The following is a 72,089-nucleotide window of genomic DNA, read 5'->3' as shown; positions in this document are numbered from 1 at the left end:
AATGAGGTGGGTAAGCTTTTGCTCCACAAATTTTTTCAAGGACGCCCAAATAGCTCTGGCTTCAGCTTCTTCAGCAGACTCTACTTCAAAGACAATAGAAGCACAAAAGGAGGTTGTGTTGGAGAAGTCCCTCATCAAAAATCCTGCACCATTTTTCCCAGAAAATTCATCATAAGCTCCATCAGTATTGTATTTTATCCAACCAGTCGGTGGGGGCATCCATTTGCCACAAACACCAATAGAGACCATAGGGGAAGCAATGTGACTAAGTTTTCTAGTTAATAACATGGCTCTAGCTCTCATAAGAACAACAATATAGTTTTCTTTGATGTTTTGAAAAACCAGGTTATTTTTGCTTTGCCAAAGGTACCCGAGAATAGCAACAAAAAAGCATTGATCTCCATCATGGAGCTTAGAAATAGGATCCACTAACCAGAAAGGCATCCAATCAATAAAAGATTTATTGTTAAAGATCTGAGTATTAACACCAACGGAGGAGAGGAACCAAACACAACTAGCAAAGGGACATAGGACCAAAGCATGCATAATCGATTCATGAGGGTTAGTACATGTAGCACAATCAACAGAATTCATAGACATTCTAGTATGTAACACAGTTCTAACAGGTAAAGCATTTCTGGTAGCTTTCTAGGAAAAATTTTGAATTTTGTAAGGCATATTAATTTTTCAAATGCGTTTCCAAAGAGTACTACATGGGGAAGGCCTGAGACCACGACGTCCCAAGTAAGAAGATTTAGAAGTAAATCTACGATTCTTTGAAAGATCCCAAGCCCTCCTGTCAGGAGTGAAAATCTGGCTTAAGGGAATGGTGACAATCTTCTCAACATAAGCATCATCAACGTGGGTGTTTAGCCTATTTATATCCCAAGATCTAGTAATAGGATTGATAAAGTAAGAAACTTTAATAGTTGGATCAGGAGGCACCAGAGGGTTAGGAACAGCAGAACCCAGTGAAGGAATCATTTTATCACAACAAGGGTCAATAAATTGACCATCTCCAACAATCTAGGTGATAAAGGGTTTAATGAGTTCCTTTATAGCATGAAGGCGTTTCCAGGTCCAAGAACAGTTAGCAGGACACTTAGCATTTAAGAAACCTGTTCTGGGAAAATATCTAGCTTTAAAGGTAATGGATAACAGGCAATCAGGGTTCTCAATAATCCTCCAAGCATTTATAGCTAACATAGCAAGATTAATGAGTTCAGATTTCCTGAAACCAAGACCTCCTTCAGGCTTAGGAGAACAAAGAATATCCCAACCCAAAAGATGAAGTTTTCTATCTTTTGGGTCAAGGGTTTTCCCCCACCAAAATTTACATGAATGGGAATCCATTTTTCTACAAAGGCGTATGGGTATGAGAAAGGAACCCATTTGATTCAGGGGTATAGCCTGGCCAATGTGTTTAACCAAAGTGGTTCTAGCAGATTGGGAAAGAAGCTTATGGAGCCAAATGAAAATTCTAGCATCAACTGCTTGGAGAATACCCATATGGGTTCGGATTTTAGAGGCCTTAAAGGCAGTAGGAGTTCCAAATATTTTTCTCCTAAATCCCTGTTACTAATGTCAAGGATACTAGAAAGCTGTTGTTTTAGTTGTTTGATGTGGTTTTTATGTTGTTGTAAAAGTGGTAGAAAAGTTGTCGTTCACTCAGACTTGTGAAGATTCGATTTTAGATTCAAACTCAATAGAAAACTCAAGAAGTTGTTATCAAGATTATAAAAAGCACTGAGACTCAGGATTCAACCATTAACCAATTAAGCGATTTAATCTAATCAATATTCATGCAATTCTGTACGCTTAAGTGATTCTAATTTATTGCCTCTTGTAGATTTTTGAAGTAACAATTGTAAACACCAAGCATGAAACATCAAAAGTCTTAAACTAAGCATGTTCCATCAAAACGAATCACAATCATTCAATAAAAATCAATTTTCCAATACTAGTTCTATGCAAATAATCATAAAAGAAATTGCAAAAATTAATTAAAATAGAAATATACCACTTTTCATGGAACAATGGCTTCCTCCGTCGCCTCAGCTAAGGGGTTTAGCTCCTCATGGTAGAAACACGCTCAAAAGAATTTTGCATTGCTCAAAAAGGTGTTTTTATTGAATAAATATGAGAAAAATAATAAAAGCATCTCAACTACAACGTTTATAGTTGTTGCAGATTGAGTGTTACAGAGATATTAAGACTGCTGGATTACGACTGTATTTTTTTGCTGTTGATATGCGACAGTTCTATGCGACTGACTTTGACAGGCCTTTGTTCTTCGTCTTCTCCTTCAGCAACAGCAGAACCCAGTTTCCTGCAACTTCGATTTCTCGGTTTTGTGGTGTTCTAAACTTCCCCTAAAGTCCCGATACCTTTTCTGGAACTCTCCTCAATTATTTATACACCACAAATGAGAAAATAACTCGATTAAATCCCTTTTCCTTCCCCTCAAGTCTCGGCCTTTTTTATTTCCTTGTTGGCGCGTCTCTTAGTTGTTTTTTTTTCTTTACGCGGCTTCAGAATTTCCAAAACTCTCCCTGACTCGATAGATATGACTCCAGCAAAATATCTTCTCCTATTCCCCACGTAGTTTCCATATTTGAATATCCAGGGAACCCGTAAACCTACCAACTTCCTGTTTTATCGAGTCCTCATTATCCAGCCCAAATAAGTCGAATTAAAACACCATACTAGGCCTGTTTAGTCAATTAAAGTCCATCTGTACTAGATCCGGTGATTGAATCTCATTCAGTCACGTCCAATTTCGAATCCAGACTCTGCTAGTCGCATGAAAACATTTTCCCGCCAATTTCTTTATTTTGAAACGTAGAATATGATTGCCCCTTATCCTGCTGATGGGTGCGAATAGCAAGTGGCCACCCCTTAGTAATTTAGGTGCCCCTTATCCAAACTGAGAGTCTGAATAGTAATTTTCTCCCACGGGCGCAAACACCACTTTTCGAGGCAATTTCGCCGCAAAAGCTTATTTCTCCAAAAACACCTACAAAGACACAAAAAGCCATAATAAATACAAAATCGAGCACTAACAATATATACAATTGAGATTATATCAGACATAAAAATGTGTCTATCAAATACCCCCAAACTTATTATTTGCTAGTCCTCGAGCAAAAATAAAATAACATAAAATCCTAACTCACTGACGCAGGCATCGTCGATTGCATTTAGCGTATGCTATAAGCCTTTAAACCCCTAGGTGTCCCTAGTGGCCGAGTTATAGTCTCGGGAGGGCTTACCAGAGATATACCCACAAAACCTTTACACCAGACCCTAACTATCTATGCAGAACCTTGGAAGGCACTAAAGAATCTCCTTGGTTGGCATACTTATTGACTACAAGAGGAAGTACCCTGATGCGAAATTCCAATTGCTGTACACGAGTTTGCACTCAAGCATACTAAAATTCATATATAAGTGATAAAGCTCTACTCAGATAGTCGCATTATGGACATCAACATCCGGAGTCAAAACTAATCACATGGATAGATCAAGAAGATGGATATAGAAAAACATAGATGGTTTTGATGTTTACTAAGTGAACGGCGTTTCCCATATCTGTCTGAAGGCCTCCGCCAAAATGAACCTATCCTAATGGATAGAGATACTGGTCTGACTAATATCAACACAACTGGCATATACAAGGGAACCAGTGGTCGACTTTATTCACTGAATATTTTTTTTTTCCAGCTTTTTCGTTTCATTCATTTTTTTTGATCCGTTTGTCTAATTGGTCTGGTCTTTTTTTTCTTTTTCTTTGTAACTCAATCACTCTAATTCACCCTAGCATTGGTAACAACTTGAATCGTGGGACCCACCTATCACTTAGAGAAACATGGTTTAAAAAAAAAATAGAAGTGAAAAGGACTCAACGAGATATGGTGAAACTATCATGTTATTTCTAACACCTGAGCTCTGTGCTTTTATGAATAGACTCTTCTAGATGTTTCCATCTAATCAGATTGGTTCCTCAACTCCTACGATCGAAATGCTTCCATCCACTTAGATTGGTTAGTGCCATCCTTAATAGGCATAAATTTCTAGGCTCTGGAGTTTATTTATTGCAACTAAAAAGTTTCTCCCATACCCCCAAACTTAAATCTAACATTGTCCTCAATGTTCTAAAGATAAAATTAAAAGCATGAAAAGGGAGAAATTGTTACCATTTGAAGCAAAAGAGATAAGGAAAGATATTACCGTGTTGCATGAGATTGGATTACCTCCCAAGAAATGCTAAGTTTAACGTCTTCAGCCAGACATAAGAAAGGATTAATCACCTCGTATCATAAAGTAATAGCCGAAATATCCGTGGGTCATCAAAACCAAATAGAGCTATCACAAGTAAAAGGAATCTGCAACATGCCAAGAAAATTAACAAATAAAGCGCACCCTTGTCTAGTTTCCTGTTTAAGACAACTACATCTAGCTGTGGTTCAGGTTCAGGCTCTATGAAAGGGTCTAAATAAAATATTTTCATGCGCTGGAATTCCTCAAAGCTAAGGTCCGGTTCAGGTATTAGAGTCTGGAAAAACTCAAGTAAAAACTTAGAAGCACGTAATAATAACCTGAATAATTGTGGATCCTTAAAGTCAATCAGTTTTGACTCACACAGCTGACCACAATGTGAGTGGTGGTCTTTCTTAAACAAATGTGTCGACCCTAATCTCCTAAAGTAATTAGGTTTAGTCTCAAAACTTAATAATTGACACATATGAAACTTATACGTTCCCACAATTGGTCGAAAAATATTTGGTGGGAAAACAAATTCAATCTGGATATCATAGCCTGGGTAAACCACATCAACCAGAGGATGGGTTTCTAACAACTGAACTTTCTTATGGACATCACTAAGTTCAGGAAAAAAGGTATGCAAATAATCTTGTAAAATGGTTGAGGCACATATGTCAAGTCCCAAGTGAGGTAACTTTCTAATAGTTAAAGCACATGGAGAATGATAATCACCCCCAAACTTAGAGTTTTCAGTGTCTCTAGAAAAACTAGTCACAACTTCCCTAATTTCAAGGTCATTAGATTCCTGAAAATGGTCAATTGATTCTTCTAAGTATGTTTCATCCTCACTCATCTCTACGAGTTCACTTTCTTTATCTAAGACTAATGTTTCTAAATCGCTAGACTCTAAAACAATATTCTCAGAAAAACCTCGTTCCTCTAAACCATTGTTAGCTTCGTAATCAATAGGAAATACTACATCGTCTAAAACAGGGGTATCTCTAGTCAAATCCTCGTCCTTTTGAATAGGTGAATAATTATTAAAATTATTTGGATTTGAACTAGAAACATTATCATTATTAAGCTCAATTGGAGTAACAAATTCCTGATCATTATGCCTACTTATTTCAAATTCTTCATCAACACTATCCTCATCATAATCATCATTATAATAACATGGAAATGGTTGAACCTCATCTAAACAAGTAGTGTTACCAATTTTATACTCGTCATCTTGATTATGTGATTAACTATCTTCATTTTCAAAGGTACTATTGGAAACACTATATTGGAAATTAGAAGCAGTTATGTTCTGGGCCTCCAACAAAATATTTTGAGTCGACTCACATGACTTCCTGATTGAATCTAGGAAAGAAAGTTCACTCGTTGCATTGCTTTCGTCCATAACTAAGTTATTCATTTCTGCTAACTTACGTGTCGACTCAGCTAACTTACGTGTTCACTCTAGTATAGAGGAATTCTGATCGTATGACCGGTTGGCGTGTGGATAGTAATTGGGCTCACCATGGTATGTACCATAACCTTCAAAAGGCTGATGTTCCCAACCATTATTCACACTATGGTCAAAGTAGTAACGTCCATTTTGAAACTCAGTCTGATATTCGTTATATTAGCTATTGTAATACCAGTTCGACATTCTATTGCAGGAGTGTGAGTTGTCACAAAAAATAAAACCCACTGACAGGGGATTCATGGGTGGATAGAGTCTTACCTCCCGTACCAGATGGGCGATGAACCGTTGAAGTCGACTCAGGCCACCGACTTCGATGTCAGTGTACGAACCCGAGGGGCCGAGATAGTATCGTAATTGTCGTCCTTCCCTGCAAACAGTTGATATTTAATTTTGACCCTTCCTTAGGGTTTAAAAATAATGTCCAAGAATGTCCAAAATAAAAATGTCCAAAAAGGAAAATAAAAATTACAAAAATAACACCCTATTTACAGTTTCTAAAAATAAAACAAAATAACTATATACAAAATCTTCTTCTTCACTCCTTTCACATTCCTCTTTTCTTTCCTTCTTTGGCGATGCTTTCCTTTTATAACACTTTTTCTTCCCTTGTAGCTTCGCTCCAAATCTGAAAAGAATCGAAAAATACCAATACGCGTAAAAAAGAACAAAAAATAATAAAAATAAAAAGAAACCTAAAACAAATCTAAATAAAACTCCGCGTCGGCGGCGCCAAAAATTGATGTGGTTTTTATGTTGTTGTAAAAGTGATAGTAAAGTTGTCGTTCACTCATACTTGTGAAGATTCGATTTTAGATTCAAACTCAATAGAAAACTCAAGAAGTTGTTATCAAGATTATAAAAAGTACTGAGACTCAGGATTCCACCATTAACCAATTAAGCGATTTAATCTAATCAATATTCATGCAGTTCTTTACGTTAAAGTGATTCTAATTTATTGCCTCTTGTATATTTTTGAAGTAACAATTGTAAACACCAAGCATGAAACATCAAAAGTCTTAAACTAAGCATGTTTCATCAAAACGAATCACAATCATTCAATAAAAATCAATTTTCCAATACTAGTTCTATGCAAATAATCATAAAAGAAATTGCAAAAATTAATTAAAATATAAATATACCACTTTTCATGGAACAATGGCTTCCTCCGTCGCCTCAGCTAAGGGGTTTAGCTCCTCATGAGAAAATAACTCGATTAAATCCCTTTTCCTTCACCTCAAGTCTCGGCCTTTTTTATTTCCTTGTTGACGCGTCTCTTAGTTGTGTTTTTTTCTTTACGCGGCTTCAGAATTTCCAAAACTCTCCCTGACTCGATAGATATGAATCCAGCAAAATATCTTCTCTTATTCCCCACGTAGTTGCCATATTTTAATATCCAGGGAACCCGTAAACCTACCTACTTCCTGTTTTATCGAGTCCTCATTATCCAACCAAAATAAGTCGAATTAAAACACCATACCAGGCCTGTTTAGTCAATTAGAGTCCATCTGTACTAGATCCGGTGATTGAATCTCATTCAGTCACGTCCAATTTCGAATCCAAACTCTGCCAGTCACATGAAAACATTTTCCCGCCAATTTTTTTATTTTGAAACGTACAAGATGATTGCCCCTTATCCTGCTGATGGGTGCGAATAAAAAGTGGCCACCCCTTAGTAATTTAGGTGCCCCTTATCCAAACTGAGAGTCCGAATAGTAATTTTCTCCCACGGGCGCAAACACCACTTTTCGAGGCAATTTCGCCGCAAAAGCTTATTTCTCCAAAAACACCTAGAAAGACACAAAAAGACATAATAAATGCAAAATCGAGCACTAACAATATATATGATTGAGATTATATCAGACACAAAAATGTGTCTATCATTGTTCTGGGATTTTTTTACTAAACAAAATACCAGACTTGTCAAAATTAATTTCTTGACCTGAGGCCAAGCAGTATTTTTGAAGATACTCTTTGATAGTCTGGAAGTCTTCAATAGTAGCCTTGGAAAAAGGGAAGGAATCATCAACAAAAAGAAGGTGTGTCAATCTATTTTTGCACACCTTTATGCCTTCAACCAAAGCTTTTCTGGCAAGAACATCAATGTAAGAGGATAAGGCCTCAGAGAAAATAATGTAAATGTAAGGAGACATAGTGTCAATCTATTTGATTGTATCTAAAGGTCCAATGAATTGGTATTTCTCTATTGAGCCAGGTCATTTTGGGGCAAGCGCTTGTCTTAAACCTCTTTCAGGTTTGGTAAAACCAGTAGGTTAAGGAGAATAAAATAAGAAACAGTGGAGATGCACTGATATATGAGTTTAACCCAATGGTCAGAGAGACCCATTTTTTTCAAAACTTTTTCAAGAAAAGACCATAGGCCTTAGACATGTCAAGTTTGATGGCAGCAACACCAACTGATTTATCATGATGTTTGACAACATAAATTGCCTCATTAGCAAGAAGAATATTATCAGATATACTCCTTTTAGGAACAAAAGCACTTTAGTTTTGGGAAATGATGTTATTCATAAATATTTCAATCTGTTAGCTAGAGTTTTAGATAGGATTTTGTAAATGAAGTTATAAAGTCCTACGGGTCTATATTGAGAGACCAACTCAGCTAGAGGGACTTTAGGGATGAGAGCTATGTTGGTATGATTGAAAACTTTAGCTATGTTACCTGTTCTAAAGCAATTTTGAGTCATATTAACAACAGCTTCCCCCACAATATCCCAATGTTTTTCATAGAAAAGACCAGTAAAACCATCAGGCCCAGGGGCATTTTTCCTCCCATTTGGAACACAACATTCTTTATCTCTTCAGCAGTAAGAGGAGAATTTAGGGAGCAGTTATCAAGTTCAGAGAATTTAACAGGAATGTCAAAAAGTATCTCATCCTAGAATTGTTGAGGGTGTGAAGAATACAGATTCTTAAAGTAATCAACAAAGGATGTGTCAATACTATGTCTATCAGTTAGAATAGCACCAACAACATTCTTAATCCAACTAATGGCATTTATCATTCTCCTTAAGAGGGTGCTCTATGAAAATATGGTGAGTTTCTATCACCTTCCATAAGCCAAACCTCTCTGGATTTATCTTTCGAGTATAGTTCTTCCAGATTGTAAAGATATTCCAATATAGCTCTGAGTCTAGAAATGACACTAGAATCTGTAGGAATAGATGTCTGGGTTTCCACCAATCCCTCTCTAGTAGTAGAGATATTAGTTTGTATGTTGTTAAAAGAGGATTTGTTCCAATCACGTAAGCTTTTATTTGTATTTAAAAGTTTACCTTTAACCTTATAGGCAGGAGATCCCACAATGATGTGTTTTTCAATTGAGTTGTAGTAAAAAGTTCGTTGAGGCTTGTGAAAGCAAAATATTCTAGATTTAATAAAACTTAAAAGTAAACAAAACTTTGATCAAAGGTTGATTTCAAGATATTAGAAAATAACCAAGACACTGATTCCACTATTACACATGAATTAATGATGGTAATAATCCAAAACTCTAATTATCTTTTAAGTCCTTTATATTTTAATTCACTAATAATCAAGCAAATTCAGAAACATCAATTGTATCCCTTAAGCATAGATTATCTAAACAAAGCATAACCTATCTAATTGAATCACAACTGATTAGGAAAATTACGCAAACAAGTTAAAACTCTGCAAAAGCAGTGATTGAGTGAATTATAAGTAAATATTAGAGAAAATAAAATAGTTCCCAATTATTCATGCGTAAATAGCTTCCTCATTGCCTTGGTTGTGGGAGAATTAGCCGCTCATCATGTTGGAAACACACTCAAAAATTGATTTCATTTATGCTCAAAGATGGTTTACAAATGATGAAAATGGGAGAATTATAATAAAAATCGGGATTGTAACAGTTATATTTGTTACAAACCAAAAAAAAACGATACAGAGGATGTATCACTGTTACTGTTGCTCTAAGACCCACGGCTCTGTGTCGCAAATGCTGTAGCAAATAAGTCTGCCTCTGATGTACGACCCTCGGCTGTGAGTCGTTGTCACTGTGGAAAACGACTGTCCTGGTAGGTCTGTTCTTCGTGTTCTTCAGCTATGCAGCAGCAGAAAAGAATTTTCCTGCAACTTGATTTTTCAACACTGTGATGCTCTGTAATCTCCCAAACTCTTCGTGTGCCCACTCTACTGACCCTCAACGACTTATATAGCTTCACTGCCCCTAAATCTCCCATCATAACTGCATATAATCTTCCATTACTCGGCATTGAAGAAAAATATTCTCGGGAATATTTTTCTTCCCAGATTTAACTCCACACGCTGTTTTCTCGTGACATAAGACTCCCAACACGTCGAGTCATCATCCAGAAGTTGTATAACGCGGATCAGGCACATGAAAACCTCTCGATCACATACTTATAACTCGGAATGGACTAACTATAACCAGTGGCACTATGTTTCCTTCCACGCAAGAATCCAGCCAAACTCAGTCGAACCAATGACCCGTACGATGCCTGTTAGGCTCTGTCAAGTCTTCCCAATGAATATCAGCCATTGAATCTCCTTATAGCACGCTAACAAATCCAACCCTAATTCTTCCTGTGTCTGAATTATTCTCCCGCCAAATTTGAAATTCAAAATGTAGATGATGACCTCCCCCTAACAGAGACGGGGGTGCGTATAGCAGTTGGCCAACTGAGGTGCCCCTTAGTAATTGAGGTACCCCTTAACCAAAATGAGAGTCCGCATAGCACATGTCCTCCGGGGGGTGCTCCGCATAATTTTTCGAGCAGAATTTTCCAACAATATTTAGTTCCAAAAAAATACCAATAAACACACAAAACACCAAAATAAGGACGAAAACGAGTACTAACAATACGAAACATTAAGGACAAATTAGACACATAAATGCGACTATCACACAACATTAACAAACCAAGAATTGGCTATAATGTCTCTACAAGTGGGATCCTCAATCCACATTTCCATGAAGTAGAAAGGACTAGGGATGCAAATATCATCATAATTAAAGCCAATATGCATAGGACAATGATAAGAGGAATCTCTAGGCAAATTATTCATACAATATTTAGGAAATAAAGGCATCTGTCAAATCGTTCATGAATAAGGTCAGGACCTTGTTGCATATTGGACCAAGTAAAACTAGGGCCAGAGAAACCAGGATCATGCAAATCAAAGGTGACACAAAAATTTCTAAGGTTAAGAAAATCAGAATCATCAACTTCTAGACCACCATTCTTATCCTCAGTACCTAATAAAGCACTGAAATCACCTATAAATAAAACTGGTTCATCTACAGGTAGAGGAGGTAACTGGCATTCATTCTCCCAAAAATCTTGTCTAAGACTACTATTGGGTTCTCCATATATGAAATGTAAGTGACAAAGTTTGGAATGGATAATGTCAGTGGAAGTAACATAGATGCCCCTCAAACTAGAAGATAAAACATTGAGTTGAGTTCCCTTTTTCCAGGAAAGAACAAGACCACCACTTCTTCCAATACTTGGAACATTAAAGGTACAGGAGAATCCCATATTTCTTAGTCTTCTAGCAGCCAGATCTTTATTCATTTTAGTCTCCGATAAAAAGATAATATTAAGTTTAATATTTCTACATAACAGGCTGAGCTCCTTATTAGCCGTCTTTTTACCCAAACCTCGAATATTCCATGCAAGCACATTAACATTATTGACAAGAAATAGATTGACATTGACAGCAGCATTAAAAGGATCAATGATAGAGGGGAAGGATTTGAGTTTACCTGAGTGGTGAAAGCAGAACCACCATCAAGAGTAGTGTCACCAGAAACACCATTTTGAGTAGTCTCCTAGGTAGAACCAAGATTCAGAGAAGCATCCGCATGAAGAGAATTATTACGGACACTATCATTGCTTGGGGTATCATCTGCAGTAAAAGTATAAGTACCATAAGGATCAACTTGGGAATGGGTATCGAGACTGCATTTGGAGAGGTTAATAGCAAGAAGATATCCTAATGTGGTGATAGGAGGACAGAGTTTCGAGTAATCAGTTTCAGAGTTAACAGATTGATTTGGGATAACCACGATGCTAGCTAGAGTAGAATTGCTTGTTGTGGTGCATTTCCTCAAGTCAGCTCTTGGATTGATCTTCCTTTTCAGATTGGACAGGGCATCATGCTCAGTAGCTAGGGATATAACTTCATCTCTAGTTATGGGAGGTTGATTTGTCAGAACAACACCCGTTTTGAATCTTCTAGAAGAGTTGGTGGTCCGAATCGGACCCCGATTCGACGACCTAGGAGGAACGCTTGAGGTTTCAACTGTGAGTTAATATCGGGAGGGTTTACCAGAGGTGTACCCACAAAACCATGACTTCTAATTGGTCACAAGTATCCAAAGAGCTATGAGGACATACAAATTCTCAACCTATCTCCAAGTAACTAGAATGCCAGATAAATTAAAGGTGCCAGCTCCAAAGCTGACTAAAGAAAAGGGGAGGCACATCCGCAACACTGCTAGATAAAGAGATATCCGCTACACAACTAGATAAATATTGTAAGATGCGTCCGCTGATTTACAGCTGGATAAGATTAGGAGAGAGATAAAGATGAGAGGGACATCTGCTACACAGCTGGACTAATTACGTGTGATGAGTTAAACCAGTGCTAGAAAGATCTTGTGCCAGATTGAAAGCGGACTAACAAAGCAACCAAATGTATCTTTCTTCCACTCTCTCATAGTGCTCAGTAGAAACAACGTCTTCTTCGGGCTTCAACTGTTGATGATAAACTATCGAACCTCATAGAACCTTGACAATTAACTCTTCTCTTCGATTTCTTGCTTCCCTATGGCCTTATTGAAAAAACTAATTATAGAACCAAAAAAACGTAATGATTTTTTTTTTCATTTTTTTTTTTTGAAAATTACAAGACAAAAATTTACATGGCCATTAGAGAAGAACTTTAAAACTTGGATCTTCGCAACTTGTGATGTCTTGGTATCATGAATTCCAACAACTTATATCATTTGCTCTTATAACTTCTTGTAACTAAGTCTTCAACTTTGATTTTTGAATTATTCTTTTCGATTGTTGCTTTTAAACCTTAAACGTCTTCAACTTTCTTAATAGATTTTGATGTCGCTCCGCTTGTTGATGATGATAAGTTTCTACTGAGAGAGAGTCGCAATCCATTAACTAAGACTACATTTTGAGGTTGCTTTGTCTTTCTGGCATTTCCTGACCTACTTGCCTTTCCATCATGTATGGTTAGGTCCATCACGGTTACCCTCTAAAAGGAACAAGTTCTCTCCTGAATTTCAAGGATCTCAATGTATTTTTCTCTAATGTCTCAAAAGGTTGTTATCCCTAGCATTCCAATTTCTATCTTTTCGGTGAGAAACAATATCTAAACATAGCCAACCGGATACCATGTGATGCTAGAAGTTTCAAAAGTGCAACTAAAAAGTTCTTCCCCACCCCCAAACTCAAATCTAACATTGTCCTCAATGTTTCTAATGAAAGAGCAATACCAAAAGTAAAATAACACGAGGAGAAGTTGGAAAGATAGTACCTGGGTGAAGAAAATCAAAAACTAATATACAACATACAACTTCCTCGATGGTCAATCAAGGGTAAACAGGGTCCTCCAGAGGGACCTCCTCAACATCACCTGTAGGAAAGGTCTCTAAAAAGGGTTTCAATCTCTGACCGTTAACCTTCGAAGAACTACTACCATCTGGTGTCTCAATTTCAACAGCTCCATAAGGAAAGACAGTGCGAACAATAAAAGGACCCTTCCACCGAGAACGTAACTTCCCAGGGAAAAGATGTAAACGGGTATCATACAAAAGAACTTTTTGACCTGGAGAAAATGACTTCTGTAAAATATTTCTATGATGCACAAGTTTCATTTTGTTCTTATACTCCTTCGCACTATCGTAAGCATCTATACGAATCTCGTCCAACTCATTGAGCTGGAGTTTCCTATGGGCTCCTGCCTTGTCAAGTGAAAAATTTAGTTGCTTAACATCCCAATAAACTCTATGTTCTAACTCAACAGGTAAATGACATACCTTGCCATACACAAGACGATAAGGAGACATTCTAATGGGGGTCTTAAACGCAGTACGGTAATCCCATAAGGCATCAATAAGCCTAGACGACCAGTCTTTCCGATTAGGATTAACTATTTTCTCTAATATACGTTTTATCTCCCTATTGGAAACCTCTACCTGACCACTAGTCTGCGGATGATACGGGGTAGCTACCTTTTGTGTAATGCCATATTTCTTCATCAGAAGCCTAAAAGGTCCATTACAAAAGTGCGACCCTCCATCACTAATTATAGCTCGCGGTGTACCAAAACGTGTAAGTATATTATTTTTCAAGAACTCAATCACAACCTTATGGTCATTGGTTTTACACGCAACCGCCTCAATCCACTTAGAGACATAATCTACGGAGACAAGGATGTATAGGTTACCAAAAGAATTAGGAAACAGACCCATAAAGTCAATACCCCACACATCAAAGACCTCAACAACTAGGATCGGGTTAAAGGGAATCATGTTCCTACGGGAAATGGTTCCTAATTTCTGCAACGTTCTCAAGTAACACAGTAACTATGAGAGTCTTTAAACAATGACGGCCAATAGAATCCACACTGCAATATCTTAGCAGCATTCTTCTTAGCACTAAAGTGATCCCTACAAGCATGATCATGACAAAAGGAAATAATATTGGACTGGTCACTCTCAGGTATACATCTCCTAATAATCTGGTCTGGACAATACTTAAACAAATAAGTATCATCCCAAAAGAAGTGCTTAACCTCGGCTAAAAACCTAGAACGATCTTGTTTACCCCAATGTTGGGGCATTCGACCAGTAACAAGGTAATTTACTATATTCGCATACCAAGGTAGTTGGGTAACAAAGAACAATTGTTTATCAGGAAAGCTATCCCTTATAGGAAGGGAATCATCAGGGGAACTAACAACTAGCCTAGACAAGTGGTCTGCTACAACATTTTCGGCACCCTTTTTGTCTCTAATGTCTGGAGAAAACTCTTGCAAAAAAAAGGATCCACCTAATCAATCTAGGTTTCGTATCCTTCTTAGACAGAAGATATTTCAAAGCGGCAGGATCAGTATATATGACGATTTTAGAACCTAAGAGATAGGGTCTGAACTTGTCTAAGGCAAGCACAATGGCTAACAGTTCCTTCTCGGTAGTGGTATAGTATAACTGGGCATCATTCAGAGTTTTGCTAGCATAATAAATCACATGAAGTAATTTGTTTTCTCGCTGACCTAGCACAACACCAATAGCATAATCTGAAGCATCTCACATGATCTCAAAGGGTAGGTTCCAGTTGGGTGCCTGGACTATGGGGGCGGTAGTGAGTAAATTCTTAATATTCTCAAAAGCCTCTAAACAAGCATCATCAAAGACACACTTAACATCTTTTGCAAGCAAATTGCAAAGAGGTCTAGAAATCAAGCTAAAATCCATAATGAATCGATGATAAAAACCTGCATGCCCTAAGAATGACCTAATATCTCTTACGGTTTTGGGGACCTGTAAAGTCTTGATAAGGCCAACTTTGGATTTATCTACCTCTATACCCTTAGAAGATACGATATTCCCTAAAACAATTCCCGATCGAACCATAAAATGACATTTCTCCCAATTAAGCACTAAGTTCTTTTCCTTACACCTAGTCAACACTAATGACAAATGATGCAAGCACTCATCGAAAGACGAACCAAACACTGAAAAATCATCCATAAAGACCTCTAAAAACTTTTCTACCATATCAGAAAATATGTTCATCATGCAACGCTGAAAAGTCGCAGGGGCGTTACATAGCCCGAAAGGCATGCGTCTATACGCAAAGGTACCAAAGGGACAGGTAAAAGTAGTTTTTTCTTGGTCTTCTGGGGCAATAACGATCTGATTATAGCTTGAGTAGCCATCTAGAAAACAATAATGACTATGTCCAGATAATCTCTCTAGCATTTGGTCGATAAAGGGAAGGGGAAAGTGGTCCTTCCTAGTGACCTTGTTCAATTTCCTATAGTCAATACAAACACGCCAGCCCTTGGTCACTCCGGTCGGGATTAACTCATTGTTATCGTTCTGGACTACAGTAATACCGGATTTCTTGGGAACAACCTGAACGGGGTTGACCCACTTACTGTCTGAAATGGAGTAGATATTGCCTGCATCTAACAGCTTAAGAACCTCGGTTCGAACTACTTCTTTCATATTAGGGTTTAGTCTTCGTTGCATCTCCCTATATGGTTTGGTATCTTCCTCTAAATAGATCTGATGCATACAAATAGTAGGACTTATACCCTTAATGTCAGCTATGGTCCACCCTAAAGCTTCCTTGTTGTTTTGAAGGACGGTCACTAGCCTACTTTCCTGATCACTATCCAAGTCGAAAGCAATAATCACAGGTAAAGTCTCAGACGGGCCTAAAAACACATACTTCAGGGTATTTAGCAATGGTTTTAGGTCCAACTTAGGAGGCTCTTCTAACGAAGGAACTATGGTAGACTTAGAAATTGGTAGTGGTTCGAACTAAGGTTTCCATCCGTTACTAGTGTATAACAAAGAGGTTGAATCTAACAAAGCATTCACCTCATTAATCACATTATCATCATCGAAATCAATCCCAAAGTGAGCTAGGCATTTCTCTAACGGATCTTCTAACAAAGTGTTTGGTAATGACTCCTCGACTAATGTTCCTATCATGTTTACCTCTTCTATGCTCGAGTCCTCTAGTTCAGAGGGTAGCTTACTAATATGAAAGACGTTCAGCTCAATAATCATATTACCAAAAGACAAATTCATAATACCAGTTCGACAATTAATGATCGCATTGGATGTTGCTAAAAATGGGCGACCTAAAATCACTGGTATCTGGTTCTCTGGGTCAGGGATAGGTTGGGTATCTAAGATAACAAAATCCACTGGATAAATAAACTTGTCGACCTCAATAAAAACATCCTCGATCACACCACGAGAAATTTTAACGGACCTATCAGCTAACTGAAGTGTCATCTGGGTAGGTTTCATATCACCAGGTCCTAGATTAAGGTACACATGGTATGGAAGTAAATTCACACTGGCTCCTAAGTCAAGCAAAGCTTTCTCAACACGGTATTTACCTATTGTGCAATAAATAGTAGGGGACCCTGGTTATTTATACTTAGGAGTAGTGGTATTCTGAATAATGGAACTCACGTGACTATCTAGGAAGGCTTTCTTCTGAACACTAAGTTTTCTCTTTCGCGTACAAAAATCCTTCAGAAACTTAGCATAAGCGGGAATCTGCTTAATCGCATCCAACAATGGTAGGTTGATAGTAACCTGCTTAACAACCTCATATATATCATTAAAGTTCGACTCGCTCTTAGTTGGAACTAGCAGCTGGGGAAACGGGGCTCTGAGAACAAAGTCGGGCTCAACAAGACCCTCATTGGTCTCTTTAGAGAATCTATCAGTCTCCTCATTTTCTGGCTCAGAAGGGTGAACTACAACATGTTCACTATCAGGCATGGCAACCTTATTGTCAACTTTCTTTCCACTCCTAAGGGTTGTTATAATAGAATCTATCAGTCTCCTCATTTCTGGCTCACAAGGGTGAACTACAACATGTTCACTATCAGGCATGGCAACCTTATTGTACGATTTCTCTGCTTTAGGATTGGGTTGAGTTTGACTAGGAAACTTACCTTTTTCCCTCAAAGATTCATTTATCTGACTTACCTAAGGGTTAGCATAACCTATATTTTTACTTTATTCTATCCCTTGAGCAACCATTAGGTTGATGTTATTAGAGTTTTTAATAAACGAGGCCAGAGTGTCTTATAAACTTGTGATATTTTTATCCGAAGGGTTCTGAAACTGGGGTTGACCTGAAGAGTTCTTAGCATAACCAAAACCTGGGGAAGGCTGTGAATTACTAGACTGACCTTGATTCTGGCCCTTAGACCAAGAAAAATTAGGATGGTTTCTCCAACCAAGGTTGTAGGTTTCTGAGTATGTGTCAAACTTCTGACGGTTCTCAAACCTAGCGTTGTTATAGACAGCATGGGCTTGTTCTTCACTAACATGACCTTCCCAAAACGAGTTATTGGGCTCTACTCCACAACTAGACACTTGAGCGGCTCTAATCCTATCATCAGGTTCAACAAGAGACCTATATTTAGGTTGATTCAATTCCAATGCTTCTAACCTTCTAGATAAAGCAGCAAACTTAGCATCTGACTCGAAGCTTGTATCTACTTGGTGCTATTTCTATTGACCAAGAGTCTTTTAGGGGGTTCAACACAAGACTCCCACTGTTGGGATTTTTCAGCGATAGCTCCTAATAAGGTAAAAGCATCATCAGCATTTTTATTAGTTAATTCACCAGCGCACATAGACTCAACCATGGATTTGGTCGAATAATCTAGACCATTAAAAATAATCTCTAAAATTTTCATCTTATCAAATCCATGGTGAGGACACTGGGATAGGATATCATTGAATCTCTCTAAAAACCTATAAAGAGACTCTCCCTCTTGTTGCACACTAGCACTAATTTTCTGCCTAACAGCTGCAATTTTATGCTTAGGGTAGAATTTCATATAGAAAGCAGCAATAAGTTCCTTCCATGTTTCAATGGATTCATATGGTAGGTTGTTCATCCAGGTCTTGGCTTTATCTCTCAGGGAAAAAGGAAACATCTTAAGTTTCAAAGCTTCATCAGTGAGGTCTTTTATTCTAACTGTACCACAGATTTCCTCAAAGTCCCGAATATGAAAATAAGGGTTCTCATCATCTTTTCCTAAGAACATAGGGATCATCTGAAGAATACTAGGTTTTATCTCGAAATTATCCGTACTGGCTAGCAATTTAATGCACGAAGCTCGGTTGGTCCTAGTTGGGAACATGTAATCTTTCAAAGTTGTCATCGCTGGAACAACTGAAGTACTAGGGGTACTTTCCTCACAAAGAGACATATTCTCAAAACTGAAATTTCCAAAAACGGGGCTCTGAAAAGAAGAGTCTTCGAGCTCCCCGCCTTCACAAGAATAACTACTAGGTTTATCACTAATCAAACGACCTAGAGTGTTTCTTTTCCAAGCCCAATCTCGAATAACCTCGGGCATACACTAGAAAAAGAAAAGAAAAAGAAAAATCCTAAAAGGAAAGGGAAGTTCTATGAAAACACAAACTAGGCTGACTCCACCAAAGCAAACCTACTGATTTCTAGCAAACAAAGCATGATGGCTCCACTTAGATTGTTTCTAGACCAGCTTCTAATCCTTCGAATGGGAATTCGTTACAATTTGAGCAAACCCCTCTGGAATCAATCCGAGTCAAAGTAAGTTGAATAGAGGCGAGGGAAGCTGCGTAGAGCTTTGATACCCAAGGCCTCACCGCATTCCAAGGCGGCGCAGTCACGCATTCAACTCACAGAAACCATCATGAACTTAGAAGTATGCTCAAAAGAGTAACCAATATTTTTCGAACGACTTTACTATTAAGCTCGTTACCCTATAGCTCTCGTTCTATTCCAAATTTTAGGTTTAAGTTCGCGTTTGGTTTTGTTTTCCTAAGGCGGGCAAGAAGAGAACGGTGATGAAATCCGAACCCTTATCTTGTATGGCCAGTCCTTGCCCTTTACTAGGAAATTAAAGCATCCGTTTTCAATTCCTCAGGATATATGCAAACGAAGGAATACAATAACTCGCTGACAGGGGATTCGCGAGTGTTTCGACAAACTTACCTCCCGTTCCAGACGGGGGATGAACCGCTGAAGTCGACTCGGGCCACAACTCCAATGTCGTGTACGAACCCGAGGCGCCGAGGTGATATCGTAATCACCGTCCTTCTCTGCAAACAGTTTAATATTTAATACTACCCTTCCGTAGGGTTTAAAAACAAAAGAATGTCCAAATGTCCAATTCCAAAGTCTAAAAGAAAAGGAAAGTCTAAAAAAAAAAAAAATGTCTCTCTTTTATTTTCTCTGTTTTTTAATAAAAAAAAAATTCTTCTTTTGCTCCTTTCGTTTTTCCTTTTACTCCAAGTCTTTAAGTATTCACCAAAGCTTTGGCAAAATTTTCTTTCGCTCCAAATTCCAAAATCTGTAAGGAAAAGACAAAAACCCAAAAACGTAAAGAACAACAAATAAAATAAAAACAAATAAAAACCTAAAAAAAATATAAAAACTCTAGCCTAAAGGCAAGCCCGCGTCGGCGCCGCCAAAAATTGATGTGTTTTTCAATTGAGTTGTAGTAAAAAGTTCGTTTAGGCTTGTGAAAGCAAAAGATTCTAGACTTAATAAAATTTAAAAGTAAAGAAAACTTAGATAAAAATTTGATTTCAAAATATTAGAAAATAACCAAGACACTGATTCCACTATTACACATGAATTAATGATGGTAAATAATCCAAAACTCTAATTATCTTTTAAGTCCTTTATATCTTAACTCACTAATAATCAAGCAAATTATCAAACATCAATTGTATCCCTTAAGCATAGATTATCTAAACAAAGCATAACCTATCTAATTGAATCACAACTGATTAGGAAAATTACGCAAATAATTTAAAACTCTGCAAAAGCAGTGATTGAGTGAATTATAATTAAATATTAAAGAAAATAAAATAGTTACCAATTATTCATGCGTAAATAGCTTCCTCATTGGCTTAGTTGTGGGAGAATTAGCCGCTCATCATGTTGGAAACACGCTCAAAAATTAATTTCATTTATGCTCAAAGATGGTTTACAAATGATGAAAATGGGAGAATTATAATAAAAATCGGGTTTGTAACAGTTATATTTGTTACAAACCAAAAAAAAAACGATACAGAGGATGTGTCACTGTTACTGTTGCTCTAAGACCCACGGCTCAGTGTCGCAAACGCTGTAGCAAATAAGTCTGCCTCTATTGTACGACCCTCGGCTGTGAGTCGTTGTCACTGGTGGAAAACGACTGTCCTGGTAGGTCTGTTCTTCGTGTTCTTCAGCTATGCAGCAGCAGAAAAGAATTTTTCTGCAACTTGATTTTTCGACTCTGTGATGCTCTGTAATCTCCTAAACTCTTCGTGTGCCCACTCTACTGACCCTCAACGACTTATATAGCTTCACTGACTCCAAATCTCCCATCATAAATGCATATAATCTTCTATTACTCGGCATTGAAGAAAAATATTCTCGGGAATATTTTCTTCCCAGATTTAACTCCACACGTTGTTTTCTCGTGACATAAGACTCCCAACACGTCGAGTCATCATCCAGAAGTTGTATAACGCGGATCAGGCACATGAAAACCTCTCGGTCACATACTTATAACTCGGAATGGACTAAGTATAACCCATGGCACTCTGTTTCCTTCCACGCGAGAATCCAGCCAAACTCAGTCGAACCAAAGACCCGTACGATGCCTGTTAGGCTCAGTCAAGTCTTCCCAATGAATATGAGCCATTGAATCTCCTTCTAGCACGCTAAAAAATCCAACCCTAATTCTGCCTGCGTCTGAATTATTTTCCCGCCAAATTTGAAATTTAAAATGTAGATGATGAGCTCCCCCTAACAGAGACGGGGGTGCGAATAGCAGTTGGCCAACTGAGGTGCCCCTTAGTAATTGAGGTACCCCTTAACAAAAATGAGAGTCCGCATAGCACATGTCCTCCGGGGGGTGATCCGCATAATTTTTCGAGCCGAATTTTCCAACAATATTTATTTCCAAAGAAATACCTATAAACACACAAAACACCATAATAAGGACGAAAACGAATACGAACAATACGAAACATTGAGGACAAATTAGACACATAAATGCGTCTATCACACAACATTAACAAACCAAGAATTGGCTATAATGTCTCTACAAGTGGGATCCTCAATACACATTTCCATGAAGTAGAAAGGCCTAGGGATGCAAATATCATCATAATTAAAGCGAATATGCATAGGACAATGATAAGAGGAATCTCTAGGCAAATTATTCACACAAAGTTTAGGAAATAAAGGCATCTGTCAAGTCGTTCATGAATAAGGTCAGGACCTTGTTGCATATTGGACCAAGTAAAACTAGGGCCAAAGAAACCAGGATCATGCAAATCAAAGGTGTCACAAAAATTTCTAAGGTTAAGAAAATCAGAATCATCAACTTCTAGACCACCATTTTTATCCTCAGTACCTAATAAAGCACTGAAATCACCTATAAATAAAACTGGTTCATCTACAGGTAGAGGAGGTAACTGGCATTCATTCTCCCAAAGATCTTGTCTAAGACTACTATTGGGTTCTCCATATATGAAATGTAAGTGACGAAGTTTGGAATGGATAATGTCAGTGGAAGTAACATAGATGCCCCTCAAAGTAGAAGATAAAACATTGAGTTGAGTTCCCTTTTTCTAGGCAAGAACAAGACCACCACTTCTTTCAATACTTGGAACATTAAAGGTACATGAGAAACCCATATTTCTTAGTCTTCTAGCAGCCAGATCTTTATTCATTTTAGTCTCCCATAAAAAGATAATATTAGGTTTAATATTTTTACATAACAGGCTGAGCTTCTTATTAGCCGTCTTTTTACCCAAACCTCTAATATTCCATGCAAGCATATTAACATTATTGTCAAGAAATAGATTGACATTGACAGCAGCATTAAAAGGATCAATGATAGAGGGGAAGGATTTGAGTTTACCTGAGTGGTGGAAGCAGAACCACCATCAAGAGTAGTGTCACCAGAAACACCATTTTAAGTAGTCTCCTAGGTAGAACCAAGATTCAGAGAAGCAGCCGCATGAAGAGAATTATTGCGGACACTATCATTCCTTGGGGTATCATCAACAGGAACAATATAAGTACCATAAGGATCAACTTGGGAATGGGTATTGAGACTGCATTTGGAGAGGTTAATAGCTGGAAGATCTCCTAATTTGGTGATAAGAGGACAAAGTTTCAAGTAATCAGTTTCAAAGTTATCAGATTGATTTGGGATAACCACGATGCTAGCTAGAGTAGAATTGCTTGCTCTGGTGTGTTTCCTCAAGTCATCTCTTGGATTGATCTTCATTTTCAGATTGGACAGGGTATCATGCTCAGTAGCTGGGAGATAACTTCATCTCTATTTATGGCAGGTTGATTTGTCGGAACAACATCCGTTTTGAATCTTCTAGAAGAGTTGGTGGTCCGAATCGGACCCCGATTCGACGACTCAGAAGGAACACTTGAGGTTTCAACTGTGGCATTCTGAGTAGTTACTTGCTTGAAGATAACTGGAAGGCCATTATTCAAATGTGTTTTGCTTTGATGGATAAGCCCAACATAAAATATTTTTAAGGCAGTAGATCGATTAACAAAGGGACCCATCTGGAGAGTGTTAGCTAAACCTTTTTGAACCACATTATCAGTATTCTGAGCTAAAGCTTTGGATTTTCCTTTGGTGTTGATATGAGCATCAATGTATCCATTTGAGTTTCTTGAACTACTTCAGTGGGAGACATGATAGCATCTTGGATCACCATGTTGGTAGTAGGTGGAGATTGTTGAGCCTCTGATTGTTTAGGCATCATTAGCTTTGAGACAACTGGGAGAACATATTTGGAGCTTGAAGCAGCCGATTCTTGTAGAAGCTTCTGTTTAGATTTCCAGGATGGACAGTTAGCATCTTTGTGATCTAACACACGAAAAGAAGTATAGAAATCATTGGGACTTTATAGTATCTGCATTCAATTAGAAAAGGTTGAGCTCTCCCTTAAGTGAAGAGAGGGATTCCAGTAGGTAGAGCTTTCTGAACACACACTCTCACACAGACTTTAACATTCTTCTTTAAGGGATGATTTCCATAAGGTGATTGAGCTTCTACTAATTCTCCAAGCTTGAAAGTGAGCTATTGGAGATCCTCAAATTTGGTGCATTCCTTTGGGATGTTGCATAAGATAAGACAAAATAGTTCATCAGTAAAAGATACTTGATGATTTGCTGGCCAGACATTAGGAGGAACAAGTTTGATGTTGCATAAGATAACCACAAGCATACCAAGGTCTCTGCTCATTAAACCTGTTGAAGTCATTCTCTACCAAAAATCTGATAAAAACTTTGTTTCTCAATCCATTGAAAGTAGTAACATAAGGTGTTTGAGCTAACGCCCATTGGTTGCAGATATAGTAACAAATAGAAGAGGTAGGGATAAGAGTTTCACAACAAATGTAGCCAACCATACACCATTTCCAACTATTATCATTTTTAGCTAAGATGACTGTTTTATCTATGAAAACTGGTTCAATTAAAGATGAGGGTAAGGTAAGTTTTTCTGCCATTTAGGTTGTGAGGTTTTGAATTTCAAGGTTTTCTGGTGAAGCTGTTACTGAGATGGAGTGGATTGCACATAGATTATAATAGTGATGGTGATGATAGAATTTTTATCAGAGAAGATAGATTGTCTAGAGATTAAAATAAGAATTTGAAAATAGAAGATTCTTATAACAGTGCTAGGATAGTGATATGGTCCTATCATACAAATGTGACGATGCAGCCAAGAGATGTCATCTAAGGTGTACTGATCCTTAATTGGAACCCTGAGAGAGTCGAAAATTGTATGGAAAGTAGATGGATGAGGAATGGTATAAACTTATTTAAGATTCCCGGTTTTTGTATTTAAACAAAAAGATCTTATCAGAGATACTAGATAACTTGGTACCCTTTTTTAGAGCAGCAGAAAGGGACATAGGCTTCGATATCACGTGGGACTTGTAACCAAGAGCCAAACTAAAGGTATACCAAATCAAATAACTTAACATTTTTCTTCTTACGTAGTGCCTATACGTGAGCATGATGGATAGGAAGGTTGGTGAGTATTTAAGAGCTTTGTCTTGGCATAGTTGGTAGACGAGAATATCATTGCACAACATTCCAAATGTCATATACGTTGTTGGGGATGGTAAAAATAAAAGTTGGTAATTGTAAAATTAGGGTTTATTGGGGTAATTATCAGATTTACTGGTACTGAAGGATGAGACTTTTTTTGTAAGGTGAGAAACCAAGTTGACCTGAGCGGTATGGGTAATAATCCGACTGCTGGACATACCCCAATTAGTAATGGTGCCTCTCAACAGGTGATGTTTACTCTGAATCTGCATAAAACCAACAGTTTTAATTAATACCCAAATAAACTCTTCAAAATTAGGTGGCATAACAATACGCCTCTTAATGGCAGCCCCAACAGGATTGAAGCAAATGAATCGTCTCAGATTAGACTTTGAAAATAGGGTTTAGTAGAGTAATGATGGTTTCTAAGGGGTTGTGCATGACATTGAAGTGGCGTGAATAGACAAGCGACAAGACGCTTGACCAAATCCCTTAAAGGGCCATTTATGGTTAATCTACCACCATTATTTAAAGGAGACGGGGTGATAAACAGATTATTATTCCAAATTAAACCAAAAATAGAAATCATAGAGAAAGAGTTTAAGAGATAAGGAGATGGACGACACTGCAAACAGTTCTGCCGTGGAAGTAACCCAATATCACCACCCGATTTCGATGCAATGCTACATGCAAAGAATGCAATTGAGGCTTTAACAAGTTTAGAGATGGAGAGTTTGATCGCTTTTCTGAATCTGGAGAAGACCAAGAAGAAACTACAAGAGGAGAGAAAGGAATTTCAAAGGTTAAGGATTGAAAATGATGAGGAGTTTCAGTTGTGGATGAGGAAGTTAAATGTTGTAGATGCTCGTTGACACAAGGAGAGACTTCAGGAACGAGGGGAGTGGAATTGTTCATGGGGGAAGACTCACAGTGAAACTGAAAGTGATAGTGAATATGAAGAAAAATAATTTTGAATAAGAAGAGGAATAGGAGAGCAGTGATGGTTTGATGAAGAGAGATGAGAGAGCAAGAGAAGCAGAGAACAAGAAGAAGAAAAGGCAAGAATTTGAAGATGTGATGTACAAATGTTATCTTGCTGAAAGGAAGAACAACCCTTGCAAATTTTCTCGAACCATGTCGAAACCCCTAAACGTGGATTCTGACGGAGAGGAGATTCCTGGGTTAGACATTGATGGAGAGCCTGTGTTTGTCGGTGAGATGGTGGTCTGCAGTGAAGATGAAAATGAGGAAGAGAAAACTGAAGATGAGGATCTCCAGGGTCCTAATACATCTTCAGATAATTATGACGGTACTAGTGCCTACTATTAGTTTGATGAGTTGAATTACAACAGCGGAAGTGATGGCGATTCTTGGTGATTGCCTTGTAAGTACTGTCAGATCCCTTAGAACTGGAGTATTGTGGTGTCTTAATTATTGTATCTCTTGTGCATCTTCGTCAAAAGTTGTGGGGATATTCATGGTACTTTGTGTTGCTGAAGAAGCGCTTGGATAGTGGGGTTTCAATAGCATCCATCTGGTGGTAGTTTGTTTTGTTATTTCTTGTTGTGTGAATGTTGTTGGTGGAGATCTTATAAGAAGTACGGTGATTTTGGGTTGCAATTTGCATTGAGTGCAAATAATGGATTTCAGCAGGGGTAGTTGAATTTGTGATGATGATTGAACTCTTTGTGTCAGGTATATTGGTGAAGATGCAGCTTTGATTTTGGGTTGGGGAAAAGAAGTTGTAGTGGAAATGATACCCTGTCGATGATTAGATTTAGTAATTGGCTTGCTCTTTCTTTCTTTTGATGTAATTAAACTAGTGATGTTCTTCTGGTTATCTTTATTGTTTTGAATATTAATGTTTAGTATTTCCTTTTTGTGCATAGACTTATGACTGAAAGTGGTGATGAAATTGCACAAAGTAATGAAGAAACTGATGAAGAAATTGATGAAAACTCTAGGCTATCAGAGATTACATGACTAGACTTGCTAGGAAAACAAGGAAGAACAACAAACCGCATCTGTTAAATTTGTTTTAGACTTCCTACGTCACTATGACGTTACAAACACTCTCTCTCTCTTTCTGTTGGTTTTGCTTTTGTGACCTTTTTTTGATGATTTTATTGTTGGGTGCAAATAAAAAGTCAAAAGATGGTATTTAGGATACATGAGAACTTATCTGGGTGGTACATAGGATTATAGGTGATGAGAAATTTTTTTTGCTGAGAAACAAACTTTTCATTTAACCAAGAAGAAAGTTACAAGCATTCACAATCTGATCCCTCTCAATATAGTTCAAAAAAGGAGGACAAGAAAACCAAAATTATTTAACACATAACTTCCTAGCCCGATGTGCAAGCCGGTCTGCAAACTTATTCATAGAACGCCTAAGATACACAAGCTTAAAGAAATAACTACTAGTAAGGAGGCTGCAACAGTCATTGAGAATATCACTGCATCTCCATCCGGAAGAGTGACTGACTCTTTTCACAAAATCCACTACTTGCAGGCAGTCACTAACTATAAAAACTTTGGACAAGTTCAGCTCCTTTGCCCAGGAAACAGCCAAAGACAGCGTCATTGCTTCAGCACAAACTGCATCGGGAGCAATCCCAAAGTCCGATTTACAAAATGTTATTCTTCCTGCAATATCACATAAGTCCAAACCATCTCCCATGTTAAAGTCTTTATAAGAACCATATATGAAAAGAATATGTTCAACATCAGAAGTAGGAGTTTCCGCATCCACATGAGCATCATACACAGGGGGGGATGGATATAAGTATTCAACATTATTTTAGTGTTAAGGATAACTTTATCCAGATTTATTGCAGCTTTCTGAAAGACTACTTCACATCTCATCTTCCAAATACACCAAATAATAATTGCACCTATATTAGGCCAGCCAACATGGAATGGCGACTGACCTAGCCTAATATCAAACCATTTCAGAAAATAATCATCAGGCCAAAGAAGATCAAAGGATATCAGATGTTGAAGCGATAAAGCAAACCAAATGTGAGACGCTACAGGACATTGAAAGAATAGATGAAGAACAGTCTCGGAAGAATTGTTGCAGAGAGCACAAGAAGGATCAATAGAGTTATTATAGGCATTCATTGTAAAATTAACTGACAACATATGAGCAAATACCTTCCATATAAAAAAATTAACTTTAGGAAGACATTTTAACGACCAAACCTTAGTCCAAAAAGCAGACTCTTCAGTAGGAGAAAAATCATTCGTATACACTTTATAAGCAGACTTAATGGTAAAATTACCATATTTAGTATGTGCCCACATAATCTTATCATCACAAAAGAACGAATTTTGATCACATCTTCAGGACAAAATAGGGAATTCAGAATATCTAAGTTCCATGTATTAAGATGCGGGTCTATAAGCTCACTAACAAAGGTATAATTATTATAATTAGGATCAATAGATAAAGGAGGAGCATAAAAGCAGGGTAACCAGGTTGAATACCAAATTATAGTAGAGTTACCATTGTTAATCTTGCAAACAATATTAGATCTTAGAAAACTTAGACTGTTAACAATGCCCTTCCAAATCCAAGATGAGGCATCAGCTGCCTCATCGATTTCCAGCAAGTTCTGATTAGAAAAATATTTGTCTTTTATAAATTTCGAAATTAAGTGATCAGGGAACTGTGTAATTCTCCATGCTATTTTCGATATGAATACCCTATTCAGAGCATAAGAATTCCTAATACCAAGACCACTACTTTTTTGGATTTCCCACTAGAAGGTTCTTTGAATAGAATCAAACTTTGAGGTAAGCTTCTTAGGGAGAGGAAAACAGGACATACGATACACAACAAGACTTGACAAAACATGTTTAGTGACAACCGTTCTGCCAGCACCATTCAGAGTAGTTTTCTTCATATTGCTAAGCCTAGCATAAAACTTATCAATAAGAAATTGAAAAGATTTAGTTCTATCTCTATTAACAAACAGAGGTGTTCCTAAATATTTTTCGAGATTGACAGAAATTTGATGCCTAAGGATCTAGAAAGAATTTTAATGTGTTTGTGATGCATATTCGCACTTGTGAAAAAATCCGACTTTTCCAGATTAATAGCGTGACCCGAAGCTTTTCCAAAATTATTTAAAATTTCCATAAGATTTCTTGCATTGAAAATAGATGCTTTTGAGACGAGCATACAATCTTCTGCAAAGAATAAGTGGGTGGTAGAAGGGCTATTGGCTCTGATTTTAAAACCTTGAATTAAGTTGTCCGATTCTGCTATAAATAACATCTGAGAAAGAACTTCCATATAAAGGATAAAGATGTAAGGAGAAAGACAATATCCTTGTCTAATTCCTCTACAAGGAGAGAACACATCTCCTGGTGAACCATTTATGAGAACCGAATACGAAACAATACTAATGCATTGTAGCATCAGCTGACACCAATCATCCGGAAAACCCAGTTTTTTGAAAACTGCAATTATAAATGACCATTCTAATCTTTCAAAAGCTTTCGACATATCAGGCTTGATAGCCATATAAGCCTTTTTAGCTCTTTTTTTCATTTTTTTAAAGCAATGCAGTATCTCATGACTAATAATGATGTTATCCTGAATTTGCCTATTAGAAACAAAAGCCGACTGAAATGGGGATATAAGCGAATCTAGCAGAGGTTTAATTCTATTGGTTAAAATCTTGGAGATAATTTTTTAAACTGAGTTTGCTAAGCTAATATGCCTGAAATCATTAGGCGAAGAAGGATTAGCAACCTTAGGAATTAAAGCTATAAAAGTGTAGTTCAACTGTTTCAATAAGAATTTAGTTTTGAAAAAAAATTGTATGTGCTCAATAACCTGAACAGAAACAATATCCCAATTATCACGAAAAAACCCTGCCGGGAAGCCATCTGGGACAGGAGAGTTCCATGGCTCCATATTGTTGATAGTAGACATAATTTCCTCAGAAGTAAGGATAGCCACAAGAGAAAGATTTACTTCATCAGTAATAATTGTCCGAACATCTTTTAAAACTTCTTGAATATCAACAGAACTAGGAGAAGAAGAGTGAAAAACCTTTCTAAAGTGTGTTTCAAAAAGTGAAACAATTTTCTCTATAGACTCCAACCAGTTTCCTTGTTCATCTTTAACCGTATGTATGGTGTTATACATGTTTCTTGGTTTAACAGTGTTATGGAAGAACTGGGTATTTTTATCATAATGAACAAAATAATTTATCCTCGTTTTTTATTTATAGAATGAGTTCTCAATTTCATACCAGTAGTCGAGCAGCTTGGAATAGTTTAATATATAATTTCATATAGCAGGAGAGAATGTCATGGATTGAAACATTTCTATCTCAGAGTTCAATTTATGAGTAGTGATTTTGACATGACCAAAGGAATTGACATTCCACAGACTAAGATCATTATTCACATTTCTTAGTTTTGCAGCTACTACAAAACTCGGAGAACCCTTAACTCTCTTAGACCAAGAATTTGACAGAACATCTTTAAAGTCTGGACTTAACTGCCAGCATTTGAAGAACTTGTACGGAATATAAAGTTTTTTCTCAAAATGAAAACAGTTCAATAATATTGGACTATGATCGGAGAAAACCCTTCCTAGATTAGTGATTCTTATTTGGGGAATAAAACAAATACCCACTTATCGTTCATAAACCCTATGTCCAGTTTTTCAAAAATAAGATCTTGCGGATTCCTAAATATTCTATTGCACCAAGTAAAAGGATTACGAAAAGAGAATACTTCATCAAGGTTCAGCATATTTAAAGAGGATCTAATAAAATCTGGGACTAGAGATCTTTTAACTACACCACCTTGTTTCTCTGACTCATGCAGAATGAAGTTAAAATCTCCAAGCAGCAGCCAAGGTCTATTTGCTTCCTCATTAATATGATTTAGAAGATTCCATTGATTTCTCATACCACATAAATTCAAAGACCCATACACAAAGGAGATGAGACAATTTTTATTTCTAGGAGTGATGTCACAAACAACATGCATCATATTAAGGGATGAACTAATTACTTCAATATTAAACTTCTCAAAGTAACATAAAGCAAGTCATAGGGGATGAGAATTTATGTGGATGGGAAATAGGAAAAGTGAAGGTGGGAAATAGGAAAAACCTAAGCTAAATAGCTAATGTAAAAGATAAAAATTACATTGCAAAGAAATGCAACTCACAAGAAGTTGTGAGAGCCCACATAAAAATCCCCAACAGAATTAGCCCAAATAGAGCCCAAATAGAATTAGCCAAAGAAGAGCCCCATATAGAAGTATCCACAGTTCACCTGAACCCTAATCCACCCTGACTGTGCCGCCAGGAACACCTTCAAATAGACGGTGATGTAATGTCCTTTTCATCATTATGTGGTGTTTCCTCCTTAGCGCTCACCGCGCGCATTACCTTCTCCATGTACAAAATGACAAAAACAATCGTTTTAAGGTAAAATTAAAAGTGTATCAGTTCATTTGGCGTGCAATATGAATCGCGAGTAACGTTATAAAAAAATGGGATACATTGGAATATATTGGATTTATATACCAAGCATATAGCCCCATTCTTTTGATACATCCCGGAAGAATTCCATCTCCTTCTGTTACTTTGACGGCAGTGAAAAGGTGAGAAACTGTATTTCGAACCTCTTCATGGTGCTTTTATAAAACTTGTCAGCATCACATTGGACTGCCAATTCAGTTACAAGTTTTTCAATTAGCAGATACCATGATGAGGCACAGTAGTTCGCGGAGATGTTATAAAAGCATATAGCAGGTGATAGTGAAAATTGATATTAGTTGAACGTTATTTCAAATAATTATTAGAAGGATTGACAAAATCATACTTGGAGCTAATCCGGCCACCGTTCTACTGAAATCTGATTGATGTTGTTGTTTAACTTCTATTTAGATACAAACATTTAAATGACATATATTGATTTATTTTTATATTACCCTATCGACATAACAAATCAAACCACACATGATAGGACACTAAGTCGCTCACATTGAAAACGTAGATACAGGCTAAATATCGCCATTTAACCGTATACCGCAACAAACAATAACACACACTGATAAAAATGCACGTGAACATGTACACGTGCACGGTGAACCCAGTAAGCAATTCGGGGTTCATGTACTGGTGAAAGTGATTGTTTATTCAGAATCGCATAGGTATTTGCTCATGTCTTCAACGACCTGAAGGCACAAAGGTAAATAAGCAAAGGGAGTTGGAAAATCTTGGTCGATCTTTTCATACACAACAGACCATGTCACAGCGCATCCATTTCCAGTAGGTTTTGGATTGATTTCAACTACTGAATCAAGTTTCTTGTAATCCTTCATCAAGTCACCTTCAAATACACGGTGATGCAACATTCTTCTTTTTTTTTTTGGAAAAGATAAAATTCATTCAATAAAATAAGTGCTGAGTTAGCACCAAAGTAACAACGGAACATCCGTCAATACAAGAAGATCAAAAAACAAGCAAAGGAGAGTACAGAAGCTGCAAAAAACCTTGGCCGCTTACATCTTGGAACTAGAAATTACCATTTAAAAGCCCCCCAGTCATCCATAAAATCCAGAAACTTAAAATGTTTAAAGGAATCATGAACCCTTGCCCAACTAACTAAACAAGCCTTCACTAGAAGAATAACCCGCTCTTCAGTTTTTTCTTTGTTGCGAAAAATTCTATCGTCCCTCTCCTCCCAGATTTGCTGCCATATCGCGAAAGGCAAGAAAAATTTAAGAAATTCAGCTGGTTCAGTATTGAGTTTCAACTGCCAAGCCACAAGGAAATCCATACATGAATCTGGTGGTCGCCATTGTAACTCCAACAGGTCTAAGAAATGATCCTACACCTTCTCTGCAATTGCACAATGAATAAAGATGTGTGATATTGATTCTTTTTCTTGATCACACAAATGGCAGTTGATGCTTGTAAATGATATACCTCTTCGACGTAAACGGTCAATAGTTGGTAAACCATTCATTGCCGCTGCCCAAACTAGGAATGAAACTTTTGGTGGGACGGCTGCATTCCAAACGTATTTCGACGGCATTCTTCTTTGTATGGCATCAGCTTGTCCATGTTGTTGTTGTTTCTTGTCCATTTTTCCCTCCAATCCATGACCTTGTATCCTCTTTTCTCCCTAAATGATAGACACATTTTTGTGTCTAATTTGTCCTCAATGTCCGTATTGTTGGAACTCTATTTTTGTACTAATATTGTGTTTTTATGTATTTTTAGGAAATAAACATTTTTGGAAAATTCGGCTCGAAAAGTTGATTTTGGCACCCGGAGGACAAGTGTTATTCGGACTCTCGCTTTTGGATAAGGGGTAACCTAATTACTAAGGGGACACCACTGTTTGCTAAGGGGACACCTTCTTCACGATTTGAAAAAATAAAATTAGCGGGAAAATTGGTTCATCAACTGGCAGAATTTCAATCGACAAAATGAAGGTGTTGTGGTGCGATTCAATGGCTCAAACTTGGTAGGAAGATGTGATATAGCTTAAGGAACACAGTATGGGTGTCATAATCGATCAATTTAGGCTGGAATTCTCGGTTCGATTCACCAAACTCAAAACAGAGCAACACACACTGAACACGAGCTCAAGTGTGTTTGTGCTGTGCATGGAGTGATGTGGAGGTGCGGGAAAGCTTCTGAGGCATGAAGAAACTAATTTGGAGCGTTTTGGGAGTGAGTTAACGTGTGTAAATTCTATAAATGGTAAATATTCTCATTTTTGGGCAGCAAAGAATAATCGAATTAAAGAGAAAATATACGCAATCAATGGTCGGATTTCTTGCTCCAAAACACTATAAATACAAGTATCGGTCATTGGGAAGGGTGGTCGAGAGTTGGGAGAAGAGAGGAGAGCGCAGGAAGCAGAAATCACGAGTTAAGTTTCTGCTGCTGCCTCCATTGATGAAGGCCAAGAACACGAAGAACGGACTTGCATAGAAAGTCGTTCTCCAACAATGTTTACGACGCAGGGTAGTGGGTCGTAGTTTGGGTCTTGCAACAGCATAACATTTGTATCGTTCTTCTTGTAACAGTTGAACAGCGCCTTTGCCACAGTTATTTCTGTTGCAATTTTTCTGCTCAATTGTTTTACTCCCTTTAATCAACTTTTGAGCTTTATACATGTATTTTGAGATTATGATTAATATGAGGAGCTAAACCCCAACACTGGGGCGACGGAGGAAGCCTTAATTCATCCATGTGGTAATTTTATTTAATTCCTTTTTTACTTTTTGCACCAATTTTAATTGAATTAAGATTTTAATTAATTATTTATGATTTCATTTGATGGTTTATGCTTAGTCCTAGGGATTTTTGATATGCCATGCTTAAGAAATACAAGTAATATTTTATAAAATCTACTTTGGCAAAGAATAGAGTTAATATTCATTTTGTTTTGAATTATAATTTCCTAGAATTAATTTCTGAACCATTTAAGAAATGAATTTGGCCGAATCCTAAGCCCCAGTTTCTCGCACCAGTGTTAATATTTTTTGTATATATTTTTATTTTTAAATCTTTACAAGTCCGAGCAACGAACTTTTACTACCACTTTCAAAACTACAACACTAAATTACCAGGGTCTCCAATTCTTTCAATGAAAGCAGCAACCTCACTTATATTTTCTTCTCTTTTTTTCGCTAAAAGAGAAATTTTATTACTGACTTGCGTTTTGGTCTCCAGAGAGGAGATTAAAAATTGCAGTATCAAAATCACTGAAAATTTCAGTTGATAATCTAGTCTCTCTAGCTGTCCTAGCAATAGAATTTGCTACTTGATTGTCATTTCGACTTACATAATCAAAAGTGCATAAAATGAAAGAAGAGATTAAATGTTTTATCTCTTTTATTAGATTCCTATTTTCCCACTGGATGAGAAGTGAATGACCATTAATGGATTGTATCACGAGTTTTGCATCTGCCTCTATCTGGATTCTTGTATGATTCAAACTTTTGGCCCATAATAGCGCCTGACGAATAGCCAAACACTCAACAGCGTCCGGACTTAGTGCTCCATTTCCATAGGTTCCTTTTGTGCCAATGCATTGACCTGTAGAAATACGCAGCACAATTCCAGTGCCAAATTGGTTAATATCTTCATCAAAAGATCCATCTACATTGAATTTCAATATGTTTTCTAAAGGAGGTTTCCATCTAGATTTCTGGGAGCTTATTAGCACAGTAGCATAAGATTCATGCATATGAGAGGCAAGATGATAATGAATTTTGCGTATTGAAGTAAAAGGGTTAAGAGTAACTCCCTGAAAAACCACATCACAACGATCTTTCCATATTATCCAAGCTCCAATCATCAGAGTATAAAGCCATTTATCATCATTAGTTTGATTATACTTAGAGAACCAGCTTGTTACCCATTCAGATACAGTACTGCAGTTTTCTCTGACTGAGTCTATGTTGATGTTGATACCCCTCCAGACTGCTCTGGCATGTCTACATTCAAGAAGGATATGTTATATAGTTTCTTCATTGTGGCAACAAATATCACAGTTTACTTCAAGGCTATTGTTGTACATTGCTCTCTTGTACTTAGAAGAATGAAGCCCTCTTATGCATTTCCATGCAAAGAGTTTAATCCTTTGTGCGACTTTGCATTTCCAGAGTGTTTTCCATACTTTTCTATCATGTTATCTTGTTTATTGATATCTATAAGACAACATTTTGTAAGTGCTTCTAACAGAGAAAACACCATCTTTAGCAGGCATCCAAATCATGTTATCTTCTTTATTGATATCTATAAATAGAGCTTGGATTTTAAGCGCAGTGTCAGCATCAAATAAGAAATTAATTAGTTGATTGTTCCATTGAGCTGATTTAGGGATCATTAATTCATCCACAGATTCATAAAACCTATAATGATCATTTTGAGGTGAGGGTGGATGAAGCATACCAGGAATCCATCTGTCCCTCCAGATTTTTGTTTTCCTCTCATTATTGATTTCCATGAAGAAATTTTGATGCACAATCTCTAGACCCTTTGATATTCCATTCCAAACATAAGAACAATTTTTTGTTGTAACATGTTGATGAAGTAAATCCCCATTTTTAAAGTATTTGCTTAATAGAGTTCTTTCCATTAGAGTGTCAGACTCACTACAAATTCTCCAGGCCAATTTGGTGAGGAGTGCCAAATTCAGCTTTTCCATATCTCTTAAAGCAAGACCACCCATTTTAGTAGGCCTACATATGTTTATCCATGTTGTTGGATTATGACCCCTGCTAGAATGATGACCCCAAAAGAATTTTCTTTCAATGGCTGTCAGCTGTTGAAGAAGAGTAGAAGGTAATTTAAAAGTTCCCATTTGATATTTGGGGACAACAGTGAGGACATGCTTAATCATGGTAGCTCTACCTGCGTGTGAAAGAGAAATAGAGGACCATGTGTTGAATATGCTTTCAAAATTCTCCTTAATACTTTTGAATGCTTATTGCTTGAGTGCCCAATGATTAATGGAGAACCTAAATACTTCTCTTTAGAGTTAATGCATTTGACTCATAGTATTTGCTTTATTGTATCTACAACCTCTGGCTTGGTTTTCTTGCTGAAATATATTGAGATTTTCTCAAAGTTGATGACTTGTCCTGACTGAGAGCTAAAGTTTTGAAGTAGCTCCAATAAGTTTTTTACTGTGGTGACATTTTCTTGAGTAAAGATCGAGCAATCATCTGCAAAAACTAGATGATTAATGGCTGGTGCTAACACAGCCACTTTAATTCCTTTCATTCTGTTATCTTCTTGTGCTGCAATGAGTTATCTTGAGAGAAATTCCATGGCAAGGATAAATAGGTAAGGTGATAAGGTATCACCCTTCCTAATGCCTCTTGTTGGTGTGAAAGCTTCACAAAGAGACCCATTAAGAATCACTGAAAGTTGAGAGGTGCTGATGCATTAATGTATAAGATCACAAACATCATCATTAAAACCAAAATAAGAAAGAACTTTGATTAAGAAAGACCACTCCAACCTGTCAAAAGCCTTTGACATGTCTAACTTGAGTGCCATCCATCCATTCTCTCCTCTCTTTTTTTCTTCATTTAATGAATAATCTCTTGAGCAAGAACTGTATTGTCACTGATTATTCTTCCTGAAACACAAGCAACTTGGTAAGGGGAGATGAGTTTCTCCATCACTGGCTTCAATCTGTTGACAAGAACTTTAGAGACAATTTTATAAGAAGTGTTACATAGACAAATTGGCCTATAGTTAGCTGCATTTATACACTTTTTCTTCTTTGGGATTAAAGAGATATATGTCTGATTTATCTGCTTTAGGATGTACTTAGTCTCAAAGAACTTCTTGACCATGTTGCAAACATCTTCACCAACTGTTGACCACTGACTTTTGTAGAAGCCAGCTTGAAATCCTTCTGGTCCTGGAGAGCTCCAATTTTCCATGCTTTTATGAGTGGAGAATATCTCTTCATTGCTTGGAATTCTGGTGATGATAGCATTTTGTTCTGCAGTGATAATAGAAGGAATGATGGAGTAAAAGGTGTCCTCTATTACTGGATTGCTGGTTGTACTAATGCTCTTGAAATGATAGGTCATATGTTGTGCTATTTGATCTCTTGTATGAAGCCAGTTGTTGTTACGATCCTAGATAACATCTATATTATTCCCTGCTCTTCTTTTGTTGACTTTTTTGTGGAAGTACTTACTGTTGGTATCCATATCTGTAATGAAATGATCCCTTGCCTTTTGCTGATAAAATTTTGATTTGATTTTGTGCCACTTACTGAGATCATTGTTGATTCTGATAATTTCAGCTTCAGTAAAACTACTTTGAGGAAGTTCTTAAAGTTGATTGAGTTCTTTTTTCAAATTGTTCACCTTGTTGTTGATGTCACCAAAGTGCTCTTTATTCCATAAGGAGAGTTCTTTTCTAGTAGCAGATAATTTAGTAACCATCTGATAACCAGGAGAGCTAGTAACACTGGTTTTCCAAGCATTATTAATGATTACAGAACATGTATCATCATTAAGCCAAGTGAGAGAGAATTTAAAAGGCTTCCAACAATTTGGTATGGTAGTATTAGTCTCAAGCATAATTGGAATGTGATCACTTCCTATTTGGGTAAGGTGCAATAATCTAGTATTAGAGAAATTAAGATTCCAACCTCCATTAGCTAGGGTCATATATATTCTAGATTTAATAGTCCAAGTTCCCATATTATTATTATTCCAGGTATAGTTTTTTCCACGGAGCCTATATCCTCTAAGCCACTATTGGAAACTATACTATTCACCCAACTATCAGAGGAAGAGATATTGCATGTGTCACTATCAGATAAGTGAAAGTTGAGGTCTCCTAGAACTACCCAAGGATTTTTGTTTTTTCACTAATCTGTTGAATATAACTCCATTGTTCTTTCTTTTTATTGTAGTTGGAAAAGCCATACATACAAGTTTAAAGAAACTCTGGCTTACTAGGATCAGATTGAACTATTGCATTAAACATATTGTAATGAGTATCAACAATGTCACACAAAAAACCATTCTTCCATAACAGAACTAGACCTCCAGATAAGCCTCCAGGTTCAATGTATCTCCAATTGGGATATTGATAATGTTTTAAGAGTGGTTCACACTTGTTTCTGCTAATTTTAGTTTCACACAGGAATATAATGTCAGGGTTTTGAGCTCTAATAAGATCACTTAAATGGTTTCTAGTGGAAACATTTTTAAAACCTTGAACATTCCATGAAAGAATTTTCATACTTGTGAAAAGTGAAAGAATGCAGACAGTTAACAAAACAAGAGAATTCTTAAGATATTTAGTATGCAAGGATGTTAAGTTACTACTATATGTGAAAGTAGCAAAGAAAAGATAAAAGTAATTTAAAACAAGATAAGACAGTAAAAAAGTGGAAGGAATAAATGTGTATAACTGAGCTCCCTTATCATCACTTACTGTTTGGTTATCTCCAGTGATGACCCTGTGAGTTGTTGAGGAATCTGCAGAAAGAGTCATTATGGTACTGCTGGGATCAGGACTCTGATCTGCTTCTCCACTCTCTTCATCTCTTTGTCTTTTTCCAAGTCTATTCTCTTCCTCATTCTTACTTCCTGTTGTCTTAGCAAGAAGGAAGTCTAGATTAACTGTTACACCACTTTTAGGAGGAACAAAAACTATAGTCTTCACAATGGCTTTGGTGTTCTTCTTTGAGATAGGAGCCTTGATTGCAGAGGTGATTGCAATGCTATTCCTAACATTATTCATGTTTCGAAAGAAATAAGGTTTCTCATGAGCCTTATCTAGGAAAATTTTTGCTTCCTTGCAAGCAACTTGACAGTTCTTGATTACATAGCACTATTTGCAGATCCCACTTGGTTGTCTCTCATAGAAAATTTTTATCCAGCGCGACAGGCCAACATTAGTGACAACTTTCACTCCTCTTCTCAATGGGTTTGTCAGATCTATGTAGACGCAAACTTTGATAGGGTCATTCCCTATGGGGATTGCATACTTGGGATTAATAACTGTGACTTGACCCATTAGCTCACCAATTTTTGTCACTGCAACGACATTCATGTGCTCAGGCATCAAGGACATTAGGTGAATTCAAAATTGTTGAAAACCCCAGTGCTTCTCAGTGTATATCATGCCAGGAATGTAATCATGCACCACTAGTAGATTCTTGTTGATACTCCATGGTATTTCATTGATGACAGTGTTTAGTAAACTCCAATTACTGAACTTGAAAATCATGATGTTAGGATCAGTTTCAATGATTCTGACATCTTCCTTCTTCATAAAAGTCCAGGTAAAGCCAAGATGCTTTGCGACTGTGTCAGCTTTCATTCAACCTTCTGTAATGATTTTTCCAATTGCACTTGCTTCCCACTTTGTTTCTTCATCTCCTTCCTTGTCTCCTTCTTGAGAGAAATATGCAATTTCAGAAGTGTCTCCCAGATCAAGAACTGTTTGCTTGAACTTATTAACCAGATCTCCCACTTGTGAAGAACTCTCTCCTTCCATCTTGGTGATGTACAAAGTCTTGTTTCTGAATATTGACTCTTGGTTAAGTGTAGATATAAAGGTTAAGAAAATAATAGGATATATATGGTTATTAAGAATCCATATATTTAGGCTATTATCTTTGATTCCGGTGATGATTAGATTACTGCCTTTGTGGTAAGTATTGTAGCTGGCCTTTGACCAGAGAGAAATCAGGGACAAGAAAATATTGGAGGTTTTCCGAAATTTAAATTTTGAAAAATTTGAAAGGAGTAAGACGTGGGCTTCATTGCAGGTACAGCTCATTGATTTGCTCCTAAGTTGTTCCTTCCTCCACCTTGTACCATAATATTCTTCACAGATTCCATCTTTAACCAAACGATTTTTAGCGAGCTCGGCAAGCGCCATGATCAATACACATAAGAAAGAAAAGGCCATTGGAGATAACTCAATATGTAAACACATGATAGAGAAAGAAGAAAGATTAGTTACACATTTTAAAAAAAGAAAGAACATAAAAAATGAATACTTAAGAATAAAAGGAGAAAACAAACAGTAAACGAAATTAAAACATGGATTAGAGAGAAAGAGGTTTGAGAATAGAGAAGATTCATAGTAAAAACATTTAAAAAATCTGTATTGGAACTCAAAAAAGAAGAGTCTTGGGTGAAATTTTAAACACTGAGTTGAAACAGTGTTTAAATCGATCCTCAGAGCTCAAAAGAAGAGAGAGAGAGTTGCATCCCTAGCTGAAACTATTTTAAAACCCAAATCTCAAGCCGAATTTTCTGACCCATTGTTGTTCACCATTTTGCGTATCACTCTTCCCTTCTTGCTTGACTTCCTCCAGATTTTAGGAAAAAGATATTTCAAGGGTTGGGTTGTTTTCCAACTATCCTCCCAAAAGCGAATATTCTTACCATTTGAAACTACTTGTTTTGTCCCCTTTTTTAAGACTTTTGATTGCTTGAGAATGTTTTTCCACCACCCACACCCTTGAGACTGATTTGTTTGTGGTACATTCCACGCCTCTTCGTCACCTCCAAACTTTTCATGAATGATTCTACGCCATAGACTATTTTTTTCTTTTTCGTATCTCCACGACCACTTAGTTAAAAGAGCTTGCTCATCAATCTCACACGCTTGATCCCTAGACCCCCATCTTTTTTAGAGTCGCACATCTTTTTCAATAGGACCCAATGCGTCTTTTTTACATTTTCAGAATCTCCCCAAAGAAATCCACGCAACATTCTTGTTTCATCTTTATGTGTTGTTCCTTCTATCATGCAAATCGTCTTATCCCCTGCACGCAAGAAGAACAGTGTATTAATGCAAATTAAGTTGCCAAGCGTAGATCAAATCTAATAAGCGTATATGAAGTAAAATGATCAAATGCAATAGTGTGTTTATGCATACCAATGATAAAATTCCATTCTTTAATACAACCGGAACGCGTTGCACATCCGTCGATAACTCTAGCGCTAGTGTAAATATGAGGAAGTGCCTTTGGTACATCTTCTTGGTGCTTGAAAATTGTATATTATTTGCCAGCTTCGCAATTGACATTCGATTCAATTACAAGTTTCCCAACTAGACCTGAAACACCGTGATGAGCCATCAACAGTTCAAGATTGTTATCCTGAAATTTGCACAGAAATATATGGCAGTATGGAAGATTAGAGCAACTGATATCAGTGGCGAATCTACACCGGGGCCAGTGGGGTCACTAGCCCCCCCTAAATTTTCTAAAAAAAAAATCCCGTGTAATATTCACCAGATTTAGCTTCGTGCCCCCTCTCTATTAACGCCAAAACTTGGAATAGATATGCTTCTGAAACTAATTCCAGCCCTATTCCTGCGCATAACTCACTTCCACGAACTAAAACTGCCCTAGAATGAAGGAAAATTGTGAGAAAATCTGCTGAAATCACGATGATTTCCTTATATTTGTGGTTCGTATATGGTTTATATGAACAACTAAACATTAATCAGTCTCCGTATGCATCAATTCAGTTTCCAAGTAAGGGTTTTTACTCCTACCTCCTAGATACTCTAATTTTTGATATTTTTATTCTTGAATCACTTAATTTATGTATATTTTCTTACTGATTGATGAAATTTGGGTTTATTATGATGGCGGGTTTTCGATTTTTCTTTTAGGTTTGACGAAATTGGTCAATTTTAAGGGAAAGTGATAATGCAATTTTTCAAACAGCCGGTGGATGTCATTGCATTGTTTTGCTGTGGTAAGAAAATTAAGTTAATTAGTGATTACTACTTAAAATTGTGTTTCGTGGCTTATAATCATTATGTTAGTGAGTGAAACTTTGTCCTGATTTCTATAATTGTCATCAATTTTTGAGATACTGTGGATGCTGGATTTGGGAATTAGATATAATGGGTTTTGATTTCAATTTTAGTATCCAATACCTCAACTCCTCAAGATCTGTTAATTAGGGAAGAAATGTGTATCCAATTTGTTTTATCTATTGTTGCTCTTTTTATTAAAACTTGTGTGAATAGTGTTTAATTTATTCCATTGTGTGAATAGATTTATGGATGTGTGTTGGAAGAGTTTAAGCTCAAGTTGATTGACAGTTCCTGTAAGAATCTAAGTTCGGTGTTATAGTCATTTCTAAACTACAGTAGAAAATCGCAAATACTTTGGATGTGTGTAGGCATAGGTGTTATGATATACGGGTTTAGTTTTGGATTAACACATTTAGTTGCTTATTTTTCATGGTTCTGTAATTCCGTAGTTTTTACAATAACATTGGATTCAATCTTTTTTTCTTCTTCTTTAATAATCATAGTATTGTAATGATTTGTGTTTCCTGTTTGTAGTGACTAGTGAGGCTTAATAATCATAGAGACTAATCGTATTCTTTGTAACTCATTGGTCTCTAATATTGTAGTGAGCCTAATGAAATTTTGTTTGTGGTTTTCGGACAAAAATGCTTAGGTACTTCCAGAGAAAAAATAGAGACAACAATGCTACAACAGCACCTTTTGTCTCAAACCTGCATTCTACAACGCGAAATCATGTAATTCATGCTGAGAGTTCAAGTGCCCAGAATGTAGCACCGTCCCGCGCAGCTGAAAACAATGTGAATGAAATCTTACTGGCAAGTCTACCTTCGGATCCAGGACTGCGAACTCCAATATTTGATTATGATCCAAATATCAGAGACCGAGTTCGAAGAGCTTACCTACAAAGAGGCCTTGTCAGCCAAAGAAGCACACCTATCCAATAAGAATATCTTGTGGCAGGCCAAGAAAGTTCTGCGGCTCTTGGTTCAACGAGCACCCAAGTTGGTTGGAATATAGCATTTCGACAGATGCGGTGTTTTGTCTTTGTTTCTATTTGTTTAGAGCTGGTAGTGGTGATTCCTTTGTGGGAAAAGGATTTAGAGGTTGGAGGAAGAAAGAAAGGTTACAGCTACATATCGGGGGGCCAAAAAGTGAGCATCTCCAGATTACGAGGGAAAGGTTATGACGGGGCAAGCAATATGCAAGGTGAGTATAATGGTCTAAAGGCACTTATTTTGAAAGATAATGACTGCGCGTATTTTGTCCACTGCTTTGCTCATCAACTGCAGCTAGCTGTTGTGGCTGTGGCAAAAAAACATACATATGTAGAAGAACTTTATGTCGTAATGAGTTACTTGGTGAATGTGGTAGATGGATCAGCCAAACATCAAGATATGCTTCGTAAGAATCAAGTTGAGGCGGTCTTTTAGGCACTATTTAGTGGTGAGATATTAACTGGGTGAGTCCTTAATCAAGAAAGTACTCTTAAACGAGCTGGTGACACGCGTTGGGGTTCACATCAACTTGATTCTTACGAAGTAGTGGAAGATTTAGAAGAAAATACAATAGTAAGCCTGATTAATATATTCTCATCTGTTATAACACTTTTGGAAGATTTAGCAGTGGATTCTGATAAGAAATTTGAAGCTAAGGTTCTCCTAGATTCTTTGCAAAATTTCAATTTTATTTTCAGCTTGCACTTGATGAAAAATATTCTGGGAATTACAATTGATCTGTCAAAGGCATTGTAGAGAAAAGATCAAGTCATTGTCAATGCCACGAAATTAGTTATATTTGATGAGTGCCAAATATTGTATATATCTATCCCTTTTTGTTGGCAATTTAACTCATCTTTTATGCATTAATTCTACATATTATCCCATATTCTGTATTTTCAGTGTTTTCAAGAATAAATATTTTTATTAATTAATTTTGCATTTTTAGGTAATAAATAAAGTTCGGATGAGTCGCGGAGCGAAAAGAGCAGAAAAGTAGTGAAAAGCCGGGAGAAATTACGCAAGGAAGCCGCGAAGAATGGTGCGCACAACCTCATTTTCTACACACAAAAGCGCCTCCGTTCTCAGCCGTCAGATCAGTTCCCAGAAGCATCCGATGGTCGCTCCTTCATAGAGCATCAAAATCTGAAGTCTCTGCCAAGCACCACAGCGCTGAAATTCCAAGCCTTCAGATTAGATGGTTGTTGAATCCAACGGTCGCTCCCTTGCTGTTCATCAACGTTTGATATCTCCGCCTTACACTACAACACCTAACCCCATCTAGAGCCGTTAACTTCGTTGTATCAAAAAATCTGACGGTCGCTACAAGCTTCACTTCACATCACCGTCCGATCTACCTACCAGCTTCGCATCCAGTGACTCAGCATCGCAGAACATCAAACTCGATATCTCCGCCTAACACCCTAGCAACCGAACCTATACCACCCACCCAAACGCACCCTTCTCCCATTCTATCGAGCCACTCTTCCATCACCCTCACCCCGTCTGCAACCACCATACCCTGCCGCACCACCATCACCACCACCTTCTTCCCTGTCGTCACCACCCCTCCTGCAACAGCCACCAAACCACCAACTCTCCACAACAACCACAACCCATCACTACTATCATCACCCCTATCACCTATTAATCTATTTCAACAACTCCACCATCCTCTTCACTGTTAGGATTGGATTTGGTGAACTAGGCTGATAGATGAAGCAATTGGAGGCGTGGATAGCATGAGGAGAGTCAGAGGAAGAATGGGTCGTCGCACATGGGAGGAATTGTGCCATAAAATTAGGTAATTTGCAAAACCTAATTTCACTGATTTTGGGGGAAAATTGGGGGAAAACCTAATTATGTGTAATGGGTATAAATTGATGTTGTGGGAAGTATTAGAGAGACACTGTATACCTCTCTGGACTAGCCAGTAGAGAATTTGAGACAAATTTTTATGAACTTAAAATTTCAGTGCTTGTCTGTTAACAGTTGAGAATTGCTTCTGTTGTAGTTAGCTGATATGTTGCAATTTGTGTTTAAATTTTCTCATATGATGTATGTATGTTGCCAAAACATGATTAGCATGAGCTAATCAACTTCAGGCCAAGGCTCAGTGAAGCCTTGTGCACTGTCAAGTGTAATTGAGCTAGGATAGTTCTTCCCTGTATGTTTTTGATTGTGCAAATGAGAGATGCCAATGCTCATAGAGCCTGTGATTGGCTGTACTGTCAAAAGACAGCCAATGCTAGGGGTAGACTAGTGAGCAAGTTGGTGTTCTTCCATTTCTAGTTGTATGCTTAGGAATGAACATAACCTAGACCATGTCACTTGATTAGGACACAAGGTGGATCATATGCCTTGGCTTACCCACCACTTCTCTTTCAGTCAATTATAATTTCAGTCCTGTGTGTTTGCTTCCTAATCAGTTATTTTCTTCAGTCAATTTTCTTGCTTTTTCTTTTTCTTGCACTTTGTAGCTACTGTGCACTGAAGTCAGTGCACTGAACTCACCCTGCCCTTGGCTTCCAAGCCTTGGTTATTTGCTGCTTCTTTTAGCTGTTTCTTTGCTGCTTTACTTTCCAAGCCTTGGTTCATATCATTTACATGTTTTGCTCACTGCCTTAGTGCATTGCCACTCTTATTAGCCTAGGAAAACTTCTTATATGCTCCTCTCCCTGTGGACAAACCCCTACTCACCATTTTATTACAAATCTTGACCTTGTATACTTGCAAGTGTATTGTGTGTATTTTAGAATCACAACAACAGTATGCAGGGAACGACTCCAGCTAATGAGAGATAAGGAATGGGATTCATTGTTGTGAGAAGTATCCTCTTTTTGTGCAAGGCACCGCATCAAATTTCTTGATATGAATGATGTGTTCCAACGGGAGGGTCGACCAAGGCGTAATACTCAACAGGTAAATAATTTGTATCATTATCAAGTTGAGTATTTATACACAGTCATAGATATGCAACTTCAAGAACTAAACAATCGCTTCACCGAGACGAACACTGAATTACTTCTTTCGGTGGCATGCTTAAGTCCAAGAGACTCATTCTCTGAATTTGACAAAGATAAACTGATTCATTTTTCTCGGTTTTACCCAAGAGATTTTTCTCCTACTCAACTTGTGTTACTAGAAGATCAACTACTAAATTACATTGCGGATGTAAGGTCCAGCAATGACTTTTCAGAATTGAATGGAATTATTGATCTCGCAATCAAAATGGTAGAGACTAAAAAGGATGAAGTGTACCCTTTGGTTTACTTACTTCTCACATTAGCATTACTTCTACCAGTTGATACTGCCACCGTAGAAAAGGTATTTTCTGCTATGAAAATTGTAAAGAATCGCTTGCGTAATCGATTGAGGGACGAATGGATGAATGACATTTTGACGGTCAAGTATCAAAAGGAAAATATGTTTATGGTGACGTTTTGAGCTGTACCATGTTTTAACTTTTATTTTATTTTTCTGGTATATTATATCCTGATATTGATAACTTCGAAGTACTGTATATTTATGTAGGTCTTTTGATAACATCAAAGTACTGTAATATTTTTGTAGGTCTACTAGTCAATACCAGTCGGTCAAGTATCAGAGGAAATGGTTCAACTATATAACCGTTCATCTCCCCTCCTTTAAAACACTAAGTCATATAAGTTCCCACGTCGCACGGTGAGTACGACACCTCTCTCAAATTAAATGAGATAAAAGCTTTGAACTAGAAAAATTCTGGAGAGGACAAGTAGCGGGACTCTATTGGTCGGAGCATTAAAATTTGAATTACACTCTATTTACACCATCTATTTAACTGGCCGTTTATAAAACCGTTAGCAAAAATGTGGGTAAACAATACTTCTGCCAGGTTTTGTGCCTAAATAATTACTTACACTTGCTTTACAATGAATATTTAACTGGACGCTATTAACGCCGGTTAGGTATACAAAACTTCCGTCGAACTATAACCCTAACTAAGATACCGTTTAGGTCGAGAGAAAGGAAATAATTCCCAGTTTCTTCTTTTCGGTTCTTCCCCAATTTCATCCCACTGCTGCAGAATCTGAAATCGAGAATCTGCAGTGATTGTTGGATCTGGGTTTTACTGGGTTCAATTACTGAGATATAAATTTGAGGTCGCTGCAGATGGGTTAGAGGATTCTAAGTTTAATTGCATGATGCATAATCTACATAGGTTAGGGTTTCTGTTAAGTTTAATTGCATGATGCATAATCTACATAGGTTAGGGTTTCTGTGCTTTGTTTTGATTTTTGAAACTCTAATCTCTTGATTTATGATCATACGGGCTTGGTTAGGGATTTACTTTTTCAGGTACAATTTTTACAAAATTTAAGTTAGGGTTTGAAGGAATCAAGGGTTTACTGCAATATGAGTTTGCGCCTAATTTGGTTGGCTGAAAACCAGAGTTCTCCGCCGCTCTTCCTCTATCTATTTTATGTTCGATTTTATGTTTTATTTTACTTTTATCTGTTAGCCAATATGTTTACCTGCAATTTCTCAACTTTTATAATCGAGAAGTCAGTTAAGAAGAGGAGTTACAGCTGATGGGTCGGTTGATTAACATGGAGAAAATTTGGTTTCCCTGTTTGACTGTGGTGATAAACGATCTAGGTTGATTGATGGCTGATTTGAGCTTTTTAATGATTTAGGATTCAATTTGGGTTTATGTGGATTTGATTGATGTGTAAGGAAATGTAGTGCCTCAAACATCAGAAGAGGATACAATCTCTTCAACTCCAACAGAGTGCACATGCAGTGTTTGCTAAAATGCCTAAACGGATGTCATGAAAGATATTGTACAAGAAGGACATGACTGTGAAGAAGTTACTGGAAGAGAGAAGTTTCCAAAAGTTTTTATGGGGAAGGTACCGATTATGCTGTTGTCTTAGTACATTTTTAAAGGATGTCTTATAACTTTAATTGTGTAGAACTCTTGGGTCCTGCCAATAGCGCTGAGCTGCATTTACTTTGGCCAATTATGTATTTCACGATTGTTTATTTTCTTTGCAGCAAAATTGTTTGGAGTAGCAATATGCAAAAGACATTGTTACAGATGATACGCAGGAATTTCATGGGGCTCTTCAGATAAAGGTAAATGTTTTGAAGATTTTATATTAGTGTCCATTATTATATATGCATTGCAAGAAAAAAGAATGAGTTTGCTTGAGTTCTAAGTTAATTTTCCTTGAAGATGTCTAGAAAGTATGCCTTATTTACTATAAATATTATACCTTATTTGAATCTGACCTTTTTGATTTATTAGGTTCGAAATTTAACTCACCCAAACTCTATTGGTTGTTGTTAGCTAACTGATAATTAGGCACTAGCTGATGTTTTGTTCACTGAAGTAATGATGCAGGTCTAAGAGCAAAGGATCACATTTGGTGTAGTAATGCGATATGTACAAATAGAGGTAGTTAGCAACTCTAAATTGTTGCCTTACGAGCCAATTAAAAACTTCTCCATTAACCGGGTGTAAATAGCACAGTTAAAAGTAGCATAGTAATTTTTTCACTATAACATATATCTATTATGGGAATCACTGGCTGAACATGTTATAGTTCTATGTATTGCCAGGTCCATAGATTTCACAGTATCTTTATTAGAGAAATTATGCAAGGAACCATATGGAAATTTGAAATAGGCTGTTAGAATCTTATCAGGTCACTCTGAAGTCATGGAAGTTGAATGGATATCAGCCACTGCATACCAAGTAAGCACAAAATAAATGTCAATTGAAATTGGAATTGCTTAGTTTTAGCGGCTTCCGCTGCAGTTTATCTGCCCAACCATATGGAACGCAGAAAATTATTTATTTGCATACTATTATTTTGTTACAAGTGCTAGCCAGCAACAGTACACTCGATATATATCTATGTAGATGGTAAAGGACTAAAAGAGTTGTGGTTATCGCTGTAAAATTGTCTCCGACCAAATTAAGTCACTATTTCTAATTCAAATTCTTTGTCGTATGGGCTGGTGGTCTTGGGCCGAGTAGCAGTTCGATGTTGGATCTGGTGTGGGTCGTGTCATTGGATTGTATTTTATTTTTCTTTTTTCTTTTATGGGTTTGTTTTAATTATTATTATTGTTTTTATTTTCTTTTATGAGTTGTGATAATTTATGCTAGGTTTAGTTCAAAAAAAAAAATTTTTTTCAAAAACCCAAAATTTTTAAACCAAAAACAAAACCCCTTCTTTAAACCAAAACCCATTCAAAAACCAAATCTTCATAACCCTTGGGCCAAATTGTTTCCGATTGCTCTGTCTGACCAACATGTTAGTTAAGGTACCTACTAGGACATGATTGTGACCTACAGAGACCAGACAAACAGACTTGTTAGAATTAACCCAGACGAACCTATCAAAATTCTAAGTTCTGAGGGAGACAGTCCAGATCAACCAGAAACAATGGGAGAACCACGTACCCTCAAGGATTATATGTACCCAACTAGAGCCAGTCAACCGTCCTGTATTTTGCTACCCGAGGCTAATGGCCATTATGAGCTGAAATCTAGCACAATACAGATGCTTCCTATTTTTAGAGGTGTTGAGAATGAAAACCCTTACCACCACGTGAGAGAATTCGAGGAAATTTGTGGAACTCTGCGTTTCACTCAAATGACCGACGAAACCCTGAAGTTAAGGCTTTTTCCTTTTTCCCTGAAAGATAAGGCAAAGTCCTGGCTCTATGCTTTACAGCCTCAATCCATCATGACATGGGATGACCTCACAAAGGAGTTTTTCAAAAAGTTTTTCCCGAACCACAAGACTGCGACAATTCGTCAAAGTCTGAATAGCTTTGTGCAATTAGAAGGTGAGACCTTAGCTAGATACCTGGAGAGATTCAATGAATTATTGCTCCAATGTCCCCATCATGGTTTTGAAAAATGGAGACTTGTGCAAATTTTGTATGAAGGTCTAGATGTGTCCACCCGAACAACGGTTGAGTCGATGTGTAATGGTCTATTCGTAGATAAAACTGCTGACGCGTCTTGGGACTTCTTGATTGAAGTAGCTGAAAAGACGCAACAGTGGGAATCCATCCGTGAAACCAGAAAGACTACATCCGAAGCAAAGGCTTTTAGGATTGAAGCGGATTTTGAGGGAAGAGCAAACATGGCATCAATAGTTAGGAGATTAGAAGAGTTAGAACTACATAAAAATTCAAAACCTTCCACCACTACTCTCCGAGAACATGTCGCTTCATCTGTTTGTGCTGCTTGTAACGACCCCAACCATCAATTCCAAAATTGTCCAGATTTGCTTGCAGTCCAGGAGTCTAGGCTTGAACAGGCACATGCCATGTTTCAAAAACCAGAGCATAACCCTTATTCACAGACCTACAATCCAGGATGGAGAAACCACCCTAACTTTTCATGGTCAAAAGGACCCACTCAAGGAGGACCATCTCAACCCAATCAGAGCTATCAAAACAATCAGGGATATCAGAACAATCAAGGTTATCAACACCCGAGAAACCCTCAACAACAATCAAACTCTCAACAACAATCATATCCTCAACACAATACCGACAAGAGATTATCCACCTAGAGGAAATGTTCCAGAGTTTGATGCAAAGTCAGAAAAATCTAGATCAAAAGATGGATCAAATATGTGAGAGAGAAAAGGGTAAACTTCCGAGCCAACCCCAACAAAATCCAAAGAGGATATTTCAAACAGGCACAACATCCTGCACTGAAACCTCACCTGATCAAATCCATGCCATTACCACCCTCCGAAGTGGTAAAGTCATCGAGAACAACGTGGGCGAACCTAATGAGTCTGATACAAATTCCACGTTGTCTCCACAACCCCAGAAAACCAAAGAATCTGAGCAAGTTGGAAAATCTGACAATTCTACTGCTGTGAATGTCCCTTTGCCAACTCATCTTCCTGTTGCCCATTTCCTCAAAGATTGATCTATCAACAGAAAAGTACCCATTACAATGAGATGTTAGATCTGTTCAAGAGAGTCAACATCAACATTCCTTTTCTTGAAGCAATCAAGCAAATCCCTGCTTATGCCAAATTCCTCAAAGACTTGTGTACTCAAAAGCGCAAGCTCAATGTGCAAAAACGTGCTTTCTTAGCTGAGCAGGTGAGTTCCATCATTCTGAACAAAACTCCACCCAAGTTTAGGGATCCAGGATGTCCAACAATTTCTTGCACTATAGGAGAACACACGGTCAATAAAGCGTTATTAGACCTAGGTGCAAGTGTTAACCTACTGCCATATTCTGTTTATGAGCAGTTAGGTCTTGGGGAGTTGAAACCAACATCTATCACTCTACAACTGGCAGACCGATCTGTCAAGATTCCTCGTGGAGTGGTCGAAGATGTTTTGATCAAGGTTGACAAATTCTATTTTCCCGTAGACTTCATTGTCTTAGACACTCAACCTGTACAAAACCCAGACTGTCACATTCCTGTCATCTTAGGACGTCCTTTCTTGGCTACGTCCAACGCGATCATAACTGTCGGAATGGAGTGTTAAAACTGTCTTTTGGTAACATGACGGGTAGAATTGAATGTGTTCGATATTAGTCAACAACCTGTGAATCTTGATGATGATGATGTGCATGAAGTTAATATGATTGAAGGATTAATGCAAGATTCGTTGACTAACATTCTATCCGTCGACCCCTTTCAAGCATGTATGGAGAACTTTAACCCTGATTCCTATGATGATGCATACTGTAGTGACGTCCTATCTCTGCTCGAATCTGTACCTCAAATGGACGTCACGGAGAGGAAAATATGAAGTGGAACACCCCCTATTCTCTGATTCCAAGCTTATTCCATCCATTGTTGAGCCACCCAAGCTTGAATTGAAAACATTGCCTAGTACGTTGAAGTACGCATTCCTAGGTTCTTCTGATACTTTACCTGTCATTATTTCATCATGTTTAGACACGGAACAGGAAAGTAAGCTTTTAGAAGTACTTAAGGAACACAAAGAGGCCTTAGGATGGACCATCTCAGATCTCAAAGGAATTAGTCCCACCATTTGCATGCACCACATTAACCTTGAAGAGAATGCCAAACCATCGAGGGAAATGCAAAGGAGACTTAATCCTAACATGAGAGATGTAGTCAAAGGAGAGATCCTGAAACTACTTGATGCGGGTATCATATACCCAATTCCCGATAGCAAATGGGTTAGTCCCATTCAAGTTGTGCCTAAGAAGTCAGGCATTACTTGTTCAGAACGACAAGAATGAATTAGTCCCTACTCGTACAACCACAGGATGGCGAGTATGCATCGACTACAGGAAGTTGAACACAGTAACAAGGAAGGATCACTTCCCGCTCCCTTTCATTGACCAAATGCTAGAACGTGTGTCTGGACACAGTCACTACTGTTTTCTAGATGGCTTTTCCGGTTATAACCAAATTCACATTGCTCCGGAAGATCAGGAAAAAACTACATTCACGTGTCCATTTGGGACGTTTGCTTATAGACGTATGCCCTTCGGGTTGTGTAATGCACCTGCTACTTTTCAGCGTTGCATGATGAGCATTTTTTCTGACATGATAGATAGTTTTCTCGAGATCTTTATGGATGATTTCTCTGTTTTTGGTTCCTCGTTTGACGAATGTTTGAAGCATCTTGCCCTCGTGATATCCAGATGTAAAGAAAAGAACCTTGTTCTAAATTGGGAAAAATGCCATTTTATGGTGAATTCAGGAATAGTTCTAGGACACATCATCTCAGAAAAGGAATTGAAGTGGATAAAGCTAAAGTTGACCTCATTCAACATCTACCACAACCTTGCTCTGTGAAGGAGATCAGATCATTTCTAGGTCATGCTGGTTTTTACCGGCGATTCATCAAAGATTTCAGCAAAATCTCCAGACCTCTGTGCAGTCTTCTCTCCAAAGATGTTGCCTTCAATTTCGATGCTGCTTGTGTGAAGGCATGGGAGGAATTAAAAACCCTTCTCACCACCGCTCCTATAGTCCGACCACCCGATTGGAAGCTTCCGTTCGAACTTATGTGTGATGCCTCTGATTATGCTGTTGGTGCTGTTTTAGGACAGCGAGTTGATAGACTACCATATGTGATATACTATGCTAGCAAAACCCTTAATGATGCCCAACTCTTATTCAACTACCGAGAAGGAATTGCTTGCCGTCGTTTTCGCATTAGACAAGTTTAGATCTTATCTGATAGGGTCTAAGATCATCATATACACAGACCATGCGGCTTTGAAGTATCTTCTTTCCAAGAAGGATGCTAAAGCTCGCCTTATTCGATGGATACTCTTATTACAGGAATTCGATCTCGAAATCCGTGATAAGAAAGGTTTGAGAATGTGGTTGCTGATCATTTGTCTAGCTTCACTTTAGAGTCTATTGATGAATTTGAGCTGATTAGAGAATCATTCCCAGATGAACAGCTGATGTCTATCTCAGACCTTCCTTGGTTTGCTGATATTGTTAACTACCTCGCTACAGGTAGGATGCCCTCACGTTGGTCGAGACAAGACCGCTCTAAATTCCTGGCTGAAGTTAAACATTTCCTTTGGGATGACCCATATTTGTTTAAGTACTGCCCAGACCAAATCATTAGGAGATGTGTCCCCAACACTGAACAGAAAGATGTGATATCTTTCTGTCATGACCAAGCATGTGGAGGCCATTTCAGTGCCAAGAAAACCGCTGCAAAGATCTTGCAGTGTGGATTCTATTGGCCATCATTGTTCAAGGATTGCCATGATTATTGTGTTGCTTGTGAACGCTGTCAAAAGCTAGGAAGCATTTCGAGGAGAAACATGATGCCATTGAACCCCATTTTGATTGTGGAGATTTTTGATGTTTGGGGGATAGACTTCATGGGTCCATTTCCCATGTCTGACAGCAAGTTGTACATCCTAGTCGCAGTTGATTACGTTTCTAAGTGGGTAGAAGCCATAGCAACCAGAACAAATGACCACAAGGTGGTACTTTCATTTCTAAAGGAAACATATTTCACGTTTTGGTACCCCTAGAGCTATCATCAGTGACGGCGGTTCACATTTTCGTAACAAGTACTTTGAGTCTTTAGTACGCAAGTATGGCATAACTCACAAGGTTGCTACTCCGTACCACCCTCAGACTGGACAAGTGGAAGTGTCTAATAGGGAAATTAAGCACATTCTGGAGAAGACGGTCAACCCGTCCAGGAAAGATTGGTCATTGAGATTGAATGATGCTTTGTGGGCCTATAGAACAGCTTATAAGACACCAATTGGCATGTCCCCCTATCGTCTAGTGTATGGAAAGCCGTGCCATCTACCTGTGGAATTAGAACATCGTGCCTACTGGGCAATCAAGAGCTAACTTCTTCTGGACGAAGCTGGAATCAACGGAACTTCAACTCAACGCGTGGAGAATTGAGAAATGAGGCTTATGACAGTGCCAAGCTGTACAAGCAGAAGATGAAGATATTTCATGACAAGCGTATTCTGCGCAAATCCTTCACTCCTGGTCAGAAAGTCTTGCTGTATGACTCCCGATTACATCTTTTTCCAGGAAAACTGCGTTCCAGATGGAAGGGTCCGTACCTAGTACGCACAGTTTTTCCTCATGGAGCTGTAGAGTTGGAGGATGTCTCCAACAAGAACGTTTTCAAAGTCAACGGGCAGAGATTAAAGCCATTCCTTGAGCCATTTCCACCCGACATTGAAACAACCGACCTGGAGGACCCAGTCTATGTGGACTAAACTGGTCCACTCTTTCCCTAAATAACCAAACAGTTTTCCAAATTTCCCTAAAAACCAAAATTTTTCGTTTTCCCATCAAAACCAAATGTTCCCAACAAAACCAAATTTTTCCAAAAAGTCCAATCCCATTAAAAACCAAATTTTCTTGTAGATAATGTGTTAGTTAAATTTCCTTTGTGTATATTTTGTGCTCATCCATTGTGACTGCTAATATGATGGATTTTTGCCTTGAAATAACGGAGTTTTAATCGAGCTACCACCGTACAATCGGGTATTCTCTCTCCTTTTACTCTACTCAGCATGTTCCTCTTCATATATTGTTTTATAATTCTTTCCATATTTTGAAACATTGAGGACAATGTTTAGTTTAGGTTTGGGGGTATAGAGTAGATACCATGATAATTGCCATAATTGAAAACGAACTCCTTCTTTTTTGAAAAATTAAAAAAAAAAAAAAAAAAAAAAAATTAAAATCAAAATTCAAAAAAAAATTAAAAATGAAAAAATCATAAAAATGGAGCTCATTTACCTTGAAATGTTGACTCTTGTGCAAATATGTATTTTTATTAGGAGTCTTAGTCTAGATATTTAGGCACCCTGATTCTAGCACAATTCACATAGTGATAAGAAATTTGCACGCGCACGATCTACCAATACATGTATGGCCTCGATCTTCAAGGTGTTGGATAGGAAGTTACGATTGCCAATCACTTTAGAATACTGAACGAAACTTGACTAGCTTGTTCTTTGGTTGGTTGGGATAGAAGGTGGAGGTTACATTAAGAAAGACAACCATCGAATTTAACTGGGTGCATCAAAAAGGGCTACCTCTTGCAAAGTGTCATGTAATTTTTGTTTCCTTTTGTATGTATCAAAAGTGTTTTCTTAAAAAAAAAAAAAAAAAAAAAAAAAAAAAAAAAAAAAAAAAACGATGTATATATTCAGAAAAAAAAAAAAAAAAAAAAAAAAAAAAATACAAAAAAATCAAGTATTTTCAATTCCATCATCTCTTGTTCCAAAAATAAAAGAGATAGTCAATGTAAATAAGAGTCATGTAAATAGTCATCTTTTGTTGTTTTTTGTAATAAGCAAGGAGGGTGTATGCCATTGATGTACAACGCGAGTAATTGTGAAATACCTCCAACTCATTCACAATTCTCGTAAAGTCCGGACAGCTAGCTAGATTTCGACCTCAGTTCTTAGCCTGAGAAACTATCTCTTGGTGATTAGTAGTCATGACTTCAGATCTTTCTTTACACATGTGTAGATACACTTTACACTCTTATCACATGTTTTTGTTATCAGTGCTAGGATTGTGCCTTCGATAGCTAGATTGACATCTCCATTTTGCTGTGAGCTTAACTGTTTTGCACATGTCACGTTTGATGGAATCTGAGCTTATATTTTGACCTAGAACTTTGTAGGTACGTTCTAAGCAAACCTTCACGAGACTTCAACTCGTCCACTAGGGACACTTAGTGGTTTAAAAGGCTTAGTGCATACGCTAAATGCATTCGAGAGACCAGCGACAGTGGTATAGTTAGGATTTCCTTAGTTTTGTTTTACTTGAGGACAAGTAAAATTCAGGTTTGGGGGTATTTGATGAGTGCCAAATATTGTATATATTATCCCTTTTTGTTGGCATTTAACTCATCTTTATGCATTAATTCTACATTTTATCCCATATTCTGTATTTTCATTGTTTTCAAGAATAAATATTTTTATTAATTAATTTTGCATTTTTAGGTAATAAATAAAGTTCGGATGAGTCGCGGAGCGAAAAGAGCAGAAAAGTAGTGAAAAGCCGGGAGAAATTACGCAAGGAAGCCGCGAAGAATGGTGCGCACAACCTCATTTTCTACACACAAAAGCGCCTCCGTTCTCAGCCGTCAGATCAGTTCCAGAAGCATCCGATGGTCGCTCCTTCATAGAGCATCAAAATCTGAAGTCTCTGCCAAGCACCACAGCGCTGAAATTCCAAGCCTTCAGATTAGATGGTGTTGAATCCAACGGTCGCTCCCTTGCTGTTCATCAACGTTTGATATCTCCGCCTTACACTACAACACCTAACCCCATCTAGAGCCGTTAACTTCGTTGTATCAAAAAATCTGACGGTCGCTACAAGCTTCACTTCACATCACCGTCCGATCTACCTACCAGCTTCGCATCCAGTGACTCAGCATCGCAGAACATCAAACTCGATACTCCGCCTAACACCCTAGCAACCGAACCTATACCACCCACCCAAACGCACCCTTCTCCCATTCTATCGAGCCACTCTTCCATCACCCTCACCCCGTCTGCAACCACCATACCCTGCGCACCACCATCACCACCACCTTCTTCCCTGTCGTCACCACCCTGCCCAACAGCCACCAAACCACCAACTCTCCACAACAACCACAACCCATCACTACTATCATCACCCCTATCACCTATTAATCTATTTCAACAACTCCACCATCCTCTTCACTGTTAGGATTGGATTTGGTGAACTAGGTTGATAGATGAAGCAATTGGAGGCGTGGATAGCATGAGGAGAGTCAGAGGAAGAATGGGTCGTCGCACATGGGAGGAATTGTGCCATAAAATTAGGTAATTTGCAAAACCTAATTTCACTGATTTGGGGGAAAATTGGGGGAAAACCTAATTATGTGTAATGGGTATAAATTGATGTTGTGGGAAGTATTAGAGGACACTGTATACCTCTCTGGACTAGCCAGTAGAGAATTTGAGACAATTTTTATGAACTTAAATTTCAGTGCTTGTCAGTTAAAGTTGAAATTGCTTCTGTTGTAGTTAGCTGATATGTTGCAATTTGTGTTTAAATTTCTCATATGATGTATGTATGTTGCCAATACATGGTTAGCATGAGCTAATCAACTTCAGGCCAAGGCTCAGTGAAGCCTTGTGCACTGTCAAGTGTAATGAGCTAGGATAGTTCTTCCCTGTATGTTTTGATTGTGCAAATGAGAGATGCCAATGCTCATAGAGCCTGTGATTGGCTGTACTGTCAAAAGACAGCCAATGCTAGGGGTAGACTAGTGAGCAAGTTGGTGTTCTTCCATTTCTAGTTGTATGCTTGGAATGACATAACCTAGACCATGTCACTTGATTAGGACACAAGGTGGATCATATGCCTTGGCTTACCCCACTTCTCTTTCAGTCAATTATAATTTCAGTCCTGTGTGTTTGCTTCCTAATCAGTTATTTTTTCTTCAGTCAATTTTCTTGCTTTTTCTTTTTCTTGCACTTTGTAGCTACTGTGCACTGAAGTCAGTGCACTGAACTCACCCTGCCCTTGGCTTCCAAGCCTTGTTATTTGCTGCTTCTTTTAGCTGTTTCTTTGCTGCTTTACTTTCCAAGCCTTGGTTCATATCATTTACATGTTTTGCTCACTGCCTTAGTGCATTGCCACTCTTATTAGCCTAGGAAAACTTCTTATATGCTCCTCTCCCTGTGGACAAACCCCTACTCACCATTTTATTACAAATCTTGACCTTGTATACTTGCAAGTGTAGTGGTGTATTTTAGAATCACAACAACAGTATGCAGGGAACGACTCCAGCTAATGAGAGATAAGGAATGGATTCATTGTTGTGAGAAGTATCCTCTTTTGTGCAAGGCACGCATCAAATTTCTTGATATGAATGATGTGTTCCAACGGGAGGGTCGACCAAGGCGTAATACTCAACAGGTAAATAATTTGTATCATTATCAAGTGAGTATTTATACACAGTCATAGATATGCACTTCAAGAACTAAACAATCGCTTCACCGAGACGAACACTGAATTACTTCTTTCGTGGCATGCTTAAGTCCAAGAGACTCATTCTCTGAATTTGACAAAGATAACTGATTCATTTTTCCTCGGTTTTACCCAAGAATTTTTCTCCTACTCAACTTGTGTTACTAGAAGATCAACTACTAAATTACATTGCGGATGTAAGGTCCAGCAATGACTTTTCAGAATTGAATGGAATTATTGATCTCGCAATCAAAATGGTAGAGACTAAAAAGGATGAAGTGTACCCTTTGGTTTACTTACTTCTCAATTAGCATTACTTCTACCAGTTGATACTGCCACCGTAGAAAAGGTTTTTCTGCTATGAAAATTGTAAAGAATCGCTTGCGTAATCGATTGAGGGACGAATGGATGAATGACATTTTGACGGTCAAGTATCAAAAGGAAAATATGTTATGGTGACGTTTTGAGCTGTACCATGTTTTAACTTTTATTTTATTTTTCTGGTATATTATATCCTGATATTGATAACTTCGAAGTACTGTATATTTATGTAGGTCTTTTGATAACATCAAGTACTGTAATTTTTTGTAGGTCTACTAGTCAATACCAGTCGGTCAAGTATCAGAGGAAATGGTTCAACTATATAACCGTTCATCTCCCCTCCTTTAAAACACTAAGTCATATAAGTTCCCACGTCGCACGGTGAGTACGACACCTCTCTCAAATTAAATGAGATAAAAGCTTTGAACTAGAAAAATTCTGGAGAGGACAAGTAGCGGGACTCTATTGGTCGGAGCATTAAAATTTGAATTACACTCTATTTACACCATCTATTTAAACTGGCCGTTATAAAACCGTTAGCAAAAATGTGGGTAAACAATACTTCTGCCAGGTTTTGTGCCTAAATAATTACTTACACTTGCTTTACAATGAATATTTAACTGGACGCTATTAACGCCGGTTAGGTATACAAAACTTCCGTCGAACTATAACCCTAACTAGATACCGTTTAGGTCGAGAGAAAGGAAATAATTCCCAGTTTCTTCTTTTTCGGTTCTTCCCCCAATTTCATCCACTGCTGCAGAATCTGAAATCGAGAATCTGCAGTGATTGTTGGATCTGGGTTTTACTGGGTTCAATTACTGAGATATAAATTTGAGGTCGCTGCAGATGGGTTAGAGGATTCTAAGTTTAATTGCATGATGCATAATCTACATAGGTTAGGGTTTCTGTTAAGTTTAATTGCATGATGCATAATCTACATAGGTTAGGGTTTCTGTGCTTTGTTTTGATTTTTGAAACTCTAATCTCTTGATTTATGATCATACGGGCTTGGTTAGGGATTTACTTTTTCAGGTACAATTTTTACAAAATTTAAGTTAGGTTTGAAGGAATCAAGGGTTTACTGCAATATGAGTTTGCGCCTAATTTGGTTGGCTGAAAACCAGAGTTCTCCGCCGCTCTTCCTCTATCTATTTTATGTTCGATTTTATGTTTTTTACTTTTATCTGTTAGCCAATATGTTTACCTGCAATTTCTCAACTTTATAATCGAGAAGTCAGTTAAGAAGAGGAGTTACAGCTGATGGGTCGGTTGATTAACATGGAGAAAATTTGGTTTCCCGTTTGACTGTGGTGATAAACGATCTAGGTTGATTGATGGCTGATTTGAGCTTTTTAATGATTTAGGATTCAATTTGGGTTTATGTGGATTTGATTGATGTGTAAGGAATGTAGTGCCTCAAACATCAGAAGAGGATACAATCTCTTCAACTCCAACAGAGTGCACATGCAGTGTTTGCTAAAATGCCTAAACGGATGTCATGATATTGTAAGAAGGACATGACTGTGAAGAAGTTACTGGAAGAGAGAAGTTTCCAAAAGTTTTTATGGGGAAGGTACCGATTATGCTGTTGTCTTAGTACATTTTTAAGGATGTCTTATAACTTTAATTGTGTAGAACTCTTGGGTCCTGCCAATAGCGCTGAGCTGCATTTACTTTGGCCAATTATGTATTTCACGATTGTTTATTTTCTTTGCAGCAAATTGTTTAGTAGCAATATGCAAAAGACATTGTTACAGATGATACGCAGGAATTTCATGGGGCTCTCAGATAAAGGTAAATGTTTTGAAGATTTTATATTAGTGTCCATTATTATATGCATTGCAAGAAAAAGAATGAGTTTGCTTGAGTTCTAAGTTAATTTCCTTGAAGATGTCTAGAAAGTATGCCTTATTTACTATAAATATTATACCTTATTTGAATCTGACCTTTTGATTTATTAGGTTCGAAATTTAACTCACCCAAACTCTATTGGTTGTTGTTAGCTAACTGATAATTAGGCACTAGCTGATGTTTGTTCACTGAAGTAATGATGCAGGTCTAAGAGCAAAGGATCACATTTGGTGTAGTAATGCGATATGTACAAATAGAGGTAGTTAGCAACTCTAAATTGTTGCCTTACGAGCCAATTAAAAACTTCTCCATTAACCGGGTGTAAATAGCACAGTTAAAAGTAGCATAGTAATTTTTTTCACTATAACATATATCTATTATGGGAATCACTGGCTGAACATGTTATAGTTCTATGTATTGCCAGGTCCATAGATTTCACAGTATCTTTATTAGAGAAATTATGCAAGGAACCATATGGAAATTTGAAATAGGCTGTTAGAATCTTATCAGGTCACCTGAAGTCATGGAAGTTGAATGGATATCAGCCACTGCATACCAAGTAAGCACAAAATAAATGTCAATTGAAATTGGAATTGCTTAGTTTTAGCGGCTTCCGCTGCAGTTTATCTGCCCAACCATATGGAACGCAGAAAATTATTTATTTGCATACTATTATTTTGTTACAAGTGCTAGCCAGCAACAGTACACTCGATATATATCTATGTAGATGGTAAAGGACTAAAAGAGTTGTGGTTATCGCTGTAAAATGTCTCCGACCAAATTAAGTCACTATTCTAATTCAAATTCTTTGTCGTATGGGCTGGTGGTCTTGGGCCGAGTAGCAGTTCGATGTTGGATCTGTGTGGGTCGTGTCATTGGATTGTATTTTATTTTTCTTTTTTCTTTTATGGGTTTGTTTAATTATATTATTGTTTTTATTTTCTTTTATGAGTTGTGATAATTTATGCTAGGTTTAGTTCAAAAATTTTTTCAAAACCCAAAATTTTTAAACCAAAAACAAAACCCCTTCTTTAAACCAAAACCCATTCAAAACCAAATCTTCATAACCCTTGGGCCAAATTGTTTCCGATTGCTCTGTCTGACCAACATGTTAGTTAAGGTACCTACTAGGACATGATTGTGACCTACAGAGACCAGACAAACAGACTTGTTAGAATTAACCCAGACGAACCTATCGAAATTCTAAGTTCTGAGGGAGACAGTCCAGATCAACCAGAAACAATGGGAGAACCACGTACCCTCAAGGATTATATGTACCCAACTAGAGCCAGTCAACCTTCTTGTATTTTGCTGCCCGAGGCTAATGGCCATTATGAGCTGAAATCAGCACAATACAGATGCTTCCTATTTTTAGAGGTGTTGAGAATGAAAACCCGTACCACCACGTGAGAGAATTCGAGGAAATTTGTGGAACTCTGCGTTTCACTCAAATGACCGACGAAACCCTGAAGTTAAGGCTTTTTCCTTTCTCCCTGAAAGATAAGGCAAAGGCCTGGCTCTATGCTTTACAGCCTCAATCCATCATGACATGGGATGACCTCATAAAGGAGTTTTTCAAAAAGTTTTTCCCGAACCACAAGACTGCGACAATTCGTCAAAGTCTGAATAGCTTTGTGCAATTAGAAGGTGAGACCTTAGCTAGATACTGGAGAGATTCAATGAATTATTGCTCCAATGTCCCCATCATGGTTTTGAAAAATGGAGACTTGTGCAAATTTTGTATGAAGGTCTAGATGTGTCCACCCGAACAACGGTTGAGTCGATGTGTAATGGTCTATTCGTAGATAAAACTGCTGACGCGTCTTGGGACTTCTTGATTGAAGTAGCTGAAAAGACGCAACAGTGGGAATCCATCCGTGAAACCAGATGAAAGAAAGACTACATCCGAAGCAAAGGCTTTTAGGATTGAAGCGGATTTTGAGGGAAGCAAACATGGCATCAATAGTTAGGAGATTAGAAGAGTTAGAACTACATAAAAATTCAAAACCTTCCACCACTACTCTCCGAGAACATGTCGCTTCGTCTGTTTGTGCTGCTTGTAACGACCCCAACCATCAATTCCAAAATTGTCCAGATTTGCTTGCAGTCCAGGAGTCTAGGCTTGAACAGGCACATGCCATGTTTCAAAAACCAGAGCATAACCCTTATTCACAGACCTACAATCCAGGATGGAGAAACCACCCTAACTTTTCATGGTCAAAAGGACCCACTCAAGGAGGACCATCTCAACCCAATCAGAGCTATCAAAACAATCAGGGATATCAGAACAATCAAGGTTATCAACACCCGAGAAACCCTCAACAACAATCAAACTCTCAACAACAATCATATCCTCAACACAATACCGACAAGAGATTATCCACCCTAGAGGAAATGTTCCAGAGTTTGATGCAAAGTCAGAAAAATCTAGATCAAAAGATGGATCAAATGTGAGAGAGAAAAGGGTAAACTTCCGAGCCAACCCCAACAAAATCCAAAGAGGATATTTCAAACAGGCACAACATCCTGCACTGAAACCTCACCTGATCAAATCCATGCCATTACCACCCTCCGAAGTGGTAAAGTCATCGAGAACAACGTGGGCGAACCTAATGAATCTGATACAAATTCCACGCTGTCTCCACAACCCCAGAAAACCAAAGAATCTGAGCAAGTTGGAAAATCTGACAATTCTACTGCTGTGAATGTCCCTTTGCCAACTCATCTCCTGTTGCCCATTTCCTCAAAGATTGATCTATCAACAGAAAAGTACCCATTACAATGAGATGTTAGATCTGTTCAAGAGAGTCAACATCAACATTCCTTTTCTTGAAGCAATCAAGCAAATCCCTGCTTATGCCAAATTCCTCAAAGACTTGTGTACTCAAAAGCGCAAGCTCAATGTGCAAAAACGTGCTTTCTTAGCTGAGCAGGTGAGTTCCATCATTCTGAACAAAACTCCACCCAAGTTTAGGGATCCAGGATGTCCAACAATTTCTTGCACTATAGGAGAACACACGGTCAATAAAGCGTTATTAGACCTAGGTGCAAGTGTTAACCTACTGCCATATTCTGTTTATGAGCAGTTAGGTCTTGGGGAGTTGAAACCAACATCTATCACTCTACAACTGGCAGACCGATCTGTCAAGATTCCTCGTGGAGTGGTCGAAGACGTTTTGATCAAGGTTGACAAATTCTATTTTCCCGTAGACTTCATTGTCTTAGACACTCAACCTGTACAAAACCCAGACTGTCACATTCCTGTCATCTTAGGACGTCCTTTCTTGGCTACGTCCAACGCGATCATTAATTGTCGTAATGGAGTGTTGAAACTGTCTTTTGGTAACATGACGGTAGAATTGAATGTGTTCGATATTAGTCAACAACCTGTGAATCTTGATGATGATGATGTGCATGAAGTTAATATGATTGAAGGATTAATGCAAGATTCGTTGACTAACATTCTATCCGTCGACCCCTTTCAAGCATGTATGGAGAACTTTAACCCGATTCCTATGATGATGCATACTGTAGTGACGTCCTATCTCTGCTCGAATCTGTACCTCAAATGGACGTCACTGAAAGGAAATATGAAGTGGAACCACCCTACTCTCTGATTCCAAGCTTATTCCATCCATTGTTGAGCCACCCAAGCTTGAATTGAAAACATTGCCTAGTACGTTGAAGTACGCATTCCTAGGTTCTTCTGATACTTTACCTGTCATTATTTCATCATGTTTAGACACGGAACAGGAAAGTAAGCTTTTAGAAGTACTTAAGGAACACAAAGAGGCCTTAGGATGGACCATCTCAGATCTCAAAGGAATTAGTCCCACCATTTGCATGCACCACATTAACCTTGAAGAGAATGCCAAACCATCGAGGGAAATGCAAAGGAGACTTAATCCTAACATGAGAGATGTAGTCAAAGGAGAGATCCTGAAACTACTTGATGCGGGTATCATATACCCAATTCCCGATAGCAAATGGGTTAGTCCCATTCAAGTTGTGCCTAAGAAGTCAGGCATTACTGTAGTTCAGAACGACAAGAATGAATTAGTCCCTACTCGTACAACCACAGGATGGCGAGTATGCATCGACTACAGGAAGTTGAACACAGTAACAAGGAAGGATCACTTCCCGCTCCCTTTCATTGACCAAATGCTAGAACGTGTGTCTGGACACAGTCACTACTGTTTTCTAGATGGCTTTTCCGGTTATAACCAAATTCACATTGCTCCGGAAGATCAGGAAAAAACTACATTCACGTGTCCATTTGGGACGTTTGCTTATAGACGTATGCCCTTCGGGTTGTGTAATGCACCTGCTACTTTTCAGCGTTGCATGATGAGCATTTTTTCTGACATGATAGATAGTTTTCTCGAGATCTTTATGGATGATTTCTCTGTTTTTGGTTCCTCGTTTGACGAATGTTTGAAGCATCTTGCCCTCGTGATATCCAGATGTAAAGAAAAGAACCTTGTTCTAAATTGGGAAAAATGCCATTTTATGGTGAATTCAGGAATAGTTCTAGGACACATCATCTCAGAAAAAGGAATTGAAGTGGATAAAGCTAAAGTTGACCTCATTCAACATCTACCACAACCTTGCTCTGTGAAGGAGATCAGATCATTTCTAGGTCATGCTGGTTTTTACCGGCGATTCATCAAAGATTTCAGCAAAATCTCCAGACCTCTGTGCAGTCTTCTCTCCAAAGATGTTGCCTTCAATTTCGATGCTGCTTGTGTGAAGGCATGGGAGGAATTAAAAACCCTTCTCACCACCGCTCCTATAGTCCGACCACCCGATTGGAAGCTTCCGTTCGAACTTATGTGTGATGCCTCTGATTATGCTGTTGGTGCTGTTTTAGGACAGCGAGTTGATAGACTACCATATGTGATATACTATGCTAGCAAAACCCTTAATGATGCCCAACTCAATTATTCAACTACCGAGAAGGAATTGCTTGCCGTCGTTTTCGCATTAGACAAGTTTAGATCTTATCTGATAGGGTCTAAGATCATCATATACACAGACCATGCGGCTTTGAAGTATCTTCTTTCCAAGAAGGATGCTAAAGCTCGCCTTATTCGATGGATACTCTTATTACAGGAATTCGATCTCGAAATCCGTGATAAGAAAGGTTGTGAGAATGTGGTTGCTGATCATTTGTCTAGATTAACTTTAGAGTCTATTGATGTGAGCTGATTAGAGAATCATTCCCAGATGAACAGCTGATGTCTATCTCAGACCTTCCTTGGTTTGCTGATATTGTTAACTACCTCGCTACAGGTAGGATGCCCTCACGTTGGTCGAGACAAGACCGCTCTAAATTCCTGGCTGAAGTCAAACATTTCCTTTGGGATGACCCATATTTGTTTAAGTACTGCCAGACCAAATCATTAGGAGATGTGTCCCCAACACTGAACAGAAAGATGTGATATCTTTCTGTCATGACCAAGCATGTGGAGGCCATTTCAGTGCCAAGAAAACCGCTGCAAAGATCTTGCAGTGTGGATTCTATTGGCCATCATTGTTCAAGGATTGCCATGATTATTGTGTTGCTTGTGAACGCTGTCAAAAGCTAGGAAGCATTTCGAGGAGAAACATGATGCCATTGAACCCCATTTTGATTGTGGAGATTTTTGATGTTTGGGGGATAGACTTCATGGGTCCATTTCCCATGTCTGACAGCAAGTTGTACATCCTAGTCGCAGTTGATTACGTTTCTAAGTGGGTAGAAGCCATAGCAACCAGAACAAATGACCACAAGGTGGTACTTTCATTTCTAAAGGAAACATATTTGCACGTTTTGGTACCCCTAGAGCTATCATCAGTGACGGCGGTTCACATTTTCGTAACAAGTACTTTGAGTCTTTAGTACGCAAGTATGGCATAACTCACAAGGTTGCTACTCCGTACCACCCTCAGACTAGTGGACAAGTGGAAGTGTCTAATAGGGAAATTAAGCACATTCTGGAGAAGACGGTCAACCCGTCCAGGAAAGATTGGTCATTGAGATTGAATGATGCTTTGTGGGCCTATAGAACAGCTTATAAGACACCAATTGGCATGTCCCCCTATCGTCTAGTGTATGGAAAGCCGTGCCATCTACCTGTGGAATTAGAACATCGTGCCTACTGGGCAATCAAAGAGCTGAACTTTCTCTGGACGAAGCTGGAATTCAAAGGAAACTTCAACTCAACGAGTTGGAAGAATTGAGAAATGAGGCTTATGACAGTGCCAAGCTGTACAAGCAGAAGATGAAGATTTCATGACAAGCGTATTCTACGCAAATCCTTCACTCCTGGTCAGAAAGTCTTGCTGTATGACTCCCGATTACATCTTTTTCCAGGAAAACTGCGTTCCAGATGGAAGGGTCCGTACCTAGTACGCACAGTTTTTCCTCATGGAGCTGTAGAGCTGGAGGATGTCTCCAACAAGAACGTTTTCAAAGTCAACGGGCAGAGATTAAAGCCATTCCTTGAGCCATTTCCACCCGACATTGAAACAACCAACCTGGAGGACCCAGTCTATGTGGACTAAACTGGTCCACTCTTTCCCTAAATAACCAAAAAGTTTTCAAATGTTTCCTAAAAAATTACCATTTTTCGTTTTCCCATCAAAACCAAATGTCCCAACAAAACCAAATTTTTCCAAAAAGTCCAATCCCATTAAAAACCAAATTTTCTTGTAGATAATGTGTTAGTTAAATTTCCTTTTGTGTATATTTTGTGCTCATCCATTGTGACTGCTAATATGATGGATTTTTGCCTTGAAATAACGGAGTTTTAATCGAGCTACCACCGTACAATCGGGTATTCTCTCTCCTTTTACTCTACTCAGCATGTTCCTCTTCATATATTGTTTTATAATTCTTTCCATATTTTGAAACATTGAGGACAATGTTTAGTTTAGGTTTGGGGGTATAGAGTAGATACCATGATAATTGCTATAATTGAAAACGAACTCCTTCTTCTTTTTGAAAAAATTGAAAAAAAAAAAAAAAAAAAAAAAAAATTCAAAAAAAATTAAAAAAAAAAGAAAAAATCATAAAAATGGAGCTCATTTACCTTGAAATGTTGACTCTTGTGCAAATATGTATTTTTATTAGGAGTCTTAGTCTAGATATTTAGGCACCCTGATTCTAGCACAATTCACATAGTGATAAGAAATTTGCACGCGCACGATCTACCAATACATGTATGGCCTCGATCTTCAAGGTGTTGATAGGAAGTTACGATTGCCAATCACTTTAGAATACTGAACGAAACTTGACTAGCTTGTTCTTTGGTTGGTTGGGATAGAAGGTGGAGGTTACATTAAGAAAGACAACCATCGAATTTAACTGGGTGCATCAAAAAGGGCTACCTCTTGCAAAGTGTCATGTAATTTTTGTTTCCTTTTGTATGTATCAAAAGTGTTTCCTTAAAAAAAAAAAAAAAAAAAAAAAAAAAAAAAAAAAAAACGATGTATATATTCAGAAAAAAAAAAAAAAAAAAAAAAAAAAAACAAAATCAAGTATTTCAATTCCATCATCTCTTGTTCCAAAAATAAAAAGAGATAGTCAATGTAAATAAGAGTCATGTAAAGTCATCTTTTGTTGTTTTGTTGTAAGCAAGGAGGGTGTATGCCATTGATGTACAACGCGAGTAATTGTGAAATACCTCCAACTCATTCACAATTCTCGTAAAGTCCGGACAGCTAGCTAGATTTCGACCTCAGTTCTTAGCCTGAGAAACTATCTCTTGGTGATTAGTAGTCATGACTTCAGATCTTTCTTTACACATGTGTAGATACACTTTACACTCTTATCACATGTCTTTTTGTTATCAGTGCTAGGATTGTGCCTTCGATAGCTAGATTGACATCTCCATTTTGCTGTGAGCTTAAACTGTTTTGCACATGTCACATTTGATGGAATCTGAGCTTATATTTTGACCTAGAACTTTGTAGGTACGTTCTAAGCAAACCTTCACGAGACTTCAACTCGTCCACTAGGGACACTTAGTGGTTTAAAAGGCTTAGTGCATACGCTAAATGCATTCGAGAGACCAGCGACAGTGGTATAGTTAGGATTTCCTTAGTTTTGTTTTACTTGAGGACAAGTAAAATTCAGGTTTGGGGGTATTTGATGAGTGCCAAATATTGTATATATTTATCCCTTTTTGTTGGCATTTAACTCATCTTTTGCATTAATTCTACATTTTATCCCATATTCTGTATTTTCATTGTTTTCAAGAATAAATATTTTTATTAATTAATTTTGCATTTTTAGGTAATAAATAAAGTTCGGATGAGTCGCGGAGCGAAAAGAGCAGAAAAGTAGTGAAAAGCCGGGAGAAATTACGCAAGGAAGCCGCGAAGAATGGTGCGCACAACCTCATTTTCTACACACAAAAGCGCCTCCGTTCTCAGCCGTCAGATCAGTTCCCAGAAGCATCCGATGGTCGCTCCTTCATAGAGCATCAAAATCTGAAGTCTCTGCCAAGCACCACAGCGCTGAAATTCCAAGCCTTCAGATTAGATGGTAGTTGAATCCAACGGTCGCTCCCTTGCTGTTCATCAACGTTTGATATCTCCGCCTTACACTACAACACCTAACCCCATCTAGAGCCGTTAACTTCGTTGTATCAAAAAATCTGACGGTCGCTACAAGCTTCACTTCACATCACCGTCCGATCTACCTACCAGCTTCGCATCCAGTGACTCAGCATCGCAGAACATCAAACTCGATACGCCGCCTAACACCCCTAGCAACCGAACCTATACCACCCACCCAAACGCACCCTTCTCCCATTCTATCGAGCCACTCTTCCATCACCCTCACCCCGTCTGCAACCACCATACCCTGCCGCACCACCATCACACCACCATTCTTCCCTGTCGTCACCACCCCTCCTGCAACAGCCACCAAACCACCAACTCTCCACAACAACCACAACCCATCACTACTATCATCACCCCCCCATCACCTATTAATCTATTTCAACAACTCCACCATCCTCTCACTGTTAGGATTGGATTTGGTGAACTAGGTGATAGATGAAGCAATTGGAGGCGTGGATAGCATGAGGAAGTCAGAGGAAGAATGGGTCGTCGCACATGGGAGGAATTGTGCCATAAAATTAGGTAATTTGCAAAACCTAATTTCACTGATTTTGGGGGAAAATTGGGGGAAAACCTAATTATGTGTAATGGGTATAAATTGATGTTGTGGAAGTATTAGAAGACACTGTATACCTCTCTGGACTAGCCAGTAGAGAATTGACAATTTTTATGAACTTAAAATTTCAGTGCTTGTCTTTAACAGTTGAGAATTGCTTCTGTTGTAGTTATCTGATATGTTGCAATTTGTGTTTAAATTATCTCATATGATGTATGTATGTTGCCAATACATGGTTAGCATGAGCTAATCAACTTCAGGCCAAGGCTCAGTGAAGCCTTGTGCACTGTCAAGTGTAATGAGCTAGGATAGTTCTTCCCTGTATGTTTTGATTGTGCAAATGAGAGATGCCAATGCTCATAGAGCCTGTGATTGGCTGTACTGTCAAAAGACAGCCAATGCTAGGGTAGACTAGTGAGCAAGTTGGTGTTCTTCCATTTCTAGTTGTATGCTTAGGAATGAACATAACCTAGAAACATGTCACTTGATTAGGACACAAGGTGGATCATAAGCCTTGGCTTACCCACCACTTCTCTTTCAGTCAATTATAATTTCAGTCCTGTGTGTTGCTTCCTAACAGTTATTTCTTCAGTCTTTCTTGCTTTTCTTTTTCTGCACTTTGTAGCTACTGTGCACTGAAGTCAGTGCACTGAACTCACCCTGCCCTTGGCTTCCAAGCCTTGGTTATTTGCTGTTCTTTAGCTTTCTTTGCTGCTTTACTTTCCAAGCCTTGGTTCATATCATTTACAGTTTTGCTCACTGCCTTAGTGCATTGCCACTCTTATTAGCCTAGGAAAACTTCTTATATGCTCCTCTCCCTGTGGACAAACCCCTACTCACCATTTTATTACAAATCTTGACCTTGTATACTTGCAAGTGTATTGTGTGCATTTTAGAATCACAACAACAGTATGCAGGGAACGACTCCAGCTAATGAGAGATAAGGAATGGGATTCATTGTTGTGAGAAGTATCCTCTTTTTGTGCAAGCACGCATCAAATTTCTTGATATGAATGATGTGTTCCAACGGGAGGGTCGACCAAGGCGTAATACTCAACAGGTAAATAATTTGTATCATTATCAAGTTGAGTATTTATACACAGTCATAGATATGCAACTTCAAGAACTAAACAATCGCTTCACCGAGACGAACACTGAATTACTTCTTTCGGTGGCATGCTTAAGTCCAAGAGACTCATTCTCTGAATTTGACAAAGATAAACTGATTCATTTTTCTCGGTTTTACCCAAGAGATTTTTCTCCTACTCAACTTGTGTTACTAGAAGATCAACTACTAAATTACATTGCGGATGTAAGGTCCAGCAATGACTTTTCAGAATTGAATGGAATTATTGATCTCGCAATCAAAATGGTAGAGACTAAAAAGGATGAAGTGTACCCTTTGGTTTACTTACTTCTCACATTAGCATTACTTCTACCCAGTTGATACTGCCACCGTAGAAAAGGTATTTTCTGCTATGAAAATTGTAAAGAATCGCTTGCGTAATCGATTGAGGGACGAATGGATGAATGACATTTTGACGGTCAAGTATCAAAAGGAAAATATGTTTATGGTGACGTTTTGAGCTGTACCATGTTTTAACTTTTATTTTTATTTTTCTGGTATATTATATCCTGATATTGATAACTTCGAAGTACTGTATATTATGTAGGTCTTTTGATAACATCAAAGTACTGTAATATTTTTGTAGGTCTACTAGTCAATACCAGTCGGTCAAGTATCAGAGGAAATGGTTCAACTATATAACCGTTCATCTCCCCTCCTTTAAAACACTAAGTCATATAAGTTCCCACGTCGCACGTGAGTACGACACCTCTCTCAAATTAAATGAGATAAAAGCTTTGAACTAGAGAAATTCTGGAGAGGACAATAGCGGGACTCTATTGGTCGGAGCATTAAAATTTGAATTACACTCTATTTACACCATCTATTTAACTGGCCGTTATAAAACCGTTAGCAAAAATGTGGGTAAACAATACTTCTGCCAGGTTTTGTGCCTAAATAATTACTTACACTTGCTTTACAATGAATATTTAACTGGACGCTATTAACGCCGGTTAGGTATACAAAACTTCCGTCGAACTATAACCCTAACTAAGATACCGTTAGGTCGAGAGAAAGGAAATAATTCCCAGTTTCTTCTTTTCGGTTCTTCCCCAATTTCATCCCACTGCTGCAGAATCTGAAATCGAGAATCTGCAGTGATTGTTGGATCTGGGTTTTACTGGGTTCAATTACTGAGATATAAATTTAGGTCGCTGCAGATGGGTTAGAGGATTCTAAGTTTAATTGCATGATGCATAATCTACATAGGTTA

At 37.9% G+C, this 72,089-nt stretch overlaps 1 protein-coding gene, 1 long non-coding RNA gene and 1 pseudogene across 3 annotated transcripts; 1 reads left to right on the top strand and 2 right to left on the bottom strand.

The window, feature by feature from the left end:
• Positions 1-1,026: 1,026 nt before the first annotated feature.
• On the bottom strand, positions 1,027-1,353 carry LOC113342538 (uncharacterized mitochondrial protein AtMg00310-like). The gene has a single exon (XM_026587050.1). The coding sequence runs from the start codon at positions 1,351-1,353 to the stop codon at positions 1,027-1,029; it is 327 nt and encodes a 108-aa protein (XP_026442835.1).
• A 30,420-nt stretch (positions 1,354-31,773) lies between these two features.
• On the bottom strand, positions 31,774-41,607 carry LOC113342536 (annotated as a pseudogene).
• Positions 41,608-46,901: 5,294 nt separating this feature from the next.
• On the top strand, positions 46,902-49,027 carry LOC113342529. Of its 2 annotated transcripts, XR_003356716.1 has the most exons (4): positions 46,902-47,819; positions 47,965-48,045; positions 48,303-48,367; positions 48,532-49,027. It is a non-coding gene; the product is annotated as an uncharacterized LOC113342529 (long non-coding RNA). The 2 variants fall into 2 exon arrangements; XR_003356715.1 differs by having other exon boundaries at positions 48,303-49,027.
• The last annotated feature ends 23,062 nt before the right edge of the window (positions 49,028-72,089 follow it).

The sequence above is a fragment of the Papaver somniferum genome, unplaced genomic scaffold (assembly GCF_003573695.1).
Source record: "Papaver somniferum cultivar HN1 unplaced genomic scaffold, ASM357369v1 unplaced-scaffold_43, whole genome shotgun sequence".
Taxonomy (NCBI): Eukaryota; Viridiplantae; Streptophyta; class Magnoliopsida; order Ranunculales; family Papaveraceae; genus Papaver; species Papaver somniferum.
Note: the sequence above shows the minus strand (reverse complement) of the source record. Positions and strands in the feature narration are given on the sequence as shown.

What these genes read in the sequence shown, in the direction of transcription:
- LOC113342538 (XM_026587050.1), bottom strand. Translation starts at nt 1,353, where the DNA reads ATGGATTCCCATTCATGTAAATTTTGGTGGGGGAAAACCCTTGACCCA.